This window comes from Numenius arquata, chromosome 12 (genome assembly GCF_964106895.1).
Source record: "Numenius arquata chromosome 12, bNumArq3.hap1.1, whole genome shotgun sequence".
Taxonomy (NCBI): Eukaryota; Metazoa; Chordata; class Aves; order Charadriiformes; family Scolopacidae; genus Numenius; species Numenius arquata.
In genome coordinates, this window is record NC_133587.1 from 19697067 (window position 1) to 19768523 (window position 71457).

The 71457-nt window shown below is 43.3% G+C and overlaps 1 protein-coding gene across 2 annotated transcripts; it reads left to right on the plus strand.

Annotated features, from left to right (window-relative positions):
* Nucleotides 1-220: 220 nt before the first annotated feature.
* Nucleotides 221-59680, plus strand: RALGAPB (Ral GTPase activating protein non-catalytic subunit beta). Of its 2 annotated transcripts, none has more exons than XM_074157173.1 (29): nucleotides 221-403; nucleotides 1458-1660; nucleotides 5876-6039; nucleotides 6674-6860; nucleotides 12692-12823; nucleotides 14018-14196; nucleotides 16456-16604; nucleotides 16713-16929; nucleotides 23093-23294; nucleotides 24680-24847; nucleotides 25950-26064; nucleotides 26311-26458; nucleotides 29119-29183; nucleotides 29374-29506; nucleotides 31531-31664; nucleotides 36077-36259; nucleotides 38355-38506; nucleotides 40181-40368; nucleotides 42600-42706; nucleotides 44153-44305; nucleotides 44942-45151; nucleotides 46128-46286; nucleotides 48570-48735; nucleotides 51896-52018; nucleotides 52756-52892; nucleotides 53665-53773; nucleotides 55948-56026; nucleotides 56602-56750; nucleotides 58459-59680. In XM_074157173.1, the coding sequence occupies exons 1-29, from the start codon at nucleotides 221-223 to the stop codon at nucleotides 58650-58652; spliced, it is 4488 nt and encodes a 1495-aa protein (XP_074013274.1). In that variant the 3' UTR covers nucleotides 58653-59680. The 2 variants fall into 2 exon arrangements, with proteins under 2 accessions (XP_074013274.1, XP_074013275.1); XM_074157174.1 differs by having other exon boundaries at nucleotides 31543-31664.
* The last annotated feature ends 11777 nt before the right edge of the window (nucleotides 59681-71457 follow it).

Consider the following 71457-nt stretch of genomic DNA (forward strand, 5'->3'; position numbering starts at 1 on the left):
AAAAAAAAAAAACAACAAACATTAATGTTGAAAACCAGCTGCTGGAATCTCTTCCAGGTCTTCAAATGTATGACATGGACATGTTCATCTTGGATTTACAAGTTTTGTTAACTCATGTGACAGGCATTTCTACTAATTATGTCTTTTTGTCTTTTTTCTTTTTGTTTTTTTTTTCTTCCTTGCCCCCCAGGTGTTATTTGGATTGTACTATAGAGGCACTATGTACTCAGAGTGGAGATCCTTGCATCTTGTCATTCAAAATGATCAGGGGAATACCAGTGTACTTCACAGCTATCCAGAAAACGTGGGGAGAGAAGTGGCAAATGCAGTGGTGCGTCCTCTTGGACAAGCTTTAATTACATCATCTGTTGGAAGTGAGAGTTTACTAAAAACAGACAAAGAAGTAAGTGCATTTCCTTAGAGATCATGATTTCGTTCATGCTAGAGTGGCAACTTAATGATTTTCTACAGCCTCTTTTATTTTTCTCTCTTTAATAGTCCAAGTTTTATGAAGTGTGCTGTATTTGTAGGTTAGTAATCTACATAAGGCTTCTATTAACAGCTAGTTTATAGCAACAGTGTACTTCATGACCTAGTAGTAAGTGTTTATCTGAGGTACTGTACCAGGAAGTTCAGGCCAAAAAAACCAAACAACCAAACCAAAACAAAAAAAAACTCAACCAAGGAATTTAGCAGTTAACACAAAAAGCCTTTCTAATTACCTTCACTTTGAAGCAACAATATGTGACTTTGAAAGAAGTCTTTGTATAGTACAAGTATTTACTAGAATTTGGAAATCTTCCATTACATCAGCTTTTGTGTGTTCTGAAGAGATCTCTCTACAAGTCACACTGAACGGATTCAAGATTTAGAGTGATCTGCCATTTATTCATAATCTTCATGTCATGATATACAAATTAATGACTTCTGGGGTTATTCAGCCTGGAGAAGAGAAGGCTCCAGGGAGACCTTAGAGCCCCCTCCAGTCTCTAAAGGGGCTTCAGGAAAGCTGGGGAGGGACTCGTGATCAGGGAGGGGAACAATAGGAGGAGGGGGAACAATTTTAAACTGAAAAAGGGGAGATTGAGATGAGATCTGGGGAAGAAATTCTTTGCTGTGAGGGTGGTGAGACCCAGGCCCAGGTTGCCCAGAGAAGCTGTGGCTGCCCCATCCCTGGAGGGGTTCAAGGCCAGGTTGGAGGGGGCTTTGAGCAACCTGGTCTGGTGGGAAGTGTACCTGCCCAGGGCAGGGGGTTGGAACTCGATGGTCTTTAATGTCCCTTCCAACCCAAACCAGTCTGTGATTCTATGACTTTGTGTTTTTTTGCAGTATATGTTAAATGGAATTGGCCATACCACATAACTACTGGTATTTTGTTGAGTTAGAACCAATGTCTTCTGACCATTGTTTACTTGGTAATATTTATTTTTACTAACTTTTGCTTTGTGTTTGGTAAGGTAAAATGGACTATGGAGGTGGTTTGTTATGGACTGACCCTCCCTCTGGATGGCGATACTGTGAAATACTGTGTCGACGTATATACAGATTGGATTATGGCTCTTGTATTACCTAAGGACTCCATTCCTTTACCAGTTATTAAGGAACCAAACCTTTATGTTCAAAGCATTCTCAAACATCTCCAAAATCTCTTTGTACCAAGGTGAGTGTTACGGCTGGGACACTCAGGAGGCTAAGGAATTCAAAGCTGTAGTCAGCAGTTAACCTGTCAAAGAGGCCTGATAAACCATGGAGGCTCTTGATTAAAATAAGACTGCTGTCTACTACTGTAGGAGGAGCGTGTCTTTCCAAGCCTGTTACGTAATTTTCAGTAGCAAATCGAGTTGTTGCTACTGTGTTTAGGTAATTAGGATTCCAGAGCACTTGTAGACTTGAATGTTTGCTGTTCCAAGAACTTCAAGAACCATCTCTATTAGATGACTGGAGGGTGGGGGAAAGGTTAAATAGCATCACTGTGTGACCATGTGCTTGGTACTGTGTAAAACTGAGGTAACTAAGAGCACATCATGGCGATCCCATGCTTTGTTTACTCAAGACTCAACCACGTTTCTGATGTGCTGGAGGATCTTGCAGTGCATGCCTGCTTTGTGCCTACATCTTGCTGCCGGTTAAATGGGCATAATTATGCTGACTCTTTCGCTAGTAGTTTCGAAAGAATCCTGCAGAGGAGTGCTTGCTATCTGACAACCTGCTGTTACACGAGACACCTTTGGATGATAATGTTGAGATACATGTGCTTCTAGATCTTGGATGAAGTTATATTGTCAGAGTGCTGAAACATCATACTTTGTTTATGACAAGTTTACTTGCTACTGTTGATCACACGTGTTGGATAAGCAAGAGGAGATAATGGTGCCCTGTGAAACAGTACTTAAATATTAGCTACCTGAAATTACTTCAGATCAATGTTTAGTATACGTCTGTAAGTACCAGATCATCTGCTATTCTCACTATTAGTAATGTATTACTGCAAGTGGCCTTCAAAGTGCTCTGCTGTGCTTGGATTACTTAACTTTACCTGAAGGCTTTGTTAATAAAGGGCTTTGAATAATAACTTGTACAAATTCAGAGTTCATTGCTATTTATTGATTGCTTCAAAGTCTACCAGCCTAACCTTGGTTGTTACAGCTCTTAACCTGTAGTGGAAAAGGCATTTTAATTCCCATTAAAGGATGGTTAGGGCAATGGCACAAATGTGAGGAAAGCATGCTTCTGGATTAGACTTCTGCAGAAGGTTGTCTCTAAGCTTTAGTACATGCAGAGTAGTGTATACTGTCAGGGAACCTTTATTCACTTGGCACAGTAGAGAATGAATTCTTCACTAGTCCATTAAATACTTCTTCCTATGATCACTTGACTGCTTTCACAGCAGGGGCCCTGGTAACAGGCAGTCCAGTGCTCTTGTTTCTTGCATGCTGTTAGCACAAGCTACCATCCTACCCTTCTCTCCCATCCTCACTGATGGAGCTCAGTGCAGGGTGGTAGACTGCATGTGATGGCTGTTGAACAAAATTAACATCCAGAGACAGGGAGGGCTGGAAAATCATTATTTTAAACAGTTTCCGCCACTCCAGTATAACTATTCTATTGTTTTTCTTTCAAAAGCCTCAGAGATGTACCTGAAACACTCTCTTTTCATGGCTGCTGCTGTCAACACTTGGTGTTAAAGTTCAAGTTTTGTCCTCCAGGGAGCTGAGTTCAGAATTCACTCTAGCAACAGGAAGGCTATAATGGAAATTAAATGCAGAACTGAGCTGTGCGCACCTTGCTTGAATGAAAGCAAAGGCTCATATTCTTATGTGCTTGTGGAGGGGAAGAGGAGAAGAATTTCTGGTTTTACACAATTGATGCAGGTTGCTGGTGCTGATGGGCTCCTGCAGGAGATCTTATAGGAGCCTGCATTGAAATATTTCCAGGAAAAATCTCCTGTTCTTGTACTGAAAATACAAGTCTTTATTATAAGCCTATGCCCAATGGAAGGTTGTGATTAAAATAGCTTCCTTCCTCATCTTGATTTCCTGGGAACGATGTAGGTGTTGGTTTGGCTGCCTCAAAAGTGGTGGCCCAGAGTCATGGTGAGGGTTTCAGACCCTGAGGAGGATATATGGTTGAGGTGTGAAATGCAGCAGCCTTAGGTGAGCAATTCAGCTTAATTAGCATCTCAGGAACATGTGTACACCTAATACAAAGCAGGTGTGTATAAATCATTCTAGTTTGAGTGCTCAGCTGAATCAAATGTTTACATGTTCAGTCCTTGAAATAGTGCTGAAAAATAAGAACAGTGAAAGATGGCTGAGTCAAGTTGCCTTTCCTCTGTCTGCTGGACTGACTTGAGGGACAGTGCTTGCAGCCTTCCCTCCAGCGCTGACCACCTCTCCACCACGATGAAATGAGCACTTCTCTAGACATATTGTGAGCAGATGGCCTTTCTGTCTCTTGCAATTCTACGATATTCAGGAAGCCTTGCAGGTTACTTAAGCAGTAGTGGTAGTTAGTCAGGTGAAGTTTTGGTGCTGCAAGCTGTCGTTGGAAGCATGGAAAGAAAATATGAGAACTCTCTCCCCCTGCCTTCCTTCCCCAAGAGATTGAGGTGTGGATATCAGGGTCTTCTGTGCAACTAAAATGTTTGGAATTGCTTGAGAGTGCAACATGATTGTCCAAGTGTAATAGACACTTTTTTTGTAATAACTTCTGCTTTTCATATGAAATCATGAGAACAATTCTTGTTGCAAAGGAGTGTGGGTACCAAAAGACCAGGTTCTGTACAAATCTAGATATGAGTCTGCAAAATGCTGCAACCAAAATTTGCTGTTCAGCTGACTGTGGACAAGAGGAACTGGTGGATGGATGGGGAGTTCAGAGTTGCCTTTACTAGATTAGCTCAGATTTATCCCTTTAGTCATCTTGCATATGGAGGTCCTACATGTAAGCCCCTTTTTCATAGATTCCCTAAATTATTATGAAAACAATTCTTGAAACAGGCTTTGAAATTTCAAGCTTATCAAGATTAAGGGTATCTTTAGATTAAAGTATCTGCTGTGTTGTTGCTCAGGGAAAACATAGTGCTATAACCAAGGCAGGGCTTACTTGTCCCAAGCTTTGCTGTTCTGCAGAGACTCTCTGTTAGGATCTAGCACTAGCATCAGGTGAGTGAAGTCCTGAGCTGTGACTAGTAGTCTGCAGTTTTGCATTAGATATTATCTTGTCTCTTTGTAATCTTGTTTCCATTACAATGTTTATTCTATCAAGATAAGAGTTGATAGCATTTTTAAAGCATGTCTGTCAATAAGTGATCTCAATGTGAGCTACTATTCCCTAAGAAAAGCAGATCTCTATCTAGTGGATCAGCATGTTCTTGAGATGCTTACCATGCAGTGTGGCTGTGGGTTATACCACATTGAAAGTGTTTGGTAGGAATCTGGTAATGCTACTTAGTAGTCCAGTAGAAGGTAATATTTTAATATGATTTTTTTTTTGTGTGTGTGTCATCCCTTCAGTAAGTGGTAGGAGGGATGTGGAAATGGTGTACAAGTATGGCTTGCATGTATTACACACTCTAATTTGTAATCTCCTCTTTCACCCTTTAAACTTCTAGGCTTCCTCAGCTTTGTTTGCCAGCGTCCTCAGATACTGTCCAGAGCACTTCATGTTACTATTTTGTACCTGTTCTGCCTGATCCAAACTAACTGATGGGAAGAGAGCATGGTGCTTTGTGCTGCTTCTGTAACACCTCATGTTGAGTGACTCAGCAGTGACAGTGTGGAACTGGTTGTACTATAGGGAAAACCTTGATAATATCAACTTGTTCCCTTTTGTCTGTCCTTATCCCCTCTTCCTTTAGTCTGATTTTCCTATTTAATTACCCTCTTCTAGATTATTTTTTTTTCTAAATCCAAAGAATTGAGGGTAAGAGTTGGATCTACATTTGGAAGCAAGAGGAGAACTAGGAGGAATTTAAATTCATTTGCTAACAATATTTTCTTCTAATTTTGCCACTTTCCTTATGAATTACGTATGTAAAAAATTAGTGGTGTCTCAACTACATTCCAGTTGTTTGGCCTAAGATAAATTCCTTTGGGATAATGGGTTGTGCTTGCTGCAGTTACTGTTCCCTCTATAGCAGTGAGTTCTGTGTTGTGTAGAGAAGAATGTTACAGTACATCTTGTACTCATTAAGGCAGAGTTAGGATGCTTAAGAGACAGAGTTAGGGTGCACAGAAGTGTATCAGCTCATGTTCTTGGCTCTCGTTCAATAATATTGATGTTTCCTCTTGTAATTGCTTAAAGTTCAGATTATTGTATGCATCACTTCATAGTTCTTGTTTAGAGACTGAAGTATTATTTTCTTCTCTTGCAGGCCAGACCCAGGATCTAGTCAGATTAGACTGTGCTTGCAGGTTTTGAAAGCTGTCCAGAAACTGGCTCGTGAATCAACAATTATGGCAAGAGAAACCTGGGAGGTTTTGTTGTTATTTCTTCTTCAGATCAATGACACTCTTCTAGCGGCTCCAACTGTGCAAGGTTCATGTTCAACTTCCATTTGGTTCAATTACTGGAAAAACCTTTTGCTCTGGCTTGATGTTAAGCTGGTTTGGGGGAAAACCTGCTAAAAGCTCTTAGTAGCCACCAAAGCACAATAGCTCACTCCTGATTCTGTTACACTACTCTGAAATGAAGCATTGTCAGAAAAGACTGAGGTATTTGAAGCTGAGTTTTCCTAAACATATTTTTGTAGAACAGTGACTCTGTACAGGAGCAGTTCATGGTGAATGGTTGCAGACAATGCTGTTCCCTATTTGTTTCAATAAACCCCTATGTGTCTTGCTGTTTGGCCTGCCTACTGGAAAATAATATTGCCGGTTTAAACTTTTTTTTTTTAAATCACGTCAATATAGACAGAGTGCAATAGAAGAGCCTAAGGTCAGTGACTTTGCAGTGTCCCTTAGTGACACATGTATGTGGCTGAGCTTTATATATTATGTTTGGTCTTGTAAAAAGGCTAATTGGCTGTAGGAAGCAATCAGGAATCACTCTTAAATGAAAATGATGGAAAAAACCACTTAAGAATCTTTATGCACTTCAAATACCTCCCAAAGGAGAGTTAAGTTACTTAGACTGACTGCTCACCAAAGGCATCCTTTGTTTCTGTTATAAGGTGGCATTGCTGAGAATCTGGCTGAAAAATTAATTGGTGTACTGTTTGAGGTGTGGTTACTGGCTTGTACGCGGTGCTTTCCAACACCACCTTACTGGAAAACTGCCAAAGAGATGGTGGCCAACTGGCGACATCACCCTGCAGTAGTTGAGCAGTGGAGCAAGGTCATCTGTGCCCTTACTTCCAGGTAGGTGAAATCCTGCAGAAATAAACATATGTGTGTGTGGATCATCATTGTTATACATGTTTTTCTCTGGAGTTGCTTATTTGTTGCATGCACAGCAATCCAAAAGTGAATGAACAAAACAAAGTGAGAGACCTTGCTAGTATCCTTGGCTTTTACTGTTTGCATGTGTGTCTTCCTCCTGCAGGTGAAGATCTGAATTGGATTGTTTCTGTTACTGTGTAATCTCAGTGTCTCTCTGATATTTAGCGCTTTACAGTGTCTCTGTTAGTCTCTATGACAGTGACTCTTCATCATGTCCCATGAAGAACGAGTCATATGAATATTAGTGTAGCATTATGGTCTGTATGTTTAATGGCAGTCATCACCAAAATTATTAGGTTCTTGCTACTACTGCATATTGCTGTGTTTAAGGTGACTCTTGAACGCTGCTTTTCCTGCCCTGTGGAGCTGAGGCTGAGCTATGGCTGTCTGGTGCTTGTGCCCTGGCAGTCGGAATGCGCTGGGCCAGGGCAGGCTGCGGGCTCTGAGCAGAGGGTGTTGGAGGAGAGCTGTGCCAAGCGTTGCAGGGCATGGGAGCAGTGAGGATCTGGGATGCAGGAGAGGTTAGGTTGTAGTAGGCAGCCCTGAACAGTGAGGGCCCTCAGTACCCTTAATACTGGGGTCTCAGTGGTATGAAGTCTTTGCAGGACAAATCTCAGTCTCTTGGAGTTAAGAACTAAAATAACTGATGAGGAGCAGGCCTCTGGGTCTCCTCCTCCTAGCTCTCCTGAGATGTGAATAACCATTTCTATGAAAGTTCAAAGATGCATTAAAATTGCTGTACTGTGAAAAATTCCATAGTATGCTTTTCTACAAGGATTTATTTTAACTCTGAAAACTTCTGCTTTTCAATTACTTGTCAAAATTCCAAATGGATAGATTTTTCCAGGTTATGCAGCTACTTGTTAAACCTGCAGGAAATAAAGCTGCAACGCAAGTTCTACATATTTCCCACACTATTTCCTTAGCTATTTTTAGCTCGTTAGATGTAGCGTTGCATAACAGAAAATATTTTATGATTCACTGATCTGAAAAGAACAGCTCTATCTCTAAACATGCGTTGGTGTTCTGCTCCGTGCGCTGTGCCCACACTTTATCTTCCACTGTTGACTAACAGTCTTAGTTCTGTTGATGCATAGTAATCTGCAGACTTTCTCTAATGTTTTAGTCTGCTGTTCAGTAATGTTGGGTTTTGCCTAATACATAGAAAGGTGAACTCTTAGGTTAACTTCAGTAGTATTTTAAGCTGCCACTTTTAATACTTCAGTGAAACTCCGGGTTCAAACAGTTGAAGTGTTGTTTTATTAAACAGTTCTCTGAGTTGGGGTATTAGCAATAAGCTGAGAGTAAACATCACAAAACCATATGGAAAATTATATTTGGAAATCTGTACACATAGAATCATAGAATGGTTAGAGTTGAAAGGGACCTTAAAGATCATCAAGTTCCAACCCCCCTGCCATGGGCAGGGACACTTCCACTAGACCAGGTTGCTCAAAGCCCCATCCAGCCTGGCCTTAAACACTTCCAGGGATGGGGCATCCACAACTTCCCTGGGCAACCTGTTCCAGTGCTTCACTACCCTCACAGTAAAGAATTTCCTCCTAATATCTAATCTAAATCTCCCCTCTTCCAATTTAAAACCATTACCCCTTGTCCTGTCACTACATCTCCCGACAAAGAGTCCCTCTCCGGCTCTCCTGTAGGCTCCCTTCAGATATTGGAAGGCTGCTATGAGATCTCCCTGGAGCCTTCTCTTCTCCAGGCTGAACAACCCCAGCTCTCTCAGCCTGTCTTCATAGGGGAGGTGCTCCATCCCTCTGATCATCTTCACGGCCATCTGCTGGACCCATTCCAACAGGTCCATGTCCTTCCTGTGTTGAGGACTCAAAAGGTGGACACAGTATTCCAGGTGGGGTCTCAGGAGAGCAGGGTAGAGGGGTAGAATCACCTTCTGTGACCTGCTGGCCACGCTTCTCTTGATGCAGCCCAGGATGTGGTTGGCTTTCTGGGCTGCCAGTGCACACTGCCGGCTCATGTTGAGCTTCTCATCCACCGACACCCCCAAGTCCTTCTCCTCAGGGCTGCTCTCCAGCCATTCTCCTCCCAACCTGTATTTGTGTCTGGGATTGCCACGTCCCAGGTGCAGGACCCTGCATTTGGCTTGGTTGAACTTCATGCGATTTGCACAAGCCCATCTCTCAAGCCTGTCCAGGTCCCTCTGGATGGCACCCCTTCCCTCCAGCATGTCGACTGCCACACCGAGCTTGGTGTTGTCGGAAAACTTGCTGAGGGTGCACTCTATCCCACTGTCCATGTCTCTGACAAAGATGTTGAACAGCACTGGTCCCAGTACTGACCCCTGAGTAACTCCACTCGTCACTGGCCGCCAATTGGACATTGAACCATTGACCACAACCCTTTGAGTGTGGCCATCCAGCCAGGTCCATCCATCGAACCCATGACTTCCAATTTTGAGACCAGGATGTTGTGCAGGACAGTGTCAAACGCTTTGCATAAGTCCAGGTAGATGACGTCTGTTGCTCTGCCCTTGTCCACCAAGCCTGTGGCAGTATTGTAAAAGGCCACCAAATTTGTCAGGCACGATTTGTCCTTGGTGAAGCCATGCTGGCTGTTTCCAATCACCTCTTTATTTTCCATGTGCCGTAGCAGAGATTCCAGGAGGATCTGCTCCACGATCTTGCCAGGCACAGAGGTGAGGCTGACTGGCTTATAGTTCCCTGGGTCTTCCTTTTTTCCTTTTTTGAATATCGGGGTTATGTTCCCCTTTTTCCAGTCAGCGGGAACTTCACCAGATTGCCACGATTTGTCAAATATGATGGAAAGCAGCTTAGCAACTTCGTCCGCCAGCTCCCCCAGGACCCGTGTGTGGATTTCATCAGGTCCCATGGACTTATGCACCTTCAGGTTCCTTAATAGGTCTCGAACCTGATCTTCTCCTACTGTGGGCAGTTCTTCATTTGCAGAGCCCTTGTTTTTGCCTTCTGTGACTTGGGCAGTGTGGTTAGAGCCCTTGCCGGTGAAGACTGAGGCAAAAAAGTTGTTCAGTAGCTCAGCCTTATCCATACCCTGGGAGGCCAGGTCTCCCGTTTCCTTCTGGAGAGGGCCCACAACTTTCCTAGTCTTGCCTTTGTCCCTGACATATCTGTAGAAGTTTTTCTTATTGTTTTTGATGTCCCTGGCTAGATTTAGTTCTGCCTGGCCTTTCGCTTGCCTGATCTGGTTCCTGGCCACTCGGACAGTTTCTTTATATTCTGCCCATTCTACCCGTCCCTGCTTCCACCCTCTATAGGCCTCCTTTTTGGTCTTGAGCTTGTCCGGCAGTTCCTTGTTCATCCACACAGGCCTGCTGGCTATTTTGCCTGGCTTCTTCTTTTTTGGGATGCACCTCTCCTGAGCTTGGAGGAGGCGATCCTTGAATGCCAACCAGCTTTCTTGGGCCCCTCTCCCCTCCAGTTCTTTCTCCCACGCTACCCTGCCAATCAGATCTCTCAGGAGACCAAAGTCTGCTCTTCTGAAGTTCAGGGTAGCAAGCTTGCTGCACACCCTCCTAACTTTCCTATGAATCTGGAATTCTGCCATTTCATGGTCACTGCAGCCGAGGCTACCCTTGAACTTGACATCCCCCACCAGTCCCTCCTTGTTGGTAAGGACAAGGTCCAGCACAGCTCCTCTCCTCATTGGCTTCTCGATCATTTGAAGAAGAAAATTATCATTAACGCATTCCAAGAACTTCCTGGATTTCACGTGCCCTGCTGTGTTGTCCTTCCAACAGATATCGGGGTGGTTGAAGTCTCCCATGAGGACCAGGGTGTGCAAGCGCAATGCTGCTTCTATCTGCCTATACAGGGCCCCATCCTCCCTGTCACTCTGATCTGGTGGTCTGTAGCAGACCCCTACTCCCTTGTAGGGGAGTAGGCTCTTCAGGTGGCCTTCCTTTGTGGTGACCTGAAGAGCGATACAAAGGAAATGGAGCCATTCCAGCTAGTAAGTCAGCCCCATTGGGCGCCCAGCTGAAGTGCCTTTACACAAATGCACGCAGCATGGGGAACATGTGCAGTGTTAATCTGTATCTATGGCTATGATTTCACAGCAGGACAAAACTAGGGTCTTACTTGTATATATCAGTATAGCAACACTACTTTTATGCATCTAGGGTGCTTTTAGTCTATTTTAACTGTCTTGGACATGTGGATTGCAATTTATGTATGCTTTCAGTCGTTCTTGAAAATGTCCCAAATTTCAGTTAAGATTCAGCCATGTTCCTTGAATAACCTGATTTCTTGCAGCTCATAGGGGAGAACTGGGAAGTAGTACAGGCTCCTGCAGCGGGACCACTGGGTGTGACTCTGCGGGCCAGGTGCGCAGGCTCCTTGGGGCGGTCAGAGCTGGGAATTCCTCAGCAAAAATCTACTGGGGATTGATGCCTCTGGGGCACTAATGTCAGTGGGTGCTGGGGCATCAGGGTGGCAGTTAGTGCTGGTACAGAGGTGTGTGTGTCTGGTTTGGACCTGAAGAAGGCTTTGTGTCCTGAAGCTCATTTGTTTTTCTGTCCAAGCTAGCTGCTGTCACAGACTGGGATTCCAAACGCGCTCTGAGTGTATTTTGCATTAGTTGGCTACAAGTTACTGTAGTGCCCAGCACCGGGGGAAGTGGAAGATGGTAATTCGGCCTATTTAACTCTTGATTTAGGAGTCAACCATAGACTTCTGCTCTCCTCCCCTTTCTCCTGGTTTTAATGACTTTTATAAAACTATGTGGCTTTATAAGTGGGCAATGATGAATGGGACATTTCTTGTCCTTTACAAGCATCTTAAGCTTAGAAATCAGGGTGTGATAACTGAAGCGAGAAATGGCGCTAAAAGTGAGTTTAGGAAAGACAAAAACAGATTTCTGGGAATGCTGGGATATTGAGAAGCTGTAACTCTGATCTCTTCCGTCCTCTTAGAGAACACCAAGATTGTGTTGGTCAGGGAAATTGATCTATAAATTTGCAAAGCTGAGGATGAAGTAGGGGTCAAATCAGACAGCAGCGGCTCAGTTAAGCTTATTGGTGACTGGTCAGGTGGTTACAGCACTTCTAGAGAAAGATCTCCATTTATCTAAGCCAATGTCCTTGGGACACTGCTGCCGTGGAGCCCTCTGCAGGTTTGCTCTTTGCTGGTCTGTAGCTCCCAGCTTCTGCAAAAGGTACTGCATCCTTCTTGAAGAACTTGCTGGTCTGTAGCTCCCAGCTTCTGCAAAAGGTACTGCATCCTTCTTGAAGAACTTGCTGCTCTGTGGATTGCAAACCCTGTGCTGCTTGTGGGGTGGCATCGAGTGTTGCTGATGTAAGCTGTAAGTCATCAGTAACTGGGAATTGAGACCTGTCACTGAATGTGACTTGCTGGTGTCATTGGATGCCTTTTAGCTAAGGAGCCTTGAGGACAAGGGCTTCAATTCCCCATTCCCCCCCACCTTCTTATGTAACGTCAGCTCTGTATGTGCCTGTGTTAACTGGTAACCCCCTGGCTGAACAGATGGGAGAGCTGCTGTGGGGTGTTATGTCTTAACAGCTCTTTGATTTGTTGGACCTTTGGGCAGGCACGTACCCTTCAAAGCCTTGAGAGGGCTAAATGGTTGTATAAAATGGGGATCTCTAGGAAAACTCAATGTTGTGCTGTTGCTTGTGGGCTCATCTGTGGACTGCTGATTCCTTTGAGGCTCAAACGCACTGTTAATTTTTTGAGGACTATTAACTGAATGACAGATCTGTCTGACTTGCTTTCTAGATTGCTGCGTTTTACATATGGACCTTCATTTCCTCCATTTAAAATTCCTGATGAAGATGCTGGTCTGATTCCTCCTGAAATGGATAATGAGTGCGTTGCACAAACTTGGTTTCGCTTTTTACATATGCTGAGGTATTGTAATTACAGCCATCCGTTGTTCATATTCTTGCATAGTTTCTATAAATTTACATGATGAATAATTTCTCTGGAGATTGCTAAGATTAAGCATCTAAATAGAATAAAGTTTGAGAGACTTCTTGTCTCCTTGCTGCCCTGCAGCAATTTGGGGCAAGGTTGTGAATGGGTTCTTCAACTTTGAACTCTTTGACTCTTTTAGAATGTAAACTGGTTCATTTAATTCAAAATGTTTTTAGCTATTTGGCATTTTGGAGGGTCTGAAAAACAAACAATTCAATACAATTTTGTTTCTCTGAGATAGCAAACAGGAAAAGCAGAACAATAGCTCCAAGAGATGTATATTGCTTCCATTTATTCTCCAGGGTGTTAAATTTAACCTACAAAAGATTTATTTTTTTTTTTAACAGATATTTTTTAAATGGGTGTATCTCTTTGTTTTCATGAAGAAAGTTATACAGTTAATCTTAACATCCATGTTACTCTTCCTTAAATACACAACAGAACCAAGTGACATGCTTGGTTTTTTAAGATTCTTGGGAATAGCATTGTGTTAATGTTCTGAATGGCCAGAATGTTAAACTTTGTATAAAATATAATTTATTAATTAAAGCTAGATAAACATTAAGCTGTTTAAAATCTACTTCTTAACTAACTAAAAAATAAAATCTGATCTTTTTCTTCATTTGTGATAGTAATGTCACAAGTTCTGTACTCTTCAAATCTGGAATTGCTCTTACAGGATTTGTATCAGTCAGGAAAAATTGCTCAAACTTTTACAGCCCACCCCCTTTCTTGTCACTGCTGGCAATATTTAATTCATTGCTTACCTTTTGAGAATAATTTTAACAATGTAAGGACCTCTTAAACTGCATTCAAAAGACCTCATGAATAATAACTAGTACTGCTTTGGTGGGATTTTTCTGTTAAGTGTATGCTCTGGTTCATGGATCTTAATAAAATTTTTCAGTGCGTTTCGGTAACGTTTGAAATGAAGATGTTTAAGTACTGCCAACCGAGGAGGTTGGAATTGACTTCCTGTGATGGAGTAACAGCTAAAAATATGTTTATATTGTGTGCTGTTTTGTGGTGTTATTATTTAAATGCCTTAAATTATTGCATCTTTAAGTATTTTTAAAATCCTAACAGCTGTTCTTAAACTAAAGTATATTTTGCTCTTTTTGTGTGCAGTAATCCTGTGGATTTGAGTAACCCAGCCATTATTAGTTCTACCCCCAAATTTCAGGAGCAGTTTCTGAATGTGAGTGGGATGACTCAAGAACTGAATCAGTACCCCTGCCTTAAACATCTGCCTCAAATATTCTTTCGTGCCATGCGTGGGATCAGCTGTTTAGTGGATGCATTCCTAGGTAATGCTTTTGTCTGACCTGTGGATAGCCAGGAATAGGAACTTAATAATTATTTTATTCTCTTTAAAACTGTCTTTTCCATAAATGCAGCCATAACAATTTATCATTTGCACATATATCTTGGAATTCATAGGGAAGGGACCTCAGGTCACTTTTAAATGACCATCTGCATACACAATAATATTATTTGAATGTAGATGGCCTTAGTTTCAAATGCAAAGCAAATAAATAAATCTTAAGTCTAAAATAAAACCAGCCATCTCTTCCCCAAACAATGCTTCTTTCTCTTTTTGTCTAATCAAAGATTCAAGTGTGGATTTTAGCATGTTGTGAGCACTGACCACTTTGTTCATAAACTTTGTGCAACAGCTGTGTGCAGTGCCTGTTTTTATAGGGTACTGAATTTTAACTGTTATCTTCAGATCTTTACATTAAAAGTGCCAGTTTCACTTGGTTTACGATTAGTGGGTAACTAGTACTGCTGAGAAGAAAAGTTGTGTTTCTTTGTGCCTTCTGGTAGCAGAGTAGCTTGAATTTGACTGAAAGGTAAAGTAGATGTAAGCACCTGGTGTTAAGTTTTAAGTAACGCTACATAGCACCTGAAATCTGAAGCATTATTCTTAGTATGCTTCTGGCTTATTAAAAATTCTTCAGAGAAAATGTGCTGTTGTAAGCTCTGAAGAGCTGCATATCTCTTGCTGCTTTTTTGCTTAAATATGTGCAAACAAATGTCATCTGGCGGAAGTGTGAGCTGATATGAGACTGCAGAAGAGCAGAAGACTTGAACAGATACATACACTGTGTTCAGAAAAAAAAATAGCTGTGGAGATAGACTGTCAGCTTTTACTCTTTGTTTGTCTTTTGGAAAAACCTGAATGGTTAAGTCCTTTTTAAGCACAGTACCGTAAGACCTCCTGTCTCGCTGAATAAGATCCTTGTTACCAGAAATAGATGCCGTAAAAAATATTGCAAGGAAAAGGTTTATCAGTATTGTATTCCCCACTACAAACAAGTTTTTGTCACTATAGGTTTCACTTTTGTAGAAATAACTTTGTTTAAAATGTTAAGTGATGTAAAAGAGCGAATGATCATTTTTCTTAAGCTGTGATATTGAATCTTGAAACCTGTTGTGTTCTTCCAGATGTCTTGCCACAAATTTTAAGGAATTTTTATGACTGCTTTTTACTAATACCAGATGTGAGATTTAAAATATTCAGTAGTCTGTCAAATAATATAATAATTTGTTAAAGGAGGACCACTTGGGTAAGGCTAGTGGGAGATCTGATTGCCTTCTGCCCCAAGTGCCAAAGGACATGGTTTTTATCTCGCCCTCCGTGATATGTACCCACATGATGTATGCGTTTGGCAAAATACTGCATCCTCTTTTCCAAAAAAAGTCTACCAAAACCATACATCTCATAGTGCGGACTGTACCCTCTGCACGGGGTGTAACACAAGTGGTTTAGCAAGAGTTAGTTGTTGGGTAATGTGTTACAAAAAGTACTTGGGTGCTTTAATTAACATGGTCAAAAAAATCTGTGTCAAGTCTTCAAGCACACTGCAATTCCACACTTAATTTCTCAGACAGGGTGTGGGGGTGGTGGTATTCATGGACATGGGAAGAAGTGGTGTTTGTCACTTCAAACTAAGTCTGATGTAATGTCCTGCTGCTGCCAGAAAAATTATAGCTTACTCTTCCTTCTAACCCCATCTCGTGTACTGACTTAATGTTTGACTGTTAAGCAAGCTGATTCAGCTTGCAAAACCAGCAGAAAACTGCATGAGGGATGGGTTTCATCTTCATTTAGTGAGCTAAGTTGGCTTTGAAGGGTCAGACATCTCAGAGGTGTCTCAGGACGGGGCAGGTGAGGTAGGGCTGGGAAAGGCAAAGGTGAGAGGCATCGGAATTTTGGCAGGAGCGAGCTGTTAAACTGGCTTTGGCAAATGGACCTTAGCCCTTTCCCTCTGCCAGCTTCTGGACTCAGTCCTCCCTGGTGCCTTTTCCCACCTTCTTAAGGTGTGGGTTCTTTGATGTTTTTTAATTATTCGCTACCTAATGTAAGCAGGGTCTTCTTTTGCTTGTACATTTATTTCTGCTAATAGTAAAAGGGGAAAGATGTTTTTCTTACTATTGCTGTTTTGGGGGGCAGGGAGGAAAGCTAGTCTATGCACAGAAAGCCCAGACGCTTACTGACCGGGATACTGAGTATGAGCCTATGGAATTCCTGCTGAAAGCTTGCCTTATTTCTTGATCTGCAGGCATTTCACGACCCCGCTCAGACAGTGCACCGCCCACGCCCGTAAACAGGCTGAGCATGCCCCAGAACACGGCTACCAACACCACTCCCCCCCACAACCGAAGGCATCGGGCAGTGACTGTGAATAAAGCAACGATGAAAACCAGCACTGTAAGATTTCGTATCCTGTATTTAACTAGCTGTCCTTTTTGATAGTTTCTTCAGTTAGAGGAAAGTTTCCTTGCTTCTAGGAGCTGATCTGTTACTCTTTTCACATAGGTAACTACTGCACATTCTTCAAAAGTGCAGCACCAACCCTCCTCTACTTCTCCGCTCTCTAGCCCAAACCAGACAAGTTCTGAGCCACGGCCACTACCAGCTCCTCGCAGGCCAAAGGTTAACAGCATCTTGAACCTCTTTGGATCGTGGTTATTTGATGCAGCATTTGTTCACTGTAAACTTCATAATGGAATAAACAGAGACAGCAGCATGACTGGTAAATATTACTGAAAAATAAATGTACACTTTTTTTCCTTGTTTTATTGACATTTCCTACCTGCAAGATTAACATATGAATAATGAAAAAAAAATAAATCTGACGTGCTGAATTGTAGTTAACCCCTCCCAGCTGACCGAGCACCTGTTATTAGCTGAGCAGGCATTTGGGGGTTTTAAAATTTAAAAAAAAAAAAAAATCACTTTTTACTATTAAACACCCCCTTGCTCTAACAAGCATGGCAGTCCCAATTACGCTAGTGGGGAAAATTTTATTAAGTGAAGGAAATAATGTGATAAGAGTCCACTTCCTAATTTGAAATGTGCTTGAGTATCTCCGAGTAACAGTAGCTTTTTATAGTGACTCTTTGATGTTTGAAGAATTGTCAAACATCACTCCAGATGCTGCGCAAAGTGGTACTTATCCTTGTTTTTGGAGAGCGTTATGAAAACAGGAGTCCTTAAAATAGCAAGTGAAGCTGGTGTCTTTCAGTGCTGGTTGCTGTGTGTTGCCATATATGGCTCGGTACCTTGGTTTTCCTGAACTGCCAGATGTTTTGTCTCCTGTGCTTTGCTCAGCTTTAGAGGTCAGATGTTCTGAGACGTGATAGCAGAGGTAGTGCTCTGCTCAGAGGGGCTTTTTAGCACTCCTCTTCCTTTTGGTGATAATATTCAGAAAAGAATGAACTTTCTCACTCCTTGCAGTTTTCCTGTTCTTCATGTAGTATTTTGAATGTCTGCTAAACTCTTCCATGAGATCTCTCTATAAGGAACTCACTGGCCTAAGTAAGAAAAATACAAGGAAGAGGTTTGTTGATAGTGGGACTTGACAGCAGCAGTTAAACTGATTATCTTCAGTGTTTGTTGTGTCACAAATCCCTGTGTGGAGGCAATGGGCTTAGGATTTGGCATCTGTTAAAGATATTTTTAGGTATGCAGCACAATGTTTTTGACAGTGTTTGGTTGTGGATTTCTGTGGTGGCAGGTTCAAGTCCGTCTGTAAAAGGCCCATGACACATTACTAGAGAAATAGCTAAGCTTAGGAAGGAGTAAGGCATAATTTGAAGGTGTGTTCAGTTGCATATGCAACTAATGTATTTCTGTATTCAATGCTTTTCAGGTTGATGTGATCATTTTAATTTTGACATAACCTGGATCTTGAGCAATTTTAATTAAGTGCTTAACCTGAAAAGGATGTCAGCTGAGATGCTGCTTATGCAACAATGTTAGCTGTAAACAGAGGTGGTGTGATTCTAGCAGAAGTACAGTCATCTAAAATCACAATGATTGACTTCCTTGAAGGGGTTCCAGGGCCTTACATTCATATATGTAATGTTTTAAGTTACCTAACAGCAGTCAGAAAATTGTCACGTTGCTAGCCTTACAGAGGGACTTATTAGCTTCCTGAAAACTGGAAACAACTATTTGGAAATAGCTTGATTCTGTTTCTGCTCCGTGCTCTTCAGAGCTGACCCTAGTGACACCAGTCTTTGCATATCACATGTTCTGACATTTACTAGTAGCAGTGGATCTGAGAGAATTATGTTGGTGGAGACCCAGAAAACTGGCTGTGTTTTGTCCTGTTTTCTAGCGATTTGAAAGATAGAATTAACTTACAGAATTTAGTCAAGTGTTTCCTGCCCTTCCAGGATGCCATGAGCATTGTTACTGCTGGTCACAGCAATACCGTGGCAGGCTGATGGAAGGAGAGTGAACTGGAGGTGGACCCATACTGCCAAAACTCTCTAGAGAGGCACCAAAGGCTGATTGCCTGATTTATCCGTTTGGATAAATCCTTTTGCTCAGCCTCTGCTTTAGGTGGGAAAATGTGGCAAGACTCGTAAAGGGCTGGGGGCTCCTGCACTTTCTGTTGATTAGAAGCATCAGTGTCTTTTAATCAGGTTTAAGTCCAAATTGAGAAGCTTCTGTTCTGGGACTCTAATCTGTGGAGCTGGGTGCCTCCAGGTGAAGTCTTTTTCTCCTGGAAAGGAGTAAGGCAGGAGGTGCTGTGCTGGATCCATGAGGTGAGCCAGGAGGGCTGTGTACTGTGGTCCCCCCTCCATCACACAAGTGGGGCCATCAGCAATCATCAGATCTGCACGTTGTGCCCGTCCACCTGTCTCTGCTCTTGCTACCCAATGTAGATGTGACTTGAAGAAAGAGGGCAGCAGAGAAGGGACAGCTAGCTGCCACAGTCCCCACCCCTAGGAAAGAGGACAAAAATAAATCTTTTTGGCTGCAGGTTGGCTATACCTGTATGTCATGGTCCATCTGCTGTCTACCCTCGTGCAGTAGTGCTTTTGCCACTAGCTTGAATATTCTTACCATGTTTGGCACTGATAATAATCTGCACTAGCTTCTGGAAGCACTATTATGTTTATGGATGCTTTAAATATTTTATCATTGGGAAGTGTCTGTACTTAAAATCAGCTTTGCTATGTAGTATTGTCTTCCACTGGCCTGCACACACTATTTTTCTTTTAGGTCTGAGACTGCAGCTGAATAAGATCTCAACAGCTTTAAGCCCTTCTAATGTTCAACTTGTTTCAATGCCATGCAGTTAAGATTTTCTTTTCTCATAGCTCTCTGATATGTTTTCACTGTTCCATTGCTGGCTGGAGGACTGAGGACCACTTTGAAAAGGAAAGAGGTGAAATATCTTGATACAGATCGCTTCTTGATATCCCCTGCCCTGGGACACCTTTCTGGAACGCTGCATTTTCTAGTGCGTGTTTCTTATTCCTCTTCTGCCATGTGACACAGTCTTAATGAGAACCCATATGACATGATTTCTAAAGAGGTATTCGTGAGCTAAATGTGAGTGCCTAACAAGTATCCCTGTGGATGAGCTGCGGTCTCAAGTTCTAGTCCAGAATTTAGTTCAGTTCTCTTAAACAAACCCTGGTGATTCACATGGACTAGCTGGACTGCTAGTCTGGACTTCACTGGACACTGTCATCCCATCTTACAACTCAAGTCATTTGATGAGCTTCAGGAAGTAGAGAGCAGTTGCTGAAGGCTGATGTGAATGAGTCCCTATCTATCCTTGCTTTTCTTATTGTTCTGGAGCCTCACGTACCTTATTTCCTGAACTCTTTAACCTCTGGAAGAGAAGTAATTTCATTGGCACGATGTATTTTGGTTAGACAAGCTTGGGTGTACGGTGCATGCTGCTGCTAGTTGCTGTCCTCAGCAGCTTGTGACAATTGGGAGAAACTCATGAATACCTTGTACCAGCATTTCAGTAACTAAATCTTCCAGTCTGATGGGCTCAGTCTTAATCCTTGTACATAAAGAAGTCAGTTACAAACCTGCCCGCTGTATGTTTTATAGCAGCTGAAGAAGTCTTACCTTGGTGGGTTGCTGCTATCACCCAGGTGCTGTTGGCAGTGGGGGCATTATAGAGTCACAGAATGGTTTGGGTTGGAAAGGACCTTAAAGATCACCCACTTCCAACCCCCCTGCCCTAGGGGGGACACCTCTCACTCGACCATGGTGCTCAAAGCCCCATCCAACCTGGCCTGGCCATGGTCTTGGGGTATAGGTTTACCCTTATTTCTTCTGACCCTACTGTGATTAATATTAATGTCCCATAGAATGTTTCTGCGTATCTAGGAGCAAACTATAAGAAACTCTGGGGACACCTTGAGTGTTGCTGAGGGGCTTGGTCACAGATCTTGATCTGACCTGCGCACTTGAAGAAGCAGCTCTTATGAGGTGCTGGCATTCTCTCTTGGTACCTGGCTACTGGAGTCTTTCCTCTCTTCTTTCTCTGGAGATTGTTTTTGAGATGTTGATATTTCTGGTAGTGTTCTGCCTTTTATTTCTGCTTTGGAAGATTGTTGATGGAGGTGGTGGGGGAGGGATGCCCGGGTATAGTGGTTGTTAGCAACCTGGCTTAGGGGAGACAGAGCTGTAGTACCGTCAGGAGCTTGTGGTTGGAAGCAGGAGTATTGCTGTGAGGAGACTCTGCAGGTGAGTAACCGTCTCCCTATACACTGTACCCCAAGTCACAGAGGCAGTGGGGTAGCCAGTGTTTGGTCCATATACAGTGCAACCCAGGGAAATGCACTTGAGCTGGGAAGGGTTAATATCCGTTTAAAGAACTGATGTACACTGGTGTGAACAGCTCTAAATCTTATTAGTATTTTGTAACTTTTTGTTCATTGTTTTGCATGGTACTTTCAAAACCATAATTTTGGACCTGAATGCCAGTTTCCTATGTGTTTAACGAGCTTGCTATATCATAAAGCTTTTAATCTATTTTTTAAAAAAGCTAAAAGCTTCTTAACTTATATTACGATTTCACCATCTTAAAAGTATTTTATAACTACTGCTGTCCTTTGATTTGTTTCCATTTTATTTCTATTATCTTGCAGCATCTTTTATCCAAATTCTTCTTTCTTATAAATCTTGTAAGTAGGAACCAGTAGCTTTTCCTTAATTGCGGTCATGCTTTTCTTTTTCCATAATCCCATATTTTATTTGTAAATCCATTCTCATTGTCTCTTGTAGCTTTTGCACTTTTACTTGAAAAAGACAAGTAATTATTTTGTGTGTGTTTTTGAATGGGGAGGATTGTTGGCAAAAGCAAATTAATCTGCCTGAATCAGTCCCATCTTTTCTGTACTTTAGTCTGTGATCATGTCATGAGTTTCAGGACTTTGCACTAACCATGTTTTTTTTACTTAAAGCTTATTTTACAGACCTAGTGTTTGATTTGTATGCATTGTGCATGTAGTGTTTTTTTCCTACTACAATATATTGCTGGATAGCTTATTTAGGACAAAAAATGGCTCATGGGAAGATGCATAAAGATTTGTGCTCATTTGCTATTTATGTCATGAAAATTTGTGAGGTAACAGTATTTAAAAGGTGAATTTAAAGAGAAAAAATTAAGAGTAGACACTTGACATTAGGATGTTTACTTTAAAAAATAAAACCAAAAAAACCCAACCCATCCATAAATTAACAAATATTCCAACTGTCAAAGTGTTAATGGGCCTTTGTTTGCAGCCTGATGTTCCCCAGTGTCCCAGGTTTGAGGTAGAGGAAGTTCTGTGGTGCAGGTAGAGCTACATTGATGTGATTCCACTAGGAGCACACATTATCGTTTGTTTGATTTTGTAGCTTATAAAAGTTTTGCAAATCAGTATAGTGTTAGCTAAAAGTAAGAAGGAATATGCTTTTTCTGCAGTTAGTAATCAAAGAGTGAAGTTGTCCAAGGAAGAAATGAAAAAAAGAATAATAAAAAACACATTGAGAGCAATGTATCTTTTTTGCTCACCATTCTGGAAGGAAGGATGAAGCCAGGCAAGCGAGTAGCCTCCTGCATCATATGCAGCTGATAGGGGTGTGTGAAAGGGGACAGAACTCTCTAGAAAGGCGTGAATTGAACTGGCTTGGACTGGCAGAACCACCCTGCAGGGAGGGAGCACGAGGCTTGGCAGAGCCAGGTCCTCTCTGGGTAAGTGGCATCCCTTCCCGAGAGGCTTTAGTGGAGCACGCGGTGGGAGAGGGAGCAGGAGAGGGGCAGCCTCCTTGGTGGCTGCAGCTGGAGGTTGCCTCATCTCACATTTATTGGGCAGTTTCAGTAGTCGTGTGAGGAGAGAGGGACCAAATCAGGAGAGTGGGTTTCAGCAAACTTCTCTTTCTGATACGGGTCCTTAGAATTTTTTTAATAAGTATTTTTATACAACAAAATTGGATCAAAGCAGCTTGGTGTTGAGAGCAGCATAAGAGATTAGTTGGCCAGCTGAAAATGAAGTGCTTGCTTGGAAGTCACAGTAATGGCACCGTTTAAATGGGTTTTTTTGGTATTTCAAGGCGACAAGGCAAGGTGATACTTCATTTTTTCTGGAGATGAGAACTAGGTGAGGGAAGATCCTTGTCCTACAGAGAGGGTAGATAGGTAATACTGGATCTAAGCATACTCTTTGCAGCGGAAGTTGGGACAGGCTCTAGGCTATGAAGGTCAGGTTTTGTCAAAGAAATAAGCTAGTTACACCCTCAGATACTTTCTAAACAGAGGCACTGACTCAAATATACTGAACTAACAGCTTCATGATAACTGCTAAATTTGACTTGATCTTTGTGTCCAGGATCCCATGAGCCTATTATATATGTTGGCAAACACAGTGAAACGCTGTTTTTTCTCTTCCCAGCTATAGCAACCCAAGCTAGCGTGGAGTTTCGCCGGAAAGGATCGCAAATGTCCACAGACACAATGGCTTCCAACCCCATGTTCGATGCGAGCGAATTCCCAGACAACTATGAAGCGGGACGGGCAGAGGCGTGCGGGACACTGTGTAGGATCTTTTGTAGCAAGAAGACTGGGGAGGAAATATTACCAGCTTACCTATCCCGGTACTAACCTCTCTTCCAGTTGCTTTATTGCTATAACTATGGTGCAAATTAATTCACAGCAAATAGCATTCAGTGAGTGAATCCTGCATTGCAATTCAGAAAAGCCTGGTCAGCCTTCAGGTGCTGTAGGTGGGCACCCCCAGCTAAACCCAGCAGTGATTTCCTTTTGTCTTCTCATGATGCTGGTTTCATTGGGTTTTCATCAAGTTCCAGTTGAAGGGAAGTCACTTTAAGTGCCTCCCAGCTGGAAGGATCATTGTCTTTTCGATATTTTATTGAGTCTTGTATTCTTGGGTTTTTTTTAATTCGTCACTGAATATTGTTCAGATGGAAAAAAATAAGTGTGCAGACATAAGACTTTGCACACTTTATTAGACCATGAAGGGTTTTACATTGTCAAACACCATAGCACTGGGATTGGATGTGGTTGTGGTGGGGGGGTTTTTTTCCCTTTACGTATAGAAACACGCTCATATTCCATTATTTAAAACAATTGCGTTCTAAACTACCTCTGTTTTCAGTTTTGTTTCTAATAAAATAAGGCACTCTTGCCTTATCATAGTGTACCTTTCTTCAAATTGTTTGTTAAAAAGTGAAATAGCAAAGGTTAGAGGCAGAGAATCAACTTGAAATCATGACTCTCTGAAACTGTTTGGGTACACTTGTCCCAAATGGCATCAAAACTTCCTGGAAGACTGAACTATTTTATTTCTTGCATTTTATAGTGTTTTGTGTATAGATAGTTCTTGTGTCTCTTACCCAGTCAGTGAGTTTCCTCTGTGTTTGCAAGCCTTTTAAAAAATAAAATAAAGGGGACATAAGCATTCTCTAACAGGAAACTGCAAAAGAAACCAACTGTTTTAGGATGATGGCCAGCTAGCTTCCTGCCCTCTGTTTTTTCATTTGAACTGGTTATAATGGTTATGTTTGGTCTCATTTTCCAAATCGCTGATCAGTGTCTTGTCCATGTGTACCATCGTCCCCCGCCAAAGATTTCACAGTGTTTTTCTTGTGTTGGGGAATTAAAGGCAAGATCTTGCTGCCATCCTTACATGGGGAGGGGAGTAGCGGGAGGGCACATGGTCCAAGCTCTGTTTAACCCCCTGGGGTGCAACCAGTCAGAGGTTTCAGTAAAACCCTGCTGCACCGGCTTTTCCCATGAAATACATGTGTTTTTTGTGAGAGGGTTTTGTTAAGCTCGTTCGGTGCGTTTGCCTGCGCTAAAGTAACATGGGGGGATGCTCGTATGAACACTTCCTAGCTCTGATTTTGAAACTTACTCTGTTTTATGTAGAAAAGATCAAATTGTGGCTGCACGTTCTTGTTCATGTGGGATGCTGATGCATTTTATGTACAAATAATTTAATCTTATCTTTCTTTGTCAGATTTTACATGCTTTTAATTCAGGGTTTGCAGATAGCAGATTTCGTTTGCCACCCCGTTCTTGCCAGTGTTATTCTAAACTCCCCTCCTTTGTTCTGCTGTGACCTGAAAGGGATTGATGTCGTGGTTCCTTATTTCATTTCGGCTCTTGAAACTATTTTACCTGACAGGTAAATTACTATTTCCATATAAAATCATCAGAAATGTGGGGAAGTGTTTCTCTTCTGGGGTTTCTGTCATTCCTGAGTAGTTTTCGCTGAAGGAATTCTGTAACATGGGCCCATAGTGTGTATGTATTTGATGATGATAGTGGCACTTCATCAGCTCTTAATTTTCAGTTTTAATTAATGCCATTTTCTTTAAAGCAATAGTAGTGTTTATTTTAAATTAAATATGTGAGTTATGTAATCTACATATTCATTGATGGAAAGTGGTATCTGTAAGAAAATGGAAAAGAAGTGATTTAGCTCAAATATATTGAAAGCATACTGATTTTTAAGTAAAATTTCACAGGATATTCATTAGCATCTGTGGCTTCAGTGAATTCAGTGGGAGAGTAATCTTAGACATCATTAAATAGAAAAATTGATAATTTATGCTGGTGAAATTGGAGCAGATTCTGAAACCAGAAGATGGAGCCTCACTCATGAGATCTTTATAGATTTCTGGATGTTTTGCTAAGTAATCTAAGGCATGTAATAGCACTCTCTGCTTGCTGCCTTCAACATACGAGTCATGTCTTGGTACCGCATTTCATTTTGAAGTTATACATAAAATATTGATCTTCTGCGCTTAAATCTGAGCCACTCCTCCTTTTGGATAGGTCTTATAGTTAGAAGACTTTGCTGGTGGCTATCAAAATATGGTGATCTATTTGCTAAGTAGCTTGTAATATGGGCATGAGCACATTCTGTGGATCTCTGATAGTCCTGGGGGGGTAGTTGAGTTGTAATAAGGCAGTAGAGGCTCATGACCAAAACTGGCTGTTTTGAAAATGCAGTGTCTGAATAATACTTTCATCAGCCCATTGCTTTTGTATGGCTTTTATATAGGGTACAGAATTCTTGGCAAGTGATTCCTTCATTGTGTTATTGCTGCTGTTTACAAATAAAAAATAAAAAAATCATCCAGAACCTAGAAAGAAACAGCTACATTGTATACTGCAAATTATTTAATACCACAGGGTGGCTCTATATTTAATTTTAATTTAATTAAATTTGGCTCCAAATTCCTGTGAAAATTTGATTAACTGTATGATGCTTTGATTTGCAGAGAACTCTCGAAGTTTAAAATCTATGTAAACCCCACAGAGCTACGAAGAGCTTCGATTAACATCTTGCTGTCTCTGTTGCCTCTCCCTCATCATTTTGGAACCATAAAGTCCGAGGTAGTAAACTTACCACTTTGTTTTGCATTTCCATTTTTGTTTTCCTGGTTGTTTTGAAGTGGGACTTGGATGACTTGTGGGTTGTATTTGGTGTTCTGTTTAGCACGGAAGTTCTTACAGCAAGTCTGTAAGAGTCAGACTGTGTTGCGCGTTGTCAGTAGCAATGCGTGCTGTGGATGTTGACTTTTGAAACCAGTACTGGTGTAATCTCTAATTGGTACTGAAACAAATGTATTTTTCCTTCAGGTTGTCCTGGAGGGGAAATTCAGCAATGATGACAGCTCAACGTATGATAAGCCAGTAACCTTCCTTTCCTTGAAGCTGAGGCTTGTGAATATACTTATAGGAGCTCTGCAAACGGAAACAGATCCCAACAACACTCAAATGATACTAGGTTATTTCAGCTTTTTTTATTTATTAACTGTGTTATAGAAGTGTCTGTCTTAATCTGTCCTGCAATAATATGGGTTATTAGTAATGTGTTCCTTTGCAAGAAAAAAAATTAAATTCCTGGCAGGTTGTCATCTGTATAATCTTCCTCATACTATGAAAACATCTCGAAGCCTCACATTTCTGTTAAAGTAATCTCTATCTTTTTACAAATGTGGAATAACAGTAGAGGTGGAAGTAAAGCACATCGTAGCAGGAAAAGTCAGTCATAACTAGGAATGGAAATAGGAAAAAATGGTTTAATACTAGGAAGGATTCTTGACTAATAGGTTACAGGGAATATTTTATTTTTTGGCATGATTAATCCTAGAAACAAATTGAAATACTGGGTGACGAGTGGTCCAGTACTGCAAAATACAGATGACATTTGTTTAGCACTGCATAAATCCTCAGACAAAGGCTTTGAAATAGAGTCTGGAGATGCATCATAGTTTGGCAATAAACTGTTCTTTGAGGTAACGGGTGTATTAACATTATTTTGAATACTTAGTAACTAGAAGCTGGAAACTAGAATAGTGCATAATCTGTCAAGTAAAATATATTTTCAGACAAGTTAAAATGTACTTGCCTTTTATTCAACCCCTCTCCTTATTTTTCTCTCTTTAGAAGTGCTTTTTTCTTGTCCTTCACTAGTTACCACTGTCCTTTTGTCTGTTTAAGAAGGAGACTGCATGCTCTAGTGCCCAAGATTGTTGGTTTGTGTCTGTTTGTGGGTGGAGTGGGGTGTGGTTATGGGTGTTTGTTTTGGTTTGGTTTTGGTGTTTGGTGTTCTGGGATTTTTTTTATTTTTTGTTCGGTTGGTTGGTTTGTTTTGGTTTTGGTGGTGTGGGTTTTTTTTTTTTTTTTTTCTTTTTGGTTGGACTCTATGATCTCAAAGGTCCCATCCAACCAAAAATATTCTGTGATCCTGTGAGACAGACTCGCAGTGGTGACGGATGCCTGTCTTGTTCTCGGAGACAGAGAACCTGCCTGATTAACAGGGGAGGGTGAGAAAATGGCATGAGCAATGAAGGGAAACAAATCTAGTGTGCAAAGACCTTCAGGAAGTTTCCTTGCAGTGGTTGAAATAGTTCCTTTGCTAGCGGAAGACTAGGGGAGAATAATTTAAAAGATTGATTTGCAACCGATGCTGGTGAAGGGATGAGGATCTTTATGGTTTCAAAGTGATCCTCCAAGTGAGACCCACGGAACGTTGGTGCACAGAGGGTTGCACCACCTCCAGAACCGCAGGGTGATCTGTACAGTCCTACCCTTGCGTTCCGTACCCCTCCACTGTGAGCTGATGTTTGCATCTGGTTGGGGAGATGCTCTGCCTTGAATGGTTTTTACCATTACTGTTTCCATGATAGTCCATACCAGTCCGTCTCCTACTAAAACTGATGCCACCAAGTGTGTCGGTGCCAGCCTGTCGCAGGTCCCTGTCCCCACTGCTGCTTCCCTCATTGCCTGGGGGTGATGCTGCCAAGCAGGAACAGGCTGTTCACATTCAGGCACCCAGGATGCATTGGCAATTTTAATTTAACAGTGTCTTACACTTGTGTGTAGTTATCTCTCCCAAGACAGAAGAGAGAACTACCTGCTGGCTGGTGTGGGTGCAGTAGGGATGGCTACTCCTGCACTTAGTACTTTGGCTTTTTCAATACACTATTTTGGGCACTGATGGAAAACCAAGCACAGAAAGTAAGAGGCTGGTTGACTTCAAGGTAGAGAGAATTTCGGTGTATCCCATCTTCGATTGTGAACTGGCCTCCTAATTTTGGAAATTGGTTTAATGTTTTAGCAAACCCACAGATTATCAATTATGCAAATATTAGCTTGATCTGAGTGTTTTTTGATTTAGTTTTTTTTTATTTTTGATGTCAGGACATACTTTTTGGGGGGACAAGGGCAGAAATGTCCTTGTAAAAATAAAACTTGTGTTACAGTGGTTTGTGTGTTCATTTCACTGGTCACTGATCAGTATGAGAACAAGCATCGTCCCTTGTGCTGCTGTCTTAGGGGTTGCTGAATGGACCAGACACTATTCAGTTTATCTTCCAGCAGGTTGCTGTATGTACTGGTAGTTCATTAGGACTTGAAAACATGTTTTTGTTTGGCCATTAGGAGACAAAAGGCAGCTGGTGGTTGGCAAACTGGGGAAGGGAGCCTCTTTGTGCCAGGCAAGAACATAGCCAAGGCCAGTACTGTATAAGTCTTGAGGTGGCTTTGGACTACACCGCTTGCTTTAGCTCTCTGTTATCTAACAAAAAGAGTTACTTTATTCACAGAATCGGTAGATATCCCTAAATATAACCTGAGTTTTTAAATGAGCACAATCTGATAGGAGACAAGGAACAATTCCAGCCCTTCTGTGAAACCAAAATCCTTCTGCAACTTCTGTTCAAAGCATTTTTAAAATGGCTGAAAGCACTTTCTCTCTCAGCTCTCATCTGCTTCTGATGGCTACGCCTGAAGCAAATCCTGTGTTTTGTAAAACTATTTATAAGAGCTTTTATAAAACAGGGTGGTGATCCTGTATGTTAGACCTTCAGTGTTTCTTTGTAAATTTTAGCAGTGAATATTCTATTGCGATCTTTAGTTACCTTCTTATATCTGATTCTTCAGGTGCAATGTTAAATATTGTTCAAGATTCAGCACTGTTAGAAGCCATTGGCTGTCAGATGGAAACGGTAAGTATTTTTTGTTTCTGAAGTTACCACTTCAGAAAGAATGCATTACTCGTTTTATCTGCTGTTGTGAGGTGCTCAGCATCTTGAGGTTTGATCATCTTTCTCCATTGTATCTGAGAGCATTCTCTGGTATAGGGAACTGTCCTCAGAAAAATCTTCTCATCGCTCAAACTTGACTTTCAATTTGCAGAATGGTGCAGAAAATAACCTCTTCAGAAGCCACAGTCGTACTAACAGTGGCATTAGCACTGCAAGCGGAGGCAGTACGGAGCCCACAACACCAGACAGCGAGAGACCAGCACAAGCCCTCCTGAGGGATTATGGTAAGGGTAGCTCTTCTGAAAAAATCTGTCATTATATGCCAGGGTGACGTGCTTTGGTTTTTTTCTGTTCCTAGCTCTGGCTAATACGTTAATGCACGGGGGTGTTTTGAACCCAGGGTGGACGACCCCTTTGTTTATTGCCTGTTTGTGCTCATATGTGCCCTTTAGGTGGTTGGTTTTTAATCCTACTAAAGGACTCTTTTAACATTTTAAAAATAAGAGTGTAAGAGCTCATGAAAAAGGTGTTGCAAACTGCCTTCAGCTTATGTTTTCAAGACACTCAGTTTACATGAACAATAATTGAACAAATGTACACCAAGTGTAAATTAAATGCTTCATTCATTTCTGTAGCATTCTAAATGCTTACCTGACTTTTGCAGCACCTTTTCTTAAACTATATTTAAAGAGCATTTGAGGGACTCATGTTTTTATAGAGCAAGTAAGCAGAATGCTTTTGATGTGTCATTTGTTATAACAAGAGAATTTAGTAATTAACTTCTGTTTGCTATGTCTTGTACCGTGCATTTTTTTTAATCTTGGTAACAAAACTCTATGTTCTTCTAAATCTGTGTATGGTAATCTGGCTGAATGTCGAGATCCTGGGATTTCATTTGCTCCGTTGGTCTTCATCAGTTTGACTGATGTTGACCAAGGCAACGTGAGAACAGATCACCTTCGTTGTGTTGTAGCCTATGCTGACAACTCTGTTCTTGCCAACCAAAAATGTTTGGATTTTTTTTCTCGCGTTCTATAAATAAGGAGAGGAGGGAGATTAGCAGGGAAGACATTACTATATTTTAGGGATTCATATAAACATGTTGGTGCTTTCCCTACAGGGTTAGTTTCTTTGGAATTATTAAAGTGCTAGTTTTCAGCACACTATTTAAATTGTGTGTTTAATTCATATGGGTTTTCATTGACAAGTGCTTGTAAAAATATCCATTTGTAAGATTAAAAAAAAAAATGTTCTAGATGTTTGACTTACTGAGTCCTTAAAACATGACATAACTTGAAAGGTATTTTTGTGCTATACTCATTTTATTAGATTTTCAAACTTCCTTATGCAGAGAAGATAAGGTTTTAAGAAATTTGTGAAAAGAATTTTTGTGTTTCTGCTGGATGCTTCAAATGAGAAAATTGAAAACACGATAGTCTCTTTCTATTGTTTAACTGTAGCAAGCACTTGAACCCTGGTACTAGTGTAACATTGTACTTAGCTCTTGAGGTTAAATATGATTTAATTTTTGGGAAGGATATACCTTAGCTGTCATAGTTCTCATGTCTCTTTTATAACTAGTCATTTAGCAGTTTTTGTTTCCACAATTAATTTGCCTACTTCAGTTTTAACACGTATGTATAGTATTTATGTTCCTAATATTTTGAAATGAGAATAACTGATACTAAAAACATTTTCTATTTTTAATTTTGCGCTAGAGGCTCAGGGAAATTAAAGGTCTAGAAATAATTGCATTTCTTTTTCTCCAGGACTGATTCTTTCATTATCTACATTAATCTAACTACTACAACTTTTGATAGATATGGAAAGAATGGGTAACTTCTGGCATAGATATCTGAAGTTACATGTGCTCTATTGGTTCATTACTGATGCCTAAATATACAAGTGCTAATGTTTAATATACGTTACTAATGCCTAATATTTTCTGAGTCTGCAAGACATCACAGCAATTTAAGTACAAAGCAAACAATAGCAAAACCTGAAGCTAGCTGTTCTGCTGCTGAAATGCAGGAGAGTGCTGGGATTATCCAAAATGTCTTTTAAAAAATTTTTTTTAAAAATTGGGATAAGCTAGTCTGAATGTATTTGTATAATGTCTGGTGGTGTATATAAGGGAGTAAACCTGTGCAAAAGCGACCAACCAAATGTCTAGATTATGGGATTGTGTATAATTTTATTTTATGTGTGTATTGTGCCTGCTTTAGCTTGTGCCTGTGCTTTGCTTATTGTCACTAATGCTTAGTTGTTTTCCCTCCCTGTGGTGCGTGCTATTGGGGTTATATCCTAGCTCTTAATACAGATACAGCGGCTGGGCTACTGATCCGCAGCATTCACCTGGTAACCCAAAGACTCAACTCACAGTGGAGGCAGGACATGAGCATCTCCCTGGCTGCACTGGAGCTGCTGTCTGGACTGGCAAAGGTGAGAGGTGAAGTTTTGTGTGCTCTGGCCTCTTTTCAAAGCGTGATTATAGTCCTGTGTAGGTGAAAGTCCTGCCACCAAACAGATGTCTGATTAGTCAGCAAACGTTCTGTTTGGACATGAGGAAGAGCAGTACTCCTTTTGTGCTTCATCTTCTCCTCGTGTGAATGCTCTGTGGCTCAAATGATGTCTGGCCTGTAGACACCTGTTGGCAAGCTCAGGGTGGCTTGTTCAGATACAGACGGCTCTACTGTACGATTCCGCCTGGTTTTGCTGAGCTATCTGGATGCCTCCTAACCTTTCTCATGGATTCCCATGTGGGTTGGGTTTTGGTTTTTTGGTTGGGTTTTGGTTTTTTGGTTGGGTTTTGGTTTTTTGGTTGGGTTTTGGTTTTTTGGTTGGGTTTTGGTTTTTTGGTTGGGTTTTGGTTTTTTGGTTGGGTTTTGGTTTTTTGGTTGGGTTTTGGTTTTTTGGTTGGGTTTTGGTTTTTTGGTTGGGTTTTGGTTTTTTGGTTGGGTTTTGGTTTTTTGGTTGGGTTTTGGTTTTTTGGTTGGGTTTTGGTTTTACACTACAGGGGGTGCATCTGCCGTATTAGGTTGCACAGTTGAGGAAAAACTTGCCACTAAGCTTCCAGTGGCAGTGTAGGGGCTTGGGCTGTTAGTTTTCAGTCCCACTGTGAACGATTTGTCATAGCTTTGCTTGGTTAGGTGGCTGGTCTGTCTGTTCACTGTGTACCCAGACGTAGAAACAAGAGGTTTTGTTGCTGTTTGTTGGCAAATTGCAAATATGCCAGGGTATCAAACAACTTACTTGCCCTTTCTGTAAGTGTTGTATCTGCTTTTCCCCTTCCATCTCATCTAGAAAATGATAGCAATTTTCGAATATGAAAGTGTCACCTTCTTCAGAGCTTTATCTGCATGCCGTTCCTTGATTCAACAGCAAATAACTGAAATGAAGCTACTGTGGGGGGCTTTTTTTTGTTGAGAAGTAAAATGCCTTTTTCTGCTGGAGAACTCTTGTCCCCTGGCTGGAATTCATGATGTCTGTTAAGCAAAAGTCCAGTGTGTTTACAGCAGCCATGATGACCTGGTGTGACAATTCAGCATTTCCTGCCCTGGCAACCTGAGAGATCTCTTTGAAATGCATGTCTCGGGCATTTTTTTAGAGCATGAAGTCAGCACTGCGCCATGTTGGGCTGGGTGCTTGTTTTATTACAGCAGGAGCATGAGCTGAAGGATGCATTTGAAAGTGTTCTGCAATGAATTAATGTGCAGTTATTGGGTCTTACAGAGCGTCATACAGAACCGGGAGTTGGCTTGCAATGAGACGAGAATGCGATAATATATTCTTTTCAAATGCCTAACCAGGTTAATATTAAATACTGTAATCTTTCCATAATTCTCATGCAATTGAAGTAATTATTCCTATAGGGTATCTTGGATATCTTTCCCCTTTGTAACAAAGAGGGTAGAAAGAAATCACCTCTTACTGCAGACCAGAGAACTGGTTCTGCTTGTGACTTTGGAGGTAACAATTCCCAAAGGCCTTCTCAGGTTAGGGACTGCCCTGTCTTGTATCTGTTCAGCATCAGATTATTAGTGGGACTTCATAAATTCAAAAATCCCATTTCCTGCAAGAGCACTGGTTCACCAACCTGCTTTTATTATCTTGAGGGGACTCTATTTGCTGTAGATATTATGCCTCTGAAGGAAATGCTGCTTTGATCCTAGGCCTCTGAATTGTCACCCCCCACTTTGTGGAGTACAGCTGCCTGGCTCCAATGTTGTCACCAGCAAGACCATCCACCTTCCTGCTTGGATAAGGGTGCACCTTAATGAGTAAAGCTTTACATGTCATGGTCAAATGCTACAGAGTAGAAAGATCAGAGAATCATAGAATCATTAGAGTTGGAAGGGACCTTAAAGACCATCTAGTTCCAACCCCCCTGCCATGGACAGCAACACCTCCCACCAGACCAGGTTGCTCAAAGCCTCATCCAGCCTGGCCTTGAACACTTCCAGGGATGGAGCAGCCACAGCTTCTCTGGGCAACCTGGGCCAAGGTCTCACCACCCTCACAGCAAAGAATTTCTTCCCCAGATCTTATCTCAATCTCCCCTCTTCCAGGTTAAAACCCTTCCCCCTCGTCTTATGGCTCCCCTCCCTGATCACGAGTCCCTCCCCAGCTTTCCTGGAGCCCCTTTAGAGACTGGAAGGGGCTCTAAGGTCTCCCTGGAGCCTTCTCTTCTCTAGGCTGAACCCTCCCCAACTCTCTCAGCCTGTCCTCACAGCAGAGGGGCTCCAGACCTCAGAGCATCCTCATGGACTTCTCTGGACCCCCTGACTGGCCTGTAGTTCCCTGGTCTTCCTTTTTTCCCCTTTTAAAAATGAGTGTTATGTTTCCCCTTTTCCAGTCAGTGGGAACTTCACCAGACTCCCATGACTTCTCAAATATGATGGATCGTGGCTTAGCAACTTTGTCTACCAGTTCCCTCAGGACCTATGGATTAATCTCATCAGATTCCATGCACTTATGCACCTTCAGGTTCTCCAGATGGTCTCAAACCTGGTCTTCTACAGTGGACAGTTCCTCATTCGCCCAGTCCCTGCCTTTGCCTTCTGTGCCTCAGGCAGTGTGGTTAGAGCCCTCACCAATGAAGACCGAGGCAAAAAAGTCATTGAGTACCTCAGCCTTCTCCATATCCCAGGTGACCAGATTTCCCACTTCCTTCTGGAGAGAGGCCACATTTTCCCTAGTCTTCCTTTTATCACCAACATACCTCTAGAAGGTTTACTTGTTGCCCTTGATGTCCCTGGCCAGATTTAATTCTATCTGGAATTTTTCTTTCCTAACCTGATTGCTTGCTGCTCAGACAGTTTCTCTGTATTCCTCCCAGGCTACTTGTCCTTGTTCCACCCTCTGCAGGCCTCCTTTTCGAGTTTGAGTTTCTCTAGGAGCTTCTTGTTCATCCATGCAGGCCTCCTGGTGTTTTTGCCTGACTTCCTCTTTGTCAAGATACATTACTCCTGAGCTTGAAGGAGGTGGTGGTTGAATATCAGCCAGCTTTCTTGGGCCTCACTTCCCTCCAGGGGTTTATCCCACCGTACTCTGCCAAGCAGATCCCTGAAGAGGCCAAAGTTTGTTCTTCTGAAGTCCAGGGTAGTGAGCTTACTGTGCGCCCTCCTTGCCACCTGAAGGATCTTGAACTCCACCATCTCATGGTCACTGCAGCCAAGGCTGCTCCTGAGTTTAACATTTCCCATCAGCCCCTCCTTGTTGCTGAGATCAAGGTCCAGCATAGCTCCTCTCCTCATTGGCTCCTCTACCACTTGGAGAAGGAAGTTATCATTGATGCATTCCAGGAACCTCCTGGATTGCTTATCCCCCTCTGTGTTGTCCCTCCAACAGATTTTGGGGTGGTTGAAGTCCCCCATGAGGATGGGGGCTTCTGAACATGAGGCTTCTCCTATCTGTCTATAGAGGGCCTCATCCACTCAGTCTTCCCGGTCAGGTGGCCTGTAGCAGACCCCCACTATAACATCACCTGTCCCTGCCCTCCCTTTAATCCTGACCCATAAACTCTCGGTTGGCTCCTCATCCATCCCCAGGTGGAACTAGCTCCATGTACTCCATTGACATAGAGGGTGACACCCCCTCCTTCTCTCCCCTGCCTGTCCTTCCTAAAGAGCCTGTATCCTTCCATTCCAACTCTAAATCCAGCTTTAACTGATTGTTCCTGTGCTGAGTCACAGGTTGGGAAGAAAAGAGAATTTCAGTTCCTTAGTCAGTTTTATGATGTAGATCCTCGTGCCTCGGTGTACAAGGCTCTTCACTAATCCTCCGGCCTGGAGCCTCCATGACACCCTGAGTTGAGAGAGAAGCTGGGGATTTGGGGAGTGAGTTTTAGGGAGAGGAGTTATACGGCATTTTGCCAGTCTCAGGATGGGTTTTCTGTCCCTTTTTCCCTGGTGAAAGTTACTGTGCTGGCAAAATATGCCTGGTGGAAAGTTATGTGAGCAGAGTGAAGCCCTGTGGAAGGGAGACTTGGCAGTGAGTGGATTCTCAGAGACACAGAATGGGTTGTTATAGGAGAGAGAGATTTGCTGAAAATAAGTTTCAGATACTACTTTATTCATTTAGTTTCTTATCAAACCATATTGATCCCACTCTTGCTCTTGGAAACCAAGCTGTGCAATATGGTAGCACCTCAATGCATCATTTCTTTCCTTTAGGTTTCAGTATCCATCACTGTTAACTATTTTGACCCACAGCTTTTAAGCTGTAATCATAAAAGAGCTCAACTGTTTATTCCTGTTTTTTAAAACTGCATTTAAAAATGCTTTTAAAAACTATTTCTTCTCCAAAAGATTTTTGTGGAGGAATTCTCATCCTTTCCTGCTTGCCTTACACAGGTGAAGGTGGCAGTGGATTGCTCTGATCGGAAGAGAGCTATCAGTTCAGTGTGCAGCTACATCGTGTACCAGTGCAGCCGGCCGGCCCCACTCCACTCCCGCGACCTGCACTCCATGATAGTGGCAGCTTTCCAATGCCTCTGCGTCTGGCTCACAGAGCACCCTGACATGCTGGATGAGAAGGTAAGAGTCTCTGGTGTATGTATTTTCAGCACTCCCAGCTGTAATGCCTTTTGTGCTCTACATGTCTGTTCATGATACCTTAAAATAATGCGGTTTTCTTAGTTTTCAAAAGTATACTAGGAATTTCAAAACTAGTTTCCATGCAAAATAGTTTTGAATTTTGATTTCTGCTCTTTATTCACCAAGAATGTTTTTGGCTTTAAAATTAACTTCTGTATTTCTAAGAATGTCTTGATCTTTCTTGCTGCTTTGTGAAACTGGAAAAAGAGAGAAGAAAGGAAAACCTGAAAAAACAGAAATCAAAAAGAGAAATACAAGAATTAATGGTGTATATATAGCATGGCTACCTGCTGCAGATAAACTTAACTAAAAGCCACATCTCTTCTAATATCTCAACTCTTACCTGACTAAAGCATCTTCTAGACTTAACAGAATTCCTTTCATGCCAGTATTTTGATAATCATAGTTTGTTTCACCAAGAAACCAGTTTTCTAGAAGCTGAGCAAGGCATAGCTCAATCCAAGATGGAATGTGCTTGGGAAGCTTGAAAAGAGCAGGAAATGAAAGGTGCATGTTTCCAACAACCTTCTGTCCTGCTAGTTTGTTTTTTTTAAATAAAAAATTGAGTGCGTATTTTCATTGTTGGTCTCCTTGCAGAGATAGCTCGGTGATCTTTCTATATTTTTATATATAATGTATATTAATATGTATTCTATAGTAGTTTATTATAGTTTTATATATAACATATTTTATGTATCTTTATATTTTGTTTATTTTTACATATGATATAGAATATATATGTGTATTTTTAAAAATGAAAATTGAAAACTGACAAGCAGGACTTTACTTAAAGATGCTTTCTGCATGTGCTTTGGGACACTGGCATGGGAATAGGTGATTAAGACAGGGTGGTTTTGCTGCACAGGGAACAGTATGGGTTTATTCAGTTGTATACTACTTTATTTCCTTTCATTAGATTCTTTGTTTATTTTAGTTATCACTATATATCAAGATAGTGTTACATACTGTGTGTAGTATATATTGGACACGTAGTATCTCATTCCTGAGTCGTCATAGTCAGAAGGAACCTTTCATTGCATTTGCAAGTATTAGAATTGCAATTTTCCAGGTGCCTCATCTTGTATTTGCTTTGAATTTCACCTGCTATTTTACTAGCCAACACTGTGAACTTCTGTAATTCTTTGTGGACAGTCCTTGCATCTTGACGCTAGTTAATTTTGCTAGCGGTCGGAAAACTTTAATCTTCCTCATCACCTCTTTTTCAACATCAGTTATGAATATAAGGAAGGACACAGGCCAAGGCATAGAACGCTGCCTTGTCTCTGGTGGTAAAAACTGACCAGTTACTAGTGTTCAGATGTCAGCCAGTTATGTGTCCATGAGAACAGGTCCCGTGCTATTCTATAGCTCAAGCCATGAGATGTGAACTTTTGTTGTAGCCATCCAAGTACTTTCAGCAAATGATTTTGTAAGGAGCAACATAGTAACAAGTCATAGCTGTGACTCTGTGAGTATTGGCCAATTGGCCTCCTGTAACAGATTTGTTGAAGCTTTGCTGTGTAGTTTTAGAGTATTGTTATTGTTCTCTTGATGAATGAGATATCATGATATATTTTACTTATGAAAGCTGTTGGCAATTGAAAGCTTTGGAAAAGGATTTCTTGTAATTTCTGAGATGACTTCATTCTTAATGTGCTCAGGACTTTTGCAGAGAGCCTCAGAAATGCTTTTATTATCTCCTTAAATACGTTTACATTTTCCAGTTGCACTCTCAGTAGTCCTGTTGGCAGTCTTGTACACATGGAATATATTGTGTGTATGTACTCATTCAGGCACTTTCTACCATTAGAATACAAACATAAGTAGACTTCTATAGATGGAGAAAATATCATTCCTATAGTGAACATGATCTTATTCCAATGCTGTCTGTTAGAATAATCTTCTACATTTATTTCTGAGCTCATATGACCAGCAGTACTTTATTGTAATCAATGGTGTATCACAGTTTCATTGAGGTCTTGGAGACATTTATGAGAGTGCTTCTGCTTTTAAGGTGGTTCCTCTTGTGTTTTAGGATTGTTTAAAAGAGGTACTGGAGATTGTGGAGCTGGGTATTTCAGGAAGTAAATCCAAAAACAGTGAACAAGAGGTCAAGTACAAAGGAGATAAGGAGCCTAACCCTGCATCCATGAGAGTGAAGGACGCTGCTGAAGCTACACTTACGTGGTATGTATTTTGTCAGAGCACGTTTACTGTTTAGCATTGCCTTATCTGAGAGCGTCCTTTAATTAGGAGTTCCCAGCTGGTGAGATCTGTGAGGTAGCAAGAGCATTTGAAAAGTCATCCAGAAGCTCTCTCTGTTTTGCCCTTTGGGCAAGGTTATCCTGTGCTCTGCCTTAGCTGTTTCCCCCTTCCCGTTACAGGTGTTCAACAGGAAAAAAGATCCCTGTGGTTGCTGTCTTGCCCTCCTGCCTGCTCTCTTCCTCAGAGAGCAAAACCCAAGCCCTCCTGCAACCCCTGTGTTCTGTTCTCAGCCAGTTCTCTCTGCAAGGAGCAGTTCCCTCTGTCTCCCACTTGATCTGATCCTGTCTTTCCATTCCCCCTGCTCCTTCTCAGCCTGACAAGATGTGCCATCCCCACACCAATTGGGGAACTGATAGACACTGTCTCGTGCGCAATGCAGCGGGGAATGGCACATGCAGCAGACGTGAGCTGTGCAGGATGGGATGTCATTCTGCCCACAGCATTGGGCTTGCTTAATATGTTTGAGACGTTCTGCTGGAAATGCAGTAACAGATAATGTGTGGATTGGGGAAGGGGAAGCACAGAGAGGAAAATTGAGATTTGCTCCAGCGATGTTGAAAAGCACTGTTTTACTGGATGAACAGCATGATGGGTAGATGGTACAGATTGAGGATAAATATGTTTTGCAAAAGGCAGTTGCTGCTTTCTTTTTTCCTCTTTTTCCTCTGCTTTGCTATAAAATTGTTATAAAGTTTACTGTTAGTAAAACTAACTCTAATTTCCAAGGTAAAAACAACTAGTCATTGGAGCTTGTGGACGAACCTTTATTGTTGCCTAAAAGTGCCTCTTCATCTAGAGAAATGAAACTATCCGCCCCCAGAGTGAAGTGGAAAAGTGTATGGGGAGGACTTCCGTAAACTTACTTTTGGTTTGGGTGGTGGTGTTAAGAATAAAGTCCTGAGTTAGATCATATGATCTTCAGTCTGACACTGGACAACTCTCATTATTGGTTCCTGCCATAGAAATTTTCAATTTCTAGTAGTGTTAAGTAGATCCTGTACAACCTCAGATGATTTAAGTCGGTACTTCTAGGGGCCTCCCAGGCCCATGTCTTCAAGGAGGCAGCCACTGTTGGACCACACCTGGAGACTTTCTCGCAAGGAAAGCTACCATCTATGGTAGTTATGCTGGGTCTTTCTTAAAGGGTTTTAACTTCATGCAATCTGTGCTTGAAGAAAGCAAAGACAATCATAACTAGTGCAGCTACCATGTCTGCCTCACTTGTTGATATAAGAGTGGCCTAAATATGGATGATTATATCCAGTCATCCATAATCTTATAAAAATGAATGTTAAAAAAAGCTATGGAAGGGTACAGATTTTTGTGCTTCAAAGCATATCTTAATACCTTTATAACCTAGGTTATAAAGAAACTCATTCTGTAGGCAGAGTACCCTTCTTTGTAGACTTTTAAGTATGTATTTCTGAAGTTACTGGTTCTGTTTTAAAACAAGCTGATGGGAGAGGGCAGGTGTGCCCTGATAGGGTAACTGCTGTGTCAAGATACAAATAAAGTACATGAGTGAAGGTCTGTGCTTGGGTGGAATAGTTCATCTTCTTAATTGGTCATAACTCTTAACTTTTTTCTCACTTGCAGTATTATGCAGTTACTTGGAGCCTTTCCTTCTCCCAGTGGCCCTGCTTCTCCTTGCAGCTTGGTGAATGAAACCACATTAATTAAATATTCTCGTCTACCTACCATAAACAAGTATAGCTTCCGTTACTTCGTTTTGGATAATAGTGTCATCCTGGCGATGTTGGAGCAGCCTCTAGGGAATGAACAGAGTAAGTTCATATTTCCCATTTCCTTCTTCCTCTGGTTAAAACTCTCCATATGGAGCTGCAAAACAAAGGCACTTCATCAAGTGTCTCTCTCACATTTCAGGGGTTTTCCTATTCTGTGGGGGTGTGATTGAGCAGAGTGTTCTGGGATGAACCAGTGGGAATAATTTTAATGCCACTGATAGTCAAACATGTACAAGCCCATCAAAATTGTTCACCCAGTTGTCTGTCTTTCACCCAGTTAGATCAGATACTTGCAGCTGGCTGCCATCTGAATTATTGCTGATGAACAAAAGCAATAGCATTGCTTTTGTTTACAAAAGCATTACAAAGCAATGTTTGCATTAATGCATTACAAAATGCATTACAAAGCATTTACACTTTGACAACATCCTCATTCATAAAAGAATGAAAATATCTTGATAGGCCTGATAGGGACGAGTGCTCAGCAAATGGTTGATGTGACACCTTTTTGCTTGCAGTTGCTTTTGCTTACTTTAAGTCTAGTGTTACTAAATGTTTCTGTGGGTGCTTTTAGCTCAAATGTTTTTAGCTGCTTAGGAGCACTTAAAACTTTCCTGTGTACCATCCTGTTCTATCAATGACACCTGCTGTAAAGGAGATCTAGCACAGGGTACTGACTTTCACAGCTTAATTTAACTTGTTTCAGCCTCTTATGCTTTGACCAACAAGAATTTATATTAAAAAATCTGGTATTAAATTACATGATGCTTTGAACTGAATAACTGATCTCCATGTAAGTCTTCATGAAGCATGGTGTTACCTAACAGAATAGATGAAAATTCTCTTATATGCTACCTCAGTTTAAGACTAACGTATGGTAGATCTGCTACTCTGCCACAGTATGTTTTCCTCATCTATGGACAGGATGGAGTCTAGGTACTAGTCTTGAAAACAGAGATTGCATAGAACTTCATGAACTAGCCAAGAGGCGTTTTTATTTTGAGTTGTGGTTTAGAGTGCTCCAACCTCATCGAGAAGCACTAAGTAGATGTTGCAGAAAGTGTTGGTGCTGGGAGCCTCTGATGCACATCCACCCACAGTCCGTGTTTGAGCAAGTGTGTTCCTGGCTAGAATGGATTATAGCAAGCTGGAATGGCTGAGCAATTCGCATCCTTACTCTGCCTCTGCTAAATGTATTACTGAGGAATCCTGTAAAGCTATTAGAATCTCAGATTATCTTTTCTTGCTGTGCATAACTTGCTTACAAATTCCCTTTGAATTACAAGATTAATTGCAGTAATGCACTAGTATATCAGATCACTTCTGAGGCAGATCACTGAAGTGGATGACTGTGGGGAGCTGGTTTGTGTATGTGTGTACTCATGTAGCTGTGCTGCTGTACCCTCTACTTCCCATGAAATCCTGGGGAAGGAATAAATATCTGCTAGTTACCTGATGGTATCAATTTGTGGTTTATGTGCATGAAAGATAAATATAAATAATTTTTAAAAGAAAACCTGCAGAGGTATGATGACCCCACTTCTAAGGTGGCTAGTATCAGTGGCCTTTTAAGTCTGAAAGGAAGACTGAAATCCCTGCAATGTTAAAACCATCATTGTGCAAGTTGAAAGGCACCTCAGGAGTCCTCAGTCTAACCTCCTGCTCTAAACAAGGTTAAAACTCAATTCAGACCAGGACAATGCAACCTGATATTGTCCAAATAGGTCTTGGAAACCTATGAGGACAACTTCTCTGTGTCCCTATTCCTTGTGGTGAAAAATTTTCCATGATGTGAAATCAGCATCTTCTCCTGTCTTGTTTTGACCATTATCTCTTGTCTTTCCACTGTTGTTACTGCTACTGTTTGTGTGGGACCTTTAGAGAAGGTCATGGAATATCATGGAAACTGTGTCTCATATGGTCATGTGCCTTACCTAAACAGGCACATGCCTGTCCATGGGCTGGACAATCTTTTTTCATTTTCGTGGAGATAACTTGGAGAGAAACAGTGATCTGCCTGAATTTGGATGAAAGTTACTTTTGATGATGAAACTGAGCTGGCAGCTACAAAGCAGACTAGTGCTTCCCTGCTGCAGAGAGGAGGATTCCTTGCTCCTCACCAGGAATTGTCTTCAGGGTCAGGGAGAAGTTAACCTTGAAAACAAAACCTCTGTCACCTTGCCTTTGTTTCTCTTTGGTTAAATTATTACACAGTGAACTGTTTTTAATTTATGCTGATGTATTATTCTCTTAATCCATGTGCTTTGCAGATGACTCTTTCCCCTCTGTCACGATTTTGATCCGTGGGACATCTGGAAGATTTGCATGGGCCCAGCAACTCTGTCTTTTACCAAGAGGAGCTAAAGCAAATCAAAAGGTCTCTATCAAAGCCCGTAAAGAAATCTTTAACTTAGAGATGTTCAGCAGAAATTCCACTAATGTGAGACAGCCCCACAGAGCTGGTGATTATACATTAAGGCTGAGCCACGGGGCCTTTAGCTGTAGGTAATGTGACACATCTCTGGTGACTCTTTACAACTTGTGATTAATATTAAATACAGGCTGTGAAAGTGCTGTTGCCTTCTAGACTCATTTAAGGGGAGGGAGTTTGTTTTGTTTGTTTTTTTTTTTCTGAAGGCATCTTCTGAGGTGATGGGGCAATGGACAGTGTATGTAGTGTGTAGGCAGGAGTGTTTGGATGTCAGGCAAAGCCGGTGCAGCAAAGGGAGCAAAGTCTGGAGGTGTGGAAAGAGATGCTGCAGAGAGAGCAACTATTCAAGCTACAAAGCCCTGTTTTGCAAAGATGACTGTACACCTGCTGTGGAAAAAAATATCTAGATGAACTCTGGAACGGCTCTGGAGAGGCACAGTGGAGGAGAAATATCCCAATCTCATTTTACAATAAAATCTCTTACTGCAGTTTTCTAGTGGAGCATGTCCTTCTGTTGGCAAAATTTTTCTGTGAACTCCAAATCTTCGAACTCTTCACATGCCCCTCACTAAAGTAAAGGAAATAATAATGCAGCTGAAATGAGGGCCTGTCAGACTCTGCTCTCGTGTTCACGTGTAGATGAATCTGGTCTCTGCAAAGCAGCCTTTGGGAAGACCCTCGGCACGATGCCACGGGACCTGCTCTGTCACCAAAGCTGAGCCTTTTGCTGAATGGTGTGAGCCCAGGCATGCTGCCTCCCACACCAAAGGAGAAGGCAGAAGGTGTCCTGGCTGCTGATCTCTTTACCAGTGTTAAGGGAGCTTTTCCAACTTAAAGGCATTCTGTAACTTTAATGTTAACAGTTTTGCCCTTATGAAGTGTAATTGGTAGTAAATAAAGTTATAAACCAGCTTTTGAGATGTAATTAAAGGTCTTGCTTGCTTGGACCTTATGCACCTGCAAACCTACATCTAGATCTTTTGTTTCTTTCATTGGTAACTTCAAGTTTTGAAGTACATACAGTTTAGAACATAATGTAGTAATAATGTCAGAGTTGCACTATGATACGTTTTGGAAGCCCTTTTGATGTTCTAGCAGCGCAGCTCACTCCTGCCCCATAGTGTTGCTGCTGCTCTTTCCAGGACTTCTCAGCTTGACTTGAGACCGTCACAGTCAGCAGGGGAAATAGAGGCCTCTCAGACAGTTTAGCTTTTGCTCAATACAAGTCTATTTAAAGTTTCAGCTATTACTGAATGTTTTTTAATGATACCTTTCACTAATGGATGAGTGTACATATGGTAGTGAGGGGGGAGGGAACATTTTCCACTTACAATAAGTATTGTCTAGCGGTACGATGCCTTGAAAGTAAAAACTATCCCCCTTTTTTGTCAGACCTTCATACCAGAACCTCGACCAGCTCCTAAAAATGATGTTGGATTGAAATACAGCGTGAAGCACCGCCCTTTTCCTGAAGAAGTGGACAAGATCCCATTTGTGAAAGCTGACTTGAGCATTCCTGATTTACATGAAATTGTGAATGAGGAAGTAAGTAACTCTTAGTCTCTGACATTATTTTTTTTCCTTGGGTTTTTTGTCTGTTAATGAATCATACACTGATGTCTTACTGTAAGTAGTTGCACTCTTTAGCTTGACTAATTTCATATTAATGGAAGAATAACCTCTGCAAACAAATTAAGTCTGTGCACTTCCTCAGAGAGATGACAATGCCTTGGATGTGTTTTTTGGGAGGCACTGCTCAACATGTTCTATTACAGCTCCTAATACCCTGGTATTGCTAGGAAGCAATGGCTAGCATATTGTTGCTTCTGGGGAAATGGAAGAGGCATTTTTGAGACCTCCTGGTCTCGAGAGAGGGGACCGTGTCTCAAAAATATTTTAAAATTTCACAGTGCCAAATGTGTTTTAGTTTCTGCTCGCTTAAAAGGGAGAAGGTGTAGCTGATACTGGATACATAAATCTGCAGCAGCTCTCCCATGCAAACAGGGTGTTTAGATGTTTGCTGTGTAACATTGCATGGTCTTGTTGATAATGCTTTAGTAAAAATCCTGGTGGTGGAGTTGCAGCTGCTGGCTGTACCTGGGACCTACAGCTTTCCTAAAGGATGGGGCTGTTTTCTTAGTGGATCTTGGTGGAATCAGCATTTTGTGCAATGTTTTTCAGCTTGAAGAGCGACACGAGAAGCTGAGGAATGGCATGGCCCAGCAGATAATTTTTGAGACTTCCATAGATCAGAAAAGTGAAGAGGAGTGGCGGAAGAAGAGCTTTCCTGATCCGATCACGGAGTGTAAGCCTCCACCGCCAGCACAGGAGTTCCAGACAGCACGCCTGTTCCTCTCCCACTTCGGGTTTCTCTCCCTAGAGGCATTGAAGGTGACCTGATACTTCTTAGTGTTGTGCAAATGCCCTCAGTACCCATACCACCTGGCCTGGCAAAAGAAGAAAACTAGGTTTTATTAGTGGAAGATCCTCTGTATAATTCCAACTACTGTTAAGCTGTAGTCTGATCAAATAAAGTGATGGATTACAGTCTTCCAGGATTGAGAGCACGGCTGTGAAAGGCCATGCCTCAAGCTGACCATGCTCTGAATAGGTGGCTGTATTTCTATTTTTGCAGTGGGTACGTAAGCTATCACATTCACGCGTTCGTACTTCAAATCATTCCTTCAGCTTGAATTAGGTTTTGGGGTGGTACTTTAAGAATTTCTGAAATATGACATCCAGAAATGATTGTGCTGAAGTAGTTTAACCATATATAAAGACTTGGGAGTACATATACATACAGGTTGTAGAGCTTTTTTTTTAAAGTGAAAATAACAACAGTTTATAGAGATGATCCTTATTCTTAATTTGAAGTTCTGCCTCTTACCTGTGGATCTTCCCTTGTATTTGTTGCATTTCCTTCCACAAAACCATCAACAAAAGTAGACAATGGAGCTTTTGCAAAAATTATGTCTAAAAGTTTTTAGTATTTTGTATATTATTGGTATGTAAGTAAATAAATATGAAACTACACATAAGTATGTAGTTGTGATATTTTGAGAGTATCTTCTGCTTTTGTTGTGGTAGCTAGGCCTCTTTTTGAGCAAAATGTTATGTCCTTTTCACTGGCAGAATACCATTTTTATTTAATGAGGAGAGTAGAATGCAACAAATTGTCAAACTTACGCTTGCTGTTACTCATTTACAGTAACAGGCTTTTATTGCATCAGAAATTTGTGTATGATTTTGCTCTTAGGAGAAAAGGAAAATTCTTTTTATATTTTAATAGATTATTATTGAAGCCATAAAGACCTTTTCAGTTAGGAAAGATGTTTTTTTAAGCTGTAAAACTCTGTCTGTTGGATAGGAACCTGCTAACAGTCGTCTACCTCCTCACCTGATTGCACTTGACTCTACTCTTCCTGGGTTTTTTGATGACCTTGGCTACTTGGATTTACTACCATGTCGTCCTTTTGATACTGTTTTCATTTTCTACATGAAGGCAGGCCAGAAAACAAGCCACGAGGTAAGTGAAAGTGTAGGGTGCAAACTAGCCTATACTGTCCTGTTTCTAGTGATCCTCAAGCGGATAAAGCATCACTGCTAATGACTGGAATGGAGTGTCAGAACCAGGGGTTCTGGGCTCTCTGTTTATTTACAGGGTGAACTATAACAAGTCCCTGCCTACCCTTTTCATCTGTAGGTTGCAGTACATTACCCACATTTAGAATTGTTATAACGTCTTTCATATATATATATAAAATATCTATTGAAATCTTTAATAGTATTTTTGTTATCTGTTCTGTCCTTACTGTTCTTATTTGTAGAGTTCAAACATTAATATCAGAAATGCATTTCATATTTCTTGGCTCAGCTTGCAGGGAGGGTTGCAGTTTGTTCCAGCTATGTCCAGGTAGTTTGCTTTGATTCTAATGTTAAACACATTAAAGGAACGAAAATCTTTCTGCGATTAAGAAAGTATTATTGTTTTGTAAGTCTTTATGTTATACTCTTTACATTCAAATGTGATTAGGTTAATCAGGTTAATTTGTGCAAATCTAAATCATGACTTCTTTAGGCTGTGACCTAGAAACTCACTAAGACGGCTTAGGGGCTCATTAGAAAAAGTAGTTTCTATAGTACTTTCTCTTCATTCAGTTCATGATTCTCATAGTAAAGAGTAGAAGCGTAGCTTCCGTAATACATTATTGTGCATCTCCTCATGTTGCTGTAAATGTACAGTTGACAGAACACTGTAGCACTTTCTACTTCTGTGTGGAATACACTGATCCTTGAAACCAGCATCGTGCTGTTTCAGTTTTCAAGTTGGAAGTTCAGAGTAGCCAGTACACACTCTATCTCCAGAGTCAGCTACGAAACAAGATTTGCGAGGTTAGTCTTCCACCTGAAATGTACTCTTGCTGAGTTAGCAGAATGCTTCTTTTCCCCATCTGATGTTTATATGCTCTTACGGATTTAGTCAGATGAGATTACTTGGTCCTGCAGAACTTCCTGGCCTTTGGAAACCCAATTAGCATGGGTTTTGCCATGTAGATTTAAGAAAATCTTGTATTGTAATATTGTAATTATTGTATATAAATTGTATATTTATATATACATATATAAATATATGTATATATTATATAATATATATACATATGTTTTATATATTATATACTATATATTATATTATATATTTATATATTTATTTATATTTATATTTTATATACAATATTATATCTTGTATATTATATATATTTTATATATTATATATAATATATACATATATATGTTTATATTGTATATTTATATTGTATATAAATTGTAATATTTCAATGTAGTGTGTCTAGTTGCTGCCGAGTATTGTACGAGGCATTAGGATGGGGTGCCAGGACCATGTGGATATGAGGAGCCTCCTGTCTGGGAGCTTTCCTTCCACCGCCTGTCCCTGCAGTTTCTGTTCCACTGGCGCCCATGTCCTAGTGTACTGGCCCTGCACAACCCAAAATCTAAGACGCTCGTGCCACAAAAGAAACTCTCGCGTGGCCCAGAGAGGATGGATACATTGTACAGCCTTGTCTGGTCCACAAATACCAATGGTTCTGGTAGACCAAATCCCAAATCATCCGCGTCTCCCTGTGTGCTGTTTGATGAAGTTCTCAACTTTCTCTTGGTCACAATGGGATAAAAATTGCCCTTGAATGTGGAAACATCCCAGATCTTTATAAAAGGAGGATTAAGGTTTAAAGTGAACAGTACAGTGTGACATTTGATTAAAGAGCATACTCAATCCTGCTGAAAATTGTTTTGCAAAATCTGTTTCATAATTTAATGTGGGGTGAGGCCTGCCTTTTAAATTGCTGTATGTCATGTACAGGTGAGTAATGATAAAATACCTTTCTCCTAAAATTTCACCTGAATTCAGTAGTGAAAATTGTCCAGAAAATTCTCATGTGACAGTTGTTGCTAATGCAGATTCTGCGCTGAACAGTTCTGGGGTTTATCCCTGATGAATGGATAAATCTCAAAATTGCCATCTCTAGCAGTTCTGTTGACTATTTTACAGGCTTTGGCAATGACGGCAGAAAGACAAGTTGATCAAATAGGACGTTGCCAAGCAGAATGGGAGGATGCTGGGCAACAGGGAGTAGTGTCCATGTAGAAAGCCTGGGGTTCCAGGCTTGCTGAATAGCTGTATTTGGGCAAAACCATGTTGGTGACACATAATTTTAATTAAAAAAAGCGGGGAGGAAGAGAGCTGCTTCCTGGAGTCTCCTGTACGTACCACGGTGCTGCTTGGTTGTTTCAGATCCTGAAGAACATGGAGTCTTCCAGAATTGTTCAGCCACACTTCCTGGAGTTCTTGCTGTCTCTTGGCTGGTCCGTTGATGTGGGGAAGCACCCTGGGTGGACTGGTCATGTCTCAACAAGCTGGTCAATCAATAGCTGCAGTGATGAAGAGAGACCCGATCAAGGTAAGATGTAGTAAATGGTGTAATGTTAAATTAGGCTCCTTTAGGAGACAATTATTTTAAAATTTCTTGCTCCTGGATACCTATCTGAGCACTTGCATTTTTTTTTTTTCAGATAAATGCTGATGTTTACTAGAAAGGAATGTGTAAATATTAGATTAAGCTTCAAGTCAAAGTAAGCGAAACTAATGTCTGTATGTTGTTGGAAAGAAGTAGCCTCAGCAAGAATTACTTCTCTGCTATATCTTCAGCAGACTTGATGAGTCTTTAATACATTATCCAAAACCAGTATTTGGGTGAAATCAGATACAGATTGTGCTGCATATTGGCAAATAGACTTGAAATACTGTGCGCTTTTTAGTGTTCTCTAAGTAGATTAACAGGACATGTTCACTAATAAGTTAGCCTTGTAATCATGCTGGGTAGGAAGTAATGAAAACAAGCTGCTCTTTGTAGGTCACGGTGGTTGGAGCCCACACACACCTCTTCTGTCCTGCTTAATTTATGCTGCTTTTTTCCACTCGAACAGCTCTTCCTCTGGGCTTGTCATGTACCACCCTCTCCCCATTCTGTGAACCAAAATGATCCAAAGGATAGTGAATTGCTATCCCGGAGTGGCCAATTGGAGGTCGGGTTAGTTTCTGCCTTGAACAACTTAATCTGATTACCTGGGATTCTGGTAGTGTCTGGGTTGGTTTCATTGTGGTTCATGGTCACTACTCCAAGGGCCAGACCTTTTCTTGGTGATCTTCAGAGCCTCAGCCTTCTGCCGTGGGCCACACAAAGGCATTGAACGAGCTGGTCCAGATTATTCAACACCTTTGATCTGGCATTTGCATCCAGTGCAACACCATTCCTGCTGCAGTTTCTCGAGCAGCGCTTTTGCTCTCCTTTCCCTTCACTGCTTTAGAAATGCTCTTCACCTGTAACTGTGGCCAACTGAAGGCTTCCCGACTCGTTTGTAGAACAAAACTACAAATGATAGAAGGCTTGAAATGTTGAGGAGACATTGAGAGAACGGAGGCATGGCTTTCTCTGAACAAGTCAAGAGAGGTTACAAAATGGCCAGGTCTTGGTTAAATTTTCCTTTGAGGACAGGGTCAGACTGTGCTTTACCCAGAGGCAGAGCCCTCTCCCTTCCCTTTGCGGTTGCCTTTGTCGATAAGGCTGTGTGGAAGGCAGTGCCCTGAATTAGTGAGGCAACCTGTTTTGATATGGGCTTTTTAACTCAGATTTTCTTCAGCCATTTGCATTAAATCACAGACCACCAAGTAGTTGGATGAATTAAAAAAATGGAGGAAAGAAGGAACAGAGAAAGCGTTCAGGGATGGGATGGAGGGAGAGCAGGCTACTTCTAATCTGGTTCTGCTGTTGAAAAAATACACGAATGGAGTCATACCTTTAGCAAGCAGTGGTGAAAAAAACTGAAATGGTGGATTTAAAGTAGGCTTTTATCAACTTGTGAAGATTGGTTGCTTTGTTTTCTCTCCAATCTTTGCTGTGACTAAAGCTATTTATTTTGTTAAATGTATTCTCTCTTTGTGAATGGATCTGATGATTAAAAATCCATTCAGGCGTCTAGTGTCTTGGCCTGTGTCAGGAACAGCGTGGCCAGCAGGACCAGGACAGTGACTGTCCCCCTGTACTGGGCACCAGGGAGGCCCCACCTCGAGGGCTGTGTCCAGTTTTGGGCCCCTCACAACAGGAAAGACGTTGAGGTGCTGGAGCGTGTCCAGAGAAGGACAACGGAGCTGGTGAGGGGTCTGGAGCACAAGTCTTGTGAGGAGCGGCTGAGGGAGCTGGAGGTGTTCAGCCTGGAGAAAAGGAGGCTGAGGGGAGACCTTCTCGCTCTCTACAACTCCCTGAAAGGAGGGTGTTGCCGGGGGGGTGGGGGGGGTTGTCGGTCTCTTCTCCCAAGTAACAAGCGATAGGACAAGAGGAAATGGCCTCCAGTTGCGCCAGGGGAGGTTTAGATGGATATTAGGAAAAATTTCTTCACCAAAGGAACTGTCAAGCCTTGGAACAGGCTGCCCAGGGAAGTGGTTGTGTCAACATCCCTGGAGGTATTTAAAAGACAGGTAGATCTGGTGCTGAGGGACATGGTTTAGTGGTGGACTTAGCAATGTTAGGTTAATGGTTGGACTTGATGATAGTAAAAGTTTTTTCCAAGCAAAATGATTCTATGGTTCTAGAATAGCGTCCAGTGAGATGTGACTAAAATGAATTCACAGGCATGTGCTTTGGTTTTGTTCCCCTGCACACTCCCAAAAGCAAAGAAGTTCTTAAACATTTGGGTTTGGATTGTGCTGCTGCTGCCTGAGAGCTGTGGACTGGAGATGCAGGAACGCTTCCCTGATGGTGAAGCATGGCTTGGAGGCTCCTGCGTGCCTGTGACCACCTCTCTGTCAGCATGCTGAATTTCACTGCTCCATTGGTTTTGCTGAGGCAGCTGTCCCAGGAACCCTTCTATAAACTGGATCAGAGAAACAATTCAGCTTGAAGTCCTTGCTAGTCTTTCTGGAGGCAGTATGGGGCAGGAAAAGCCGGGGCTGGCTGTAATTTGCTTACAGCGTGGCTCCACCAGAGAATTGTTTTCTCTCTGTGCTGTGAAGGCCTGATGTCGCGGCCAACTGTGATGAGAGAATAAATTGGGGAGGGGGGGGGGGGGAATATGAGGAGCTTTCTTGCATTGGGTTTGATTCAAGAGAGCCATTTTCTAACTCTATGGCAGAAGAAAAGACAGGAGAGTCTGTACAAACTGGCTTGAATTCTAGAATAGTATCAGCCTGAAGTTATAAACGCTAGAATCCTTTGGAAATTTAATGACTAACTGAATGATGTCTGTGAGAGGGAATGGCTAGATGACTTCTTGTGGCTAACATGCTTGCTAGACAACTCAATCTAAGGGAAGTAGGGTATGCAGTACAATGGAAATATGTTCAAAATAAATCCCTTCCCAACCTAAAATGCCATTTCCTTCAAGATAACAAAAACGTTTATCTGAGAATGGTTGTTGGCCATGAGATTTGACTGTGAAATCTTCTCATTTTAAAATGAGATTTGTGTAATTTCTTCTCATTGTATTCCAAGGCCTTCTCCTGAGGCAATGTATAAAGAGGTAAAGCTTCCTTTTGAGTAAACTTTCCTTTTATGTCCATTTCAGATGATCTAATTATTTCAGAAGATGTTGGGGCAAGTATCTTCAATGGGCAGAAGAAGGTGCTGTATTATGCGGATGCCCTGACAGAAATAGCTTTTGTTGTCCCATCTCCAGTGGAGTCCCTCAGTAAGATCACTTTGTACATGCTGTTTACAAAACTCAAACCAACATTTTTTGTTAGCTTTTTCAGAAGAGGAACCTAAAGCTAACTAGTAGTGTGTCTAGCAAGATCTTTGTCAGAAAGCTACTGATGTTTAAATTACTAATCCCACCACCTTAGACTCCTTCCTAAGGTGGTATCTGTTATGTGCCCCTCTTTCTCAGTGTAAGCCTCAATATACATGAAGGTTTGCACAGCAGTATTGCTGTTACCCTGCGGGTGTTGGATTCAATGTATGGTTCACCATCAACTGGTGATGCTTTTTTTTTTTTCCTCTTCTGTCTTGATGACGTGCGCTTGCAGCACATGGAGGAGCACGTGCATAACTGCTATGTAGGTGAGCAACAGCTTTCACAACATCTTTCGCACACTAAAACCTGTGTGCAGAAGTTCCCTGGAATAAAAGGGCTGTGGGGAAATAATAGCCATAGGAAGGAGCAGACTGTATTCCGTAGGAAATGCGTGGGACATTTTTAAATCCATAGGGAGTGCTCTAATTGCAGTCTGTTTCTGGAATAACTGGCAGTTGTCCACTGCTGAATCCTCTTCTTGCTTTTGAATGCTATATTGACTTGACCGTTAATCTATGTATGTTTAGTTTCAAAATCCTTACAACTTTTTTTAGTTTCAAAACCTTACATATGATGACAGCTTAAGTTTTTTGGCAGAAGAAAAGACTCGCCTTTCTTCTTCTGGCTTACAGCTGATTCACTGGAAAGCAATGTCTCTGACCAAGAAAATGACTCCAACATGGATCTGCTGCCAGGAATATTGAAGCAGCAGTCTCTGACACTTGAACTCTTCCCCAATCATACAGACAATCTTAATCCCTCCCAGCGGGTAAGGCAAAACTTGCATTGAAAAATGGCATTCTTCTCTCTTTCTTTTCTCTGCCAAGAAGCACGCTGGCTACGGCATTTTTTTTAATGGTATATGATTTGGTTTCATAGCATTTGGAGCTACTTGTTCGTAGCCATTAATCTTTAACATCTGCTTTGGTCCTGCCAGAATTTGCAGTAGGAGTTTGCAAGATTACATTAAATGTAAAAATTAAACATGCTAACTGGTAATACTCTGCATACTGAAGTCTTGAAATACATGCAGGAAAAGTATATGCAGTATTTACAAAGTCAGTCAGACTTGAATCTATGTTTGGAAATTTAGGATGGATAGATGTGAACACATCATATCTACCCAGTTTAAAATAGTATGTGTCAGTTGTGTCTGAAGTATCAGATGTGAAGTTGGTTTTTTACGGTAGCAAAGCAGAAAACCATGAACTGCCGTAACAGCAAAGGATTTACAACTGCTGATCTCATGTATAGAATTCACTTCCAAGTGTATATTTAGTTATTGATTTAAGAGCTTGGAGAACATTAAGAAAAACTTGAACAAGTTTTCTAAGATTGAATATATTAATTTATGTTGAATATAAAAATTGCGGAGACTCAGATTGGGTAGTTCCACTGCAGCTGCCTCATCTCAATGGCTGGCAGAGGTTGTACCTGTCTGAGGTCTGAAAGACTAAGGGGCAACTGTGGAAGTGCTTGTTGGATGCATTACTGGACTCATGACAATTGCAACTACTGTTCTTCCCTTGTGTTCAAAACAGCTCAGTCCTACTTCCAGATCCAAGAAGGTACCTCAGGGCCGGACCATTCCACCGATGGGACCTGAAACCAAAGTGTATGTGGTCTGGGTGGAGCGTTATGATGATATAGGTGCGTAAAAGTTTTGATTGTTTGCTAAAGTGATGACAGGGCAGGAACCAGAGGAAAAACTCTGTTCCTTTCCTCTATAAAATGCTAAATCCTTATTAATGTCTGTAATTGACACTTCTAAGATTCCAAAACAGTTCCTTGATATTTGAGAGGTGGTCCATGGGGCGTACATAAATCAGTGGCATGTACGTCTGGAGACTATTTTAGCTCTGGCAGTAAATGTGAAGTACTTCTGACACCTGCTGCTTCTCTGCTTAAGGGATCATCATCCTTCTTGGTTTGATGGTACCTTTGAAACTTTCTGTTATGTTCTGTTTTGCATGAGCGCTCATTTATTCTATGCCCAGGGTGCCCATTTCATGCTATGCAGTCCAGCTTCCTTTCTGCACCTTTGTTCAGGCAGGGTCTTGTCCCTTGTGCAACTTAATGTTTCTTAACAGTAGTTTGAGGTTTCCTCTCTGACTCTGGGTACTGGCTGACCTGGGAGAGACCCAGCTTTGCCCATCCTGTTACAGCTGTGGCATGGACAATGGTGGGCAGCTGGCTGCTAGGCTTGAGGAGTCCTTTGTCCCTAAGAGCTGCTTCTGTGCTGGTTCTAAGCCATGACCTGGCTTTAGTGCTATGCGAGAGCCTCTCTGTATTGGCCTCACCCAGCAGAGTCTGTAAACACTGGCCAGTAATCGATACTTTATTCTGTCTTTGATTCCTAACCTGGTTCCCAGTTTGGCAGTAAGGGTGGATCTCAATGAAGCCCTTAGCTCCTCCGAGAGGAAAGCAACCAAGAGAATGGGAGCCATCAAGAGGAAGCTTCCTGTAAAGTGTAGGTATAAAGTCTCAAGACCACTATCCTTTCCAGAGTATATTCCTCACAGCTTTACCGGGATCAGGAAGCAGACATCAAGTTCTGCAGCATCATTTCCTAATCCAGGCATTGGCCCAGAGGGTGTTCCTTTAGCTTCAGGGATCAGTCAGCTGCTTCGGTTCCCAAACTGGTGACCCTGACCCACTTCTTTCTTGGATGGCAGCTAAAGCTGACTCGCTGCAGACACAACAACTGTGCTATCTGTGCATGTTTCTGCTTGGCTGCTTTTCATCACCTGTAGGAATATCCCAAAGCTCTGGGCCTGAAGCTGAAGAAATGAGTTTGTGAGCCTCAGTAAGCATGGCAGTTGGACTTGGGAGAGCGGGGGGCTCTTGAAAGTGGCTCCTAGCCCAGCAGCTTTGCCTTATGCTCCTTATGTTCTTGGCTTTTGTCTTATGTTTCTGGTACATCTTTGAATCTGGACAGTGGTAAAGCTGTCACTTTGTAGTTTAGGCTGTCATTCCTGTGCCAACTGCCTTGCCTCCCTCTTGCTTCATCTCAAAGTACTTCCACAGCCCTCCATGCTATCCCTCTGCTAGCTCCAGCTTTTGTGTACTCTTAGCATCCCAGCTCTGATGGCAAAAGATGCTTTCAGGCCTTATACTCTTTCTACTGAAAGAGGCATTGGCACTGTCCTGCTGTGTGAAATGTACTTTTGTGAATGTCTCTCAACATCTCTCTCAGTTCCTGCCCCTGAACAAGGTAATGGGAAGTGCCACATCCCCTTCCAGGGATCCAAGTTCTTACTTCCTCCTCCTGCAACTTCATTATCTGGTCACTTGTTACCAAGTGCATGGCAGCAGGGTTGTAGGTTATGGTGAGGACCTGCATAGCTTGGATTTGAAGAACGATACAGTGTTTGTTGGAGCACGGCTCAAGGGAACTGCAGATGTGAGCAATGGTATTGTTTGAAATTCCTGGCACTTGAGGCCAATTACTTGTGGATAGGTGAAGATGCTGTTGAGCAATCATTTTAAAGCTCTTTTTGTGATTGAAGTACTTCACATCCTTCCTGCTTTCACTGTGCTCTAGAGACTTGGACCTTTGGGATTGAGAGAATTGAGGGTCTGGGACATGTGTTACCTCATCTGTTGAGCGCAGGGTGGCTGAGGTGTGTCTATACACTCCGTGAATGCTTAAGCTTAAAAACAAGGACTGACTTTGCATCACTAACAGTGCAAGAACATCCATGGTATAAGTGCTTGAGGACTGCATGGTTTTTCATGATAAATAATCTTTCTTTGTACAAAAATAAAACAAAACGCAAAAACTGGGGTAGATAAACTTTGTTCAGTGCATCCTCTTCTTACAGAAAACTTTCCCCTCCCTGATCTGGTGTCTGAGACTAGCACTGGTGTGGAAACTACAGCCAATAGTAGCGCTTCCCTAAGGTAAGACTGCTCTTATTTTCATTATTTGTCTTGATTCTTCTGGACAACAGTTTAGGCTGCACTTCAGAAGTCGTCATGATGAGATTATTTGCGTTCTTCAGCTTTCACAGGCAACCCTGAAAAATCTAGGCAGTCATGTTAAAAAAGATAGATGAGTTTCCTCAGTGGATTTTTTTTGTTGAAAAAATGAATGAGCTTTTCATATCACTGCAGTTTAAACATAAATTAAGGGACAGAAAATGTGTAGTTTTTATCTTGAGTCTGTGATTAGCCTCCCTCCTGATTTACTCCCTTGTGAAGTGGTTAATGCTGCATACGTGTTGCGAGGTCCTGCCCTGTCAGCAGGACTCAAATTCTGAATTTTGTCACCAAATTCTATGGTGACAAAAGATCATAGAAACAGTACAGTTGATATAACTCTTCTAAAGTCCAGAGGGCACACACAGGAGTCCCCCTAGTTTAGCCAGAAGACATTTTTTAACATTCTTTTAATGCTTAAAGTGGTCGGTTTTCACCTATGGATTAATTGAAACAGAGCTATAAAACTGATTTAACAGTGTGTTTTTTCCCTTAAGAGCTACCATTCCTGAGAAGGAAGTTCCTGTGATCTTCATCCATCCTTTAAACACTGGCTTATTCAGGATAAAACTACAAGGAGCAACCGGGAAATTCAATATGGTTATCCCATTGGTGGATGGAATGATAGTCAGTAGGAGAGCTCTTGGTAAGCTACAGATTTTTTTAGGAACGCTCATGTTTTGATTATTATTTTTTTTTAATATTAGTAATATATCTGCAAAATACCTGGTCCGGAATCTTTAATTGGAAAAAGGATTGGGCATGGCAGAACAAAATAAAAACACGCCTTTTGCAGCAGTGGTGGCAGCAGGAACAGCAGAGGGAGCAGGTGGTCAGCACTTAGCTGGCAGCAGAGCGGGGCTTGCTGTGATTGTAGGAGAGAAGTGAGGGGTTGGAACTTGTAATGGTGGAAGGAAAAGGTAAATGCCTGTTATTTAGGTAAGAGAGGTGAGAAGCATGACCCTAATGTTTAGCAGCAAGATCCAAGGTGCTGGTGCTGGCTGACTGCCAGAGGGTACTGCTGAATTTTTGGGCTGTGCTGGCATGCTGGGTTTGTTCCTCCTGTTTTAGAAGCCAGATAGTGATTAAAAGCCACAGCATCTGAGAATTTCTAATGTGTTCAGTAAAAATACTTAACCTACTATGCAGGATGTGTTAATGGGGGTCCGTGTGTGCTATCGGCTGTTTCCTGTGTTCCTAGATGGGTTAGCAATCTGTCTTGGCATCTCTGCTACTGTAGCTTCAGTAACTGGAAATCTCACTCCAGTGAGAGCAATTCACAAGACAGAGCGAAATGAATAAATGAACTTTAGGATACTTGTACAGAACCATAAAACCAACATTGTAGAGGTCTGTTTGGGGGTGACTTTCAGGTTCTGTTTTTTGCATGCTTAATTCAGTGATGTTGAAGTTGAAGCCAGACAGGGCCTTAAACATTTATGAAGTCAGCTGATGACAATGGCTTTTACTGAAAAAGAATCAGGTGTGTTTTCCTGGGGTTGGGCTGGTTTTTCAGCTGCATTGGAAATACTGGAGACAAGACAAATTTCATTATATTAAGTTCAGTAGATGCGGTTTATGTGCAGCCAGTAATTAAGTCCTTTAAATAAGAAAGACACTGTTTCTGCCTGTAAAAAGTGCTTGTAGAATAGCAAAGGGGTTAATGGACACTTCATTAGAGGCACAGGAATTTCATTTCAAAATAAAATAGGATAAAGTCCACTGCCAGCTTTGGCCAAGCTTTGCCAGCTTTGGTTCCCAGCCTTCTCCTCCCTGCCATACACAGTGGCATGAGTTAGAGAGGAACAGCAGCAGCAAAGCAAAACCTGTTTCCAGCCACAACCCATCAAGTCTTTCCTCCTCCCCTGTTCCAAGCAGAAGGCTCTGCAATTCCTACTGGAAAAAACTATTGATGGATACTTTTTTCATCCTGAAGGCTCCCCTGGCATTGCCTGCATGTCCTCCTGTGGCGTGGCCAGGGGCTGTAGCACCACCACTCCTGGGTTGGCTGCTCTGGATTCTTTCCCCTCTTGGTCCTTAAGGTGCTGTTGTGAGTAGTTGCTTGGCTCTGGCAAAGCAGAGAAGTCATCTTCCTCTTCCAGCCAGTTTAGAGTACCACTGACTCGGTCCCTTTCGTATTCATTTTTCACACTAAATCGTCCTTACAGGCCTGGGGACCATGGTGATCTGTTACATGGTTACTCAATGAGAAAAGTTCCTGCTCAGTGGTGCTGAGCATCTCCCCTGGATTTCTAGATGGGGCAGAACCCAAAATTGTCATTAGCTGTGAAGCCAGCAAAGGGCCGCAGACTTGAGTTTGTTCAAACTTGATTCAAATGTTGTTTCTTTTTCAGGTTTTTTAGTGAGGCAGACGGTAATAAATATTTGTCGGAGAAAGAGGCTGGAAAGTGATTCATACAACCCCCCACATGTCCGCCGAAAACAGAAAATAGCAGACATTGTCAATAAATACCGGAACAGGCAGCTGGAGCCACAATTTTATACCTCACTTTTCCAGGAGGTTGGGCTTAAGAACTGCAACCCCTAGGTCATTATCCTTCCAGGACAATTAGATCAGAGCTTGGTGGCTACAGTAATGAAAACAGTTAAATAACAACCATAACTTTCCTCAGCCCTCTGGAATTCAGGAAATCATATTCTAGCACAAGTCAGCAGATACCACGTGGGAGGAATGAGAAATGAATCCAAAAGATTGCAGTTGGGGTACTGACTTATTTCACCTGCCCTCAAAAGGTTACTTCATTCCAGTCTTCCTGGATGCTAGCAACAAAATCTTTTCACCCACCCAGTCATCTATTCCAGACTAATTAGGAACTGTGTCTCGTTCTGTGAGAGAAAACAATCAAAACAAAGTCATCTCTGCATATAAGGATGGAAAAAAAAGTACAAACAAACCTGCCTTCAGACATCTCGCTACAGCCTCGTGTTAAAGGAGAAAGGAGTAGGATCTCCCCATTGAGGAGAGCCTGCTTTAGAGCATTAACTGTCCCTGCAAGAACTTAAAAGACACTTTCAGCCCCACTTCAGAGCTCAACAGAAGATCCTTCACTGCTTGTAACCAATTTGTGCACCAAAAGCAAGAGGAGGAAAATTGCTTGGAAGCATCAGGTCATGAAATTCATAGCCAAGATGCTGTATTTGACAGTTCCCTCCATGCCTGGGAGTGAGTCCATCTACATATGGGATTTCTGTCAAGCTGACAACAAACTACACCTGAAATTACCCAACTTTCCAACATAAGTTGTTACTAGATAAGAGCTCTTGGTTATATAAAAACACAGTTATGGCTCTCAGGTCTGTTGCAAAATGTCGTATTTAATTTTAGTAGCTTGATTTTTTTTTTTTTTTTAATGCAGCTCTCTAATTTATTTTGAAGTGTCTGTATCACCTACTCACTGTTTCCATAAAAAGCATAAACGTCACTTGCTTTCCTTCCATTGGATTGAAATCTGAGATTCTGGGGCTGCCTCCTGTCTGATATTTATAGCATAAACAGTTTTTGCAGGTTTTACAACACTTTTTCAGAAGCTCCTGTTAAACAGACTAAAACAACTCAAAAAGAAAATTCAAGAATTCTTTTTCCCCATTAACTTGCCATTCCATGAAAGCCCTTTGGAGTTATAACTTTCAATTGTTTGGAATCTGCTATGCTTTCTCATACTTGGCAGCGGTGGCTCCCTTTCACCCGAGTCAGAAGTTTTCATTTTCGACTGGATTTCACATATTCAGGCCTTGAAGGATGTGCTGGGAGAAGATGTTTACAACTACGAATTTCATATTGGGAATATAAAAGCTGCAGCGGGCGCTGGCGGCCTCGGGAGCACCTTCAGGCTCCCAGCGCAATCTGAACTCGTGTTGCAGTAATGAATCATGGCTGGTGCTCCCGGGTAGATGCAGGTTGTGATCGCTGGCAGCAGCATGGGTCTCTTTCTTCCAGTAAGCAGGTAATGTGGGAGTATAAGTGTGAGCAGGAATTCGGGGAGCTCCTCACATTATTCCCAAAGTAGTTTTATTAGCTTTCTAATATGCATTGCAGTAATGCCTGTCAGTCATTTAATTTTCATATTTCAGAGTTACCTTTTGCAACAGTTCTGACCTGACTGTTTCATTACAACTTACTTGCTAAGGACATACCATGCTCCTGTCTTTTCATGTGGTTTTTCACAAAGAGTTAATGGAAACACAGGCTCCTAAAAATAAACATGAAAGGACTTTCAGGATGTCAACCAAAGGGGTGTTAGGGGACATGAGAGACCAGTGTGCTTGTCTCCTGCAACAAGCACACTGGTCTCTCAACTCAGGAGCTCTGGATTTTGATCCAGGTGAATCACAAGTGGAAAAATGAAACCACATAAAGGAAATGGCTGTAGAAGTAGGCACAATGGGTGGCCCATGCTCGTGTGATGCCCAGGTTGCAAATGGCAGGAGGAGCTGCAAGGCAGCGCTTGGCAAAGCTGGGAAGGCAAGCTCGGACGGCTTTGTTCCTCTGCCAAACTCTTGCCAGTGTCAATTTAATGCACCGACACTAAATTTACGCACATTTTCTACGTACCTATCGGATCTAATTAATGGCCAAACACACTTTAGACCACAGATTTAAAAGGCATGACCAATGCATGTGTAACAAATAAACATACTGAGCAATCAAATGTCTGCACATCTTCAATAACATAACAACAAAACCCACATACCATAGCTAAGTGTATGTTATATGAAAAGTCATTGGTTTATATAGTAATGAGCTGCAGAAGATACTTCTTTCAGGCATTCAGGTACGGTCAGTAATGTCAGGACGTGTGCATTTGGGGAAACCCTGGATATCCATGAAGTCCAAGATAGCCAAATGGCCTGCCTGGAAACTTACTTTTTAAAAAGGCCTGTGATTGGCTGAAGAATAGTCTTGGGTCTGTTTCCGTGTTCATCTAGAACGTGGCCATGGCACCCACCTGAGCTGGTGAAAACCATGCAACTTTTCCAAAGTCTTGAAAGAAGGTAACTTTTGCGCACATTGGTGCTGCTGATCCTGCTGTTGGGGGAGTGGGCGTTTGTAACCTGCTTCATGAGATTTGTAAAACCAGCTGGTTAACATCACACACTAGTGGAATGACCTGGCCATAAGTGTTGGGTTTTGCTATCTGGAAAGGTGAATCTTGAAGAATGTTGTAGTTTAGTATAAAAACGTTGTGACTACAGAAAGGTATTGCTATCCCACTTGGTTGGATGCTGGTGGCAGCAGCAAGTGCCCCAGGCAGACCTGTGCCGGTTGAAGGTGTCTGCAAGGAGTGTCCCTCCTTCCCCTGTGCGCAGAGAGGTTTCTTGACTTCATAATAAAATGTAAAATACCCATTTGGGAATGAAATCCTTGTCCTGTTGAAGTCAGTGGCCAAACTCCTGTGGCTTCAGCTAGTCCAGGGCACAGCCTTGAGCTTGTTTTCCCAAAAGGGTTAGAGCAAATGAGATTTATTTCAGTTGTGATTGCAGAACATGTTAGTCAAGAATCCAGACTCTTATTTTTCCATCTCAAACTGATGTATTGAGTTTTCAGCTTGACAACGTGCTTGGGTTTGCATTGGCCCCTTGCGTTGTGCCGTCAGCCTGGATGCCATGGGTGACACGGTGCTGCAAACACTGAGTTGCAAATGTGGCATAACTAAACTGAGACTTTCTCTTTTCATAAGGCCTTTCTGTTTGGGTTCATAATTCCACTTTAAATGATGGCATCCTTTTAACAGTGCAGAAAGAGGGGGGACTATTGTCACCGTGTTAAAATTACAGAAATTTTAATACCTTAATAAAGACTCTAAAGAAAAGCATTTTCCTTAATAAAAAAAAAAAAAAAGGCATTACAACCTCACAGCAAACAGGAGCCGGGAAGGATGTTGTCTGTAGAAATGGAGGTGTCTCCGTGGATAGCAACGTGCGCAGGAGGCCATGGGGAGAGCAGCCCCTTGCTGCTCAGGGGCTGTGCCCTCTGACTTCTCCATGCGTGGCTGCATTTCTTTCCTGCGAGGTTCTGCATGCCCTGAAAGACAATAGAACTAAATTTCAATCTAACAGAAAAATTTGATGTGATTTAATGATTGTGTAATTGAGTGATTTCTTTGAAGGCAAACACAGACCTTTTCCACATGGATTTTAGCAGGAGCAATTAGAAATGAGAATGCCAGGTACCATGTGCTTCAAATCATATACAATTTGTATGAATTTCTGTATGTTGCCAAGACATGATCTTTTTGTTCTTATTGTATTTTTCTGTAAATATTCCTGGCGCTGAGTTGTAAAGTAAAGGCAAAATGTAAATATGAAGATGTGAACTATGTCCCCTTGTCTCTAGTACTTTATCTCTTATTTGTTTAGGGAAGGCACACAAAGGCTTGTTTGTATTTATGCCAATTCTTTGTCCAGGAGAAACACATCAAATATTGAATGTAACACAATTAGTCCAATAAATTTTAAAGATTCTTATCTAGTAACTTTGCAGTTGTCCATTTTTAATATTTTTCCAATGCCTCTGGTTGAAACTATCAGCCAATAGAGCTGTTTCCCAGGGAAATAGCAGGCGGGTATAGTAAAATTGTGCACCCTCTGTTACGCAGCAGCTGTGATAACACTGCACCAGCTTCTATCTAAGGAAATCACGTTGCATCTCAGTGTGGGGAATGAAAACATGGAAACACAGCTTTTAAAGGGAGACCCAATGCTCCTGCAATGCAGATGTTCTCCGGTGGCTCTGTGCACTTAGGCATGGGTGCATGGCTCCCCTGCCACCCTGCCCACAGGGCTGGCTGTTAAAATGTAGTGCAGAGTCCTGCAGGTGTTGGAGACAGCTCTTATCACTGTGCAGATTGAGGATAAAGAATTTGACTTCTCAGTTGTTTGTATTTGGCACAGAGCTGGGCAGCAGTGTAGGACGGTCCCATCTCCTGAAAGGTGTTGCTCCCGGCCAGTGCTTCAGTCTTACCCTCTGCCACAGCCAGGAATCAGAATTAATTTCTAATTCACTGTTAATTGAGAGGAGACGCTCTGTGGGGCATGCAGCACCCTGCAGCCATCCCGTGCCCTGTGTCCTGCCCAGCCCGGGTGAGTAGAGGGGCCAGGAACTTTGCCATGGAGGATGCAGCAGAGACATCTCGTCCCCAGCACCCTCCACCATTCTCTTTGTCAGCTTAATTCCTATCAACTTGCCAGAGGAAGAAACACCCACACTGATGCTCCATACACCTGTTTTTCTCACCACAGCATGGGTAATTCTGACCACCAAATGGAGCAAAATTGCATTACAAATAATTTTCCAGGGTGAAATGCAATTTAATTACTGCTTTAAGCTGAGAAAATATTATTTGGATGCTGGTGGTGAACATGCATCTGTCAGGAGGAGGGGGCTGAATATGGAGCTGGGCTGAACTGTGGCTGTAGGCATCCTCCAGCACATCCAGTTGGGTGGTGGGTGCTGATGGGGTGTCCCCCAGGCAGTGCAGGTGCTGGGGGTGTCCCCAGGCCAGGCAGGTGCTGCTGAGGTGTCCCTGGGCTGTGCCAGAGATACTGGGGTGTCCACAGGCCACATTGGCAGGGCATCCTGGGGCTGTGAGGGCCACTGGGGCATCACAAGGCTGTGGGTCGGGTCATCGCCAGGACAACAGGCCCCATCACAGCATCATGGAGGAGGGCAGCGTGTTGGCACAGCAACCAGGAGCATCCTGGGGGTCCCAGCCCTGGCTGTCAGCTTGGGTGATGGTGTGGCTTTGTGTGCTGCTTTGGGGGAAACCCCTCATTCCCAGCTGCTCCAGAAGCTGCAGGCAGCACCCAGAGCACGGCAGTGTCTGAGGGGAGGCTCACCTGGATGCACAGAGTTTAAACCGGCTTTCTTTTTCTTGCGAGACCAGTGATATTGTCTGCTTTATTGCATACGCTGTGTCAAAACACTCCCCACCCCAGCATGTGGGACCCCAGCTCTACCCTTAACCCAGAAAGGGGGTGATAGGAAGAGGCGATGCACCATGGCTCTAGGGTTCATGCCAGCTTTTCTTACAAAGGTTTTACTGGGAAAGGCAGAGATGGACCAGTTCATCCCAGCAGCAAGGGAAAGGCTTGCTGGGCTGCCCCCAGAGCCAGGGTGCATTGCCTTTGCCAGCTCTGGGGGGAACAGGCTGCTGCTCCCTGTGGCAGGGCAGAACCCAGCAAAAGCTGGGGAGAGGGAGGGGGGGGGGGTGTCCCTGAGGGGCCACGGCATCCTCCTGCCCAGACCCTGCAGTGTTGCAGGCAGGGGCTGGGCAGGGACCATAGCGTTCCAGCCCCACATGCTGAGGGAGGCTTCCCCAGGCTGGTACTGGCACATGTCCTCTCATACAGGGACAAGGGTCCTCACTCTCCCCCAATAGCCTGTGATGGAAGCACTTTTGATGACATTATTAAATGATTCACTACATTTTCTGCCTCTTAAAGTACTTAATATATGTGCCATGTGATTCATTATTATCTAATAGAAGATTATCTGACTCACTTTCATGTTTCTTCCAATTACAAATTGAAATTGTTCCCACCATGACCTTGCAGCTGCTAGATTTTCTAAAATTAGCCATAATGATGCATTTTACTAAGATAATTAATTAGCTAAACTGAGAAAATTGACTAGTAAAACTGCTTCACATGCTGCTAATTATCTTTTATTATGTCATCTTTACATGCAAATAAAGAAATATTGTGATTATTTTAAATACTGTTTTCATTAGCTAATATACTTGTTAGCATAGCGATGGCTTGATTCTTCCTCAGCAGTAAGAGCCCTTGGGGACTCTGCTGCTTATTGACTGCAAGACTCTTCTTTTCTGATTAAGAAAATATAGTTATGGTCTAAATTACATTTATTTTGTCGATTTATTTTAACAGCAGTGACGGCCAGCAGGCAGGAGGGTCTCAGAGATGGCAGGAGTGCCAGGAGCACCAAGGGCTCCTGCTGAAGTTCTGGGGGCTTCCAGCCGGGAGGGAGAGGGCAGGCAGGGGTGCTGCCCCTCAGACTCCTCTTCCCAGGGGCTCTCCTTGCTCAGGATGTGTCCCATGATCCCAAGCTCTGGTCTGGCCATCCCAGAGGACCTGGGGGCAGCTCCTGGCACCTTGTGGGAGTCTGGGAGCAGTTGGGTGGGCACAGGGCGGGTGCCATGCAGGGTGCTGTGTGGAAACCCTTCCGGTCAGACACCATGGGTGCTTCGGGGCAGCAGGACCGCTGCAGCAGGGACCCTCGTGTCCCCCTGCTTCCATCAGAAGTTTCCTGCTCCAAATGCCAGCTTGTTGGCAGGAGCCAGCATGGGATGAGAAACACACACACGCATCCCCACCCCCTCCCCCCCCCGTTGCTCCCCAGCACCCCTGTGAGGCTCCTGCTGGATTTTCTGCCCCTGGTTCTATTTTGCCTCATCCCCTCTGTCACCAGTGTCCATCTAGGTCTCCTCTCCACAGACCCAGGGTGAGGTCCTCACCAACAGCTGGGAAAATGCTGTCTGCCTTTGAGAAGTGGCTTCTGGCAGAGCCAGTGCTCACCCTGGGGCTGGCAGGGTCCCTCCCACCCGCCCTGCTGTTGCCCGCTGCTGCTTTCTGCCTTGCCCTGGAGCAGGCCATGCCAACAGCTCCTGGAGCCTATTTCCAGCTCACCACTGGCCACAGGTGGCAGCTGTTGGGGGAGGTTTTGCCACTCCCAGCCTCGGCTTTGGCACCTGGGTCCCTTCCCCAGTATGGGCAGGGGATGTATTTCACTTACCCCAGCCTTTTGCCCATAAATCACAGCTATAATTTATACCAGTGGGGAATTTAGGGTGGGTGCAACAGCTCTCTGTGTAGGTGGCTTTTCACAGCCCTATAACAACCCAGAGGGACAAAGAGGATTTGAGGACTGGTCATAGGGATCATAGAATCACAGAATGATTAGAGTTGGAAGGGATCTTAAAGACCATCTAGTTCCAATGCCGTGCCCTGGGCAGGGACACCTCCCACCAGACCAGATTGCTCCAAGCCCCCTCCAACTTGGCCTTGAACCCCTCCAGGGATGGAGCAGCCACACTTTCTCTGGGCAACCTGGGCCAGGGTCTCACCACCCTCACAGCAAAGAATTTCTTCCCCAGATCTCAGCTCAATCTCCCCTCTTCCAGGTTAAAACCCTTCCCCCTCATCCTATGGCTCCCCTCCCTGATCACGAGTCCCTCCCCAGCTTTTCTGGAGCCCCTTTAGGGACTGGAGGGGGCTCTAAGGTCTCCCTGGAGCCTTCTCTTCTCCAGGCTGAACCCCCCCAACTCTCTCAGCCTCACAGCAGAGGGGCTCCAGCCCTCCCAGCATCTCCGTGGCCTCCTCTGCTCTGGCCCCGCTCCAACAGGTCCATGTCCTTCTGATGTTGGTGACCCCAGAGTTGGAGGCAGCACTGCAGGGGGGGTCTTCCCAGAGCAGGGCAGAGGGGCAGAATTCACACACCCACATCCACACACCCCCTCCCCTCCTCCCACCCCCCCCGCTGGCCACGCTGCTGGGGATGCAGTCCAGGATTCAGGTGGCTTTCTGGGCTGCCAGTGCACATTTCCCACCAGCAGCCTTTTTACCTTGGGAATACCAGAGCTTTTCTGCCTTAAATTTCACATCCACCACAGAAACAGCTGGTGCTGCTGTTTCTGAAACACCAACGATAATTACAGGCTGGTTTGTCCTGGGGATGGGATTTGTTATTTGGTCCAGAGCCATGATGCACATCCATCCCTTATGTGTTTCTGGTGAGACCGAGGACACCAGCAACACCCCAGCATGGCCATTTGCAACCCCATCTTTATTCTGCAGAAACCTGTTGCAGCAAAGCTGTGCTAAACTGTGTCCTGGTGCCAGCACAAACCTAGGCATGGCAGCAGCTCCCTTTCCCATGGACAAGAATCTCGTTGTTAGGAATTTACATCAGCCCAGACTTGCTATCACTCTGAAAATAAATTTCTTTTTAATTTTGTGTAATTAAGTAGTAATTCACTTCCTAATTCAGATGCTAAGCAATACTTATTGCTGCTGATTGCCGTGAGAGGTGAGGCCAGAGCAGAGCGCTGCCACACTCTGGGCTCCCCCATGGTGGGGACAGCACTGGGGAGCCAGAGGGGACACTGGGGAGGGGGGGGTGGCTGGTGCCAGGCTGCCCCAGGACTGGTGGGTCCTGGATGTCCTGGGAGCTGCTTTGTGCTGACACCCCCTTGCCACATGGCAGGCAGGGATGCCCTGACTGCCTCTGCAGATGGGGTTTGAAGAAGCTGCATGTCCCCAGCTCTGTGACAGGCAGCCCGTGCCAAGGCCACAGGCAGCGGCAGCCTGCCCACGGTGGGGAGGGAGCCCCAGCCCCACTGGCAGGCAGGCAGGGGAAGGACTCACTGGGGGGTTTTATTTGACTTTACCTGGGACCTTTCAGCAGAAGCAAAACCTCCCCTGGGCAGGCTGGGGGTCAGGCATGGGTGGACAGTGCAGGCAGCTCAGCACCAGGAGCTGGGCACTGCTGGCAGCACCACTGTCCCAACCTTCTCCTGCACCAGCAGAATGCCTGGGGATGCAGGAGGGAATAGGGAGGCAACACGAGAGGCCGTGAGCCCTAGCTCTAGTCTCCCACAGCACGGTGCAGAGAGGAACAGCCTAATTACTGCCTCTAATTAGGAGGACATTCTGCAGCTGTTGGGCACCCCTGGACACAGATTCACTTTGGATGAAGCATTTTAGGATGTTTGGCTTCAAGATTTCCAGCAATGAACCCCAAACTGGGGGTTTATGTATGTGGAAAAGCAGCATTGATCCAAGCAGTGTTTTGTGGCAGTAGGAATGAGGGCACTGAGCCATGTCAGAGCAGAGGACATCTCAGAGGGGTTGGTCCAGGCTGAACCTTGGGCAGCCTGGAGGTCTCTCTGAGGAGCAGGGTGCAACAAGAGGTACAGAAAGTCACCCCAGGCTTAGCAAAGATCAACTCACCACCCAATGCAGACACTCTGCTCCTGACTTGGGACTTTCTCTACTAATGTCTCCCCTCCAGGGAGACAGAGATCATGGGTGGCCCACACCGATTGCCCAGCCCAGCCTTTTGTGTTACAAACCAAGGGCTTCCAGGAGACCCAGAGAAGGAAAGCAGAGGAGCTGCCAGTCCAGCCGTGCACATCCTCTTGCACAAGCTCCTCATGGCAGCTCAGATGGCAATAAAACTGCCACAGCATGTGGCCACCTCTTAGCTGCCATAGGCCATGACCATACAAGGATGGTGCACACAGGGGATGGTGCCCGGGGAGCAGTTGCTGCAAGCTACTTAGGAGCACCAGCATGGTGCTCTCAGCATGAGCCCCATCCTGCAGCCAGATACTGACTGTAATAGCCATCAGTGATTGGAAGGGGGAGCAGCTGATGAGCTACTTTTAGCTCACTGGGTGCCACACAGCAGCCCCCTCCTGCATAGCAGGAGCCAGGGTCACCTAGGATCGGGGGAACAGGGAACACGGGGTCACCTTTGGTGAGACAGGGTGATAGCTGCAGGGGACACTGCAGAGACAGAGGGGACAGCGGCCACCCCCCTGCATGGTGAGATCCTGCGTGTGCTGCAACCTTGAGCTGAGGTTTGCGTCCTCCTTCAGGGTCCCTCTGCCTGAAAGGGCACCAGAGGCTCCCCAAAGCACACTCGCACCCCTAGTCCCACTCCTGCTCCCCTGGAGTTTGCCCTTGCTGGAAACTTGCTGGAGGTCGCTCCTCTGCATGCCCCTATTCCTTCCCACCTGCCTGACCGGTCCTGCTGGAAACTTGCACTTTTGCCCAAAAAATATGTGTCTGAAGTTTTTCGTTTGCTTTTGCCTTGCCCTGTCCCTCATTTCCTCCTCCCCCACAACTTACTGGTTTTGGGCCAGAATAAATCCTGTCCTCCAGCCCTCCCTTCTCTGGGACAGTGCTGCCAGTGATGGCATCACACCACTGTCCCCCCGTGAGAAGACACACAACAGGGACAAAGTGGGGTAAATAAGGCCCTTCCTTCATGCCGGTATCGGGCTCAGTAATGCACTGGTGTTAATTGACACCCTTGTGGTTCTGAGTTTTGTTCGCTTCAGTGGCTGGTGCTTTATGAGCCCTCAGTATGGCCGTGCCCTCAGTGTGGCCATACCAGTGTGCCCCAAGCACAGAGTATGGGGCTGGGGGGGCTCGTTTTTCCAAGCCCTACACTGCAGAGCCCCATCTGGCAGGGGGAAGGAGATGCTGCCGGTAGCCTCTGCCCCTCGACAGGCGTGTTGGGCAGGAGGTGCTGACCCAGCCACTCTCTGACTTGGTTTCCCCACCAGTAACACAGAGCTGATGCCCCAGGGCCATGCCAAGCACCTGCCAGGGCTGCACAGGGGCACCTGAGGGGGTCCTGGGATGCCATTCCAGCGTGTGGCCTGCAGTGGGACCTGCCAGGTCCCACACCAGGACAGGCATCGGTGACCGCAGGCACCAAACCAGCCCCTCATCCAACGGTGGGGACAGGTAGCTGCATGAAAGGCAGCATTTAGGCAGGTGAGGGGTGCGTGCAGGAGGATTTACAGCTCATCCCTCTGCCCATGTGGAGAACTGGAAATTTTCGGTACCATTAATTTCTGTTAAGTAATTGTGCTGGTTTGCCAGGGTTTGTAACAAAAACGATAATCAAATTGCTTTAATTCCCTAAGAATTGCTATGATATCTCCAAAAGGAGTAAATTATTTCATTGTGACAAGGAAAAGCAAGGTGCTGGGGCAAAAGGGAGGTGTTGGCAGCCGGGGCAGGGGGGTGGGGAAGGTGTCCCGCGCTGGGAAGGCACTGCTGTGCCAGCAGGACTGGAAGGGCTCTTTGGCACATCCGGCTCCAGCTGAGTGGCTCCCAAAAGCTGCTCCACTCTCCCCCTGCCAGCCCGGGGATACCCAGCGCCCGCAGGGGTGCCGGGAACACCAGGGAGTCCAGAAAAACATGTCCCCTGCTGCTGCCTGCCCAGCACCTGGGTTTGTCTCCAGCCAGATCCAGCAAATAATCGTACGGATGCAGCAGGAGGATATCAGTGCTCCTCGCATTTGCATTGATGGTTGTTTAATGAGCTAATTTTCCTTCACACTATTGATTTCCCTGGACTCTGCTGCAAGATGGTTTGCCTCTGGGTAATGAAGACTCGGCTGCTCTGAGCGGGGCCCTGCCTCCAATCTGCAGGATGATGCACTGGGGTGGCACAGGCAGGGAGCATTCAGAGCATCCCACTGCTTGGGCCTGCTCTGAGCAAGGGCTGGTGGGCTCATTTTTCCAAGCTGGTGTTGACGACCAAGCACGAAGCTCTGGGAGAGGGCTCATGCCCCGGGGAAGCATGTGCAGAGCTTGGACTTAAACCAGATACTTAAAATGCCCAAGTATTGCCTTCCAGCTGGAATATCCCAAACCTGGCTTTTCCTGGCTCTGATGCAGTGCTGGGAGTCTGCTGCAGACTGAGAGGAATGCTCTTGTCGTGGACATGTGTATGCACATGCACACACATGCACAGAGCCCTTTCTTGCACCACTGGTGACTCTGCAGCCAGCACAAAGGGGCCCGGGGGAGCCCATCCCTCCTGCTGGCCCCCCCTGTGCAGAGACAGGCAGCCCCCAGCAGCGTTCCTCCTGCCCGGCAGCTGCCCCAGGGGCTGCTCTGCGGAGCCAGATGATCAGAGCCCAGCTCAGGTGCTCACTGCTCACCCTCCCTCTGCCTTCCTCCCCGGCCACCCTCACTCCACCTGACACCAGTGTCCAGTCCCCAGTGCTGCCTGGCTCCTCCGGCACTGGCCTGGCTCCAGCTCAGGTGCTCAATGGATTTGCAGCCCCACAACCACAGCTCGAAGGAGTCACAGGTGACCCAGGAGGTGGCATTTCCAGCACAGCCCTTGGGCACGGAGGAGGACAGGGCATCAGCCCACCGCACGCCTGCCCTGGCGGGATGCATGGGAGGGATAAACAAAAGGAGCTGGAAGTCTTAATGCATGATCAAGATTATGATTTAATTGGCATAACAAAGGCTTGATGGGCTCAGCCACATGACTGGAATATTAATATGGATGCAGCTTGTTCTGGAAAGGCAGGCAGGGGATTAAGGAGGAATGTGTTGTTTTGTACATTAAGGCTGGATACATTTGGTTTGCAAGCCAGGGAGAACCTGGCTGCCATCCTGCCACTGCAGCTGCACCACATGCTGAGGGGCTTTTGTTGAGCAATTGTCAGACTTCCCAAAGCCCAGGACATTGTGGTGATGGAGAATGTCCCTACCCAAGTGGCCAGTGTGGAATCAAGACAGCAGAGACAGACTGTCCAGCAAACTCTCCCAAGGCATTA

Bases quoted from the DNA above. Each gene is read 5' to 3' on its own strand.
- RALGAPB (XM_074157173.1), top strand. From the start codon at position 221: ATGTACTCAGAGTGGAGATCCTTGCATCTTGTCATTCAAAATGATCAG. The intron at 26,459-29,118 runs GTTATTTCAGCT...CTGATTCTTCAG, and splicing joins CAACACTCAAATGATACTAG to GTGCAATGTTAAATATTGTT. The intron at 56,751-58,458 runs GTAAGCTACAGA...TTTCTTTTTCAG, and splicing joins AGTCAGTAGGAGAGCTCTTG to GTTTTTTAGTGAGGCAGACG.